Raw genomic sequence first — 60948 nt, forward strand, 5'->3', positions numbered from 1 at the left:
CTCTTGGTTTGACAAGGGAATTATATCCAGGAGTTATTCATGTTGGTGATATATAACATTCAAAGATGGCTGTCAGTGAGTAGCAGTGGTATATTTGGGAAGCTAGATATTGATGCAACTTCAGAATTTGGTCATCTAATCCCTAACAATACCATGTTATATGAGCTTGTAGCGTGTTGCTCCTTCGTCAGGTGAAGTCTAGTGCTCCAAAAGCTTGTGATTTTAAATAAACCTGTTGGGTATAACCTGGTGTTGTGTGATTTCTGGCTTTGTCCACCCAAGTCCAACACTGTCACCTCCATGTCATGGCTACTGATCTTTTTCGGGCAGAGATGGACAGATTCTATATTAATGAGGGAGTCACAGATTAAACTTAGAACAGTACAGGCCCTTCGGTCCACGGTGTTGTGCCGAGCATTTATCTTGACCTGAGACCAACCTAACCCAGACACCCCTCAATTTACTGCCGTCCATGTGCTTGTCCAGCAGTTGCTTACATGTCCCTAATGACTCTAGTCCCACCGCTGGCAGTGCATTCCACACACCCACTACTCTGTGTAAAGAACCTACCTTTAACATCTCCCCCAAACCTTCCTCCAATTATCGTACAATTATGACCCCTTGTGACAGCCATTTCTGCTGTGGGGAAAAGTCTCTGGCTATCTACTGTCCCTCTGCCTCTCATTACCTTGTACACCTCAATCAAGTCACCTCTCTTCCTCCTTCTCTCCAGTGTGAAAAGTCCATAGCTCACTCAACCTCGCTTCATAAGACAAGTCCTCCAGTCCAGGCAGCATCCTGGTAAATCTCCTCTGCACCCTATCTAAGGCATCTACATGCGTCCTATAATGAGGCGACCAGAACTGGACACAATATTCCAAGTGTGGGTCTAACCAGGGTTTTATAGAACTGCAGCAAAACCTCACTGCTCTTAAACTCAATCCCCCTCTTAATGAAAGCCAAAACACCATATGCCTTTTTAACAACCCTATCAACTTGGGTGGCAACTTGGAGGGATCTATGTACATAGACCCCATGGTCCCGCTGTTTCTCTACCCTGCCAAGAATCCTGTTTTTAACCCCTGTATTCAGCATTCAAATTCAACCTTCCAAAATGAATCGCTTTGCATTTATCCAGGTTGAACTCCATCTGCCATTTCTCAACCCAGCTCTGCATCCTGTCAATGTCTTGTTGTAGCCTGCAACAGCCCTCGACACCATCTAAAACACCACCGACCTTTGTTCATCGGCAAGCTTACTAAGCCACCCTTCCACTTCTTCATCCAAGTCATTTAGAAAAGCTACAAAGAGCAGAGGCCCAAGGACAGATCCCTATAGGACACCACTGGTCACTGACCTCCAGGTGGAATACTTTCCATCCAGTATCACTCGCTGTCTTCTTTTGGCCAGCCAAATTTCCCTGTATCCCATACCTCCTAACTTTCTGAATGAGCCTACCATGGGGAACCTTATTAAATGCCTGACTGAAATCCATAAATACCACATCAACTTCGTCAACTTGTCTCGTCACATCCTCAAACACAATAAGGCTTGTGAGGCATGACCTGCCCCTGACAAAGCCACACTGACCATCTTTAATCAAGCGATGTTTTTACATATAGTCATAAATCCTATCTCTCAGAATCCTTTCCAGTTCCTTGCTTACCACAGACGTAAGACTGATTTGGTCTGTCAATCCCAGGGATTTCCCTATTCCCTTTCTTGAACAGAGGAACAACACTTGCCTCCCTCTGATCAGCCACTACTACTCTCGTGGAGAGTGAGAATACAAAGATCATCTCCAGAGGTGCAGCAATCTCATTCCTCGCTTCCTGCAGTAACCTCGGATATATCTGCTCCGGCCCTGGGGACTTCTCTATCTTGATGCTTCCCAGAATTTCCAGCACATCCAGTTTCTTAAAATCAATCTGTTCAAGTCTTTTAACTTGGTCCAAGATGTTCTCACTCTCAACAAGGTCCCTCTCTCTAGTGAATACTGGAGAAAAACGCACATTTAGGGCCTTTCCTACCTCTTCAGACTCCAGGCACAAGTTCCCTCCCCTATCCCTGATCGGCCCTACCTTCTCTCTGATCATTCTCTTATTCATCATGTATGTGTAGAATGCCTTTGGGTTTTCCCTAATTCTTCCTGCTGACGGTTTTTCATGCCCTCTCCTACCCCTTTCCTAGCTACCCTGTAATCCTCTAAAGCTGTGACAGATCCTTGCTTCCTCAGGCTTGAGTAAGCTTCCTTCTTCCTTTTGACGGGAAGCTCCTCAACTCTTGTCATCCAAGACTCCTTCACCTTCCCATTCCTGGCCTGGGGCAAAGTTATTCAACACTCTCAAATGCTCTTTAAACAGCCTCCATATTTCTGTTGTCCATTTCCCATAGGACACTTGTTCCCAGTGTATACTCCACAGCTCCTCCAGTTTAATAGCTGTATAATTTCCCCACCCCCAATTAAATACCTTCCCATACTGTCTGCCCCTATTCCCCTCTATGGCTATGGTACAATGAGGCAGCTCTGGTCACTGTCACTGAAGTACTCTCCTACTGAGAGATCCGACACCTGGCCTGGCTCGTTGCCTAGCACCAAATCCAATATGGCCTCCCACCTCGTCAGCATATCAACATATTGAGTCAGGAATTGTTCCTGGACACACCTGACAAAATCCGCTCCATCCAGATCATCTGCTCTAAGGAGGTTCCAATCAGTAATGAGTTATTGGTGGTTGATGGGAATATGGAGTTAAGATTACAATCAGATCAGCTGTGATGTCATAACACGGCAGAGCATAATCGGGGGAGAGAATGGCTGACTCCTTTTTAATTTGTGTCTGAGTGTTGTCAAACACACAAGGTGCTGCTGGGAAGGAAGCAAGAATGTGTTAAAAACAATGACTGCAGATGCTGAAAACCAAATACTGGATTAGTGGTGCTGGAAGAGCACAGCAGTTCAGGCAGCATCCAACGAGCAGCGAAATCGACATTTCGGGCAAAAGCCCTTCATCAGGAATAAAGGCAGTGAGCCTGAAGCGTGGAGAGATAAGCTAGAGGAGGGTGGGGGTGGGGAGAAAGTAGCATAGAGTACAATGGGTGAGTGGGGGAGGCTTCAGAGCAGAGGAAATGACCTGGGAGTTGCAGTGGGAGAGGGACTCCCTGAGATTCTTGTAGAGAGAGGAGGAAAACTTCTTCAAGGCAGGCATCCTTGCAAGAGGATTCGCAGTAGGGTTAAAATCAACGAGGTAAAAACAATGACTGCAGATGCTGAAAACCAAAAACTGGATTAGTGGTGCTGTGGATGCCTGCCTTGAAGAAGTTTTCCTCCTCTCTCTACAAGAATCTCAGGGAGTCCCTCTCCCACTGCAACTCCCAGGTCATTTCCTCACCCATTGTACTCTATGCTACTCTCTCCCCACCCCCACCCTCCTCTAGCTTATCTCTCCATGCTTCAGGCTCACTGCCTTTATTCCTGATGAAGGGCTTTTGCCCGAAACGTCTATTTCGCTGCTCGTTGGATGCTGCCTGAACTGCTGTGCTCTTCCAGCACCACTAATCCAGCAAGAATGTGTTGCCCTGTCAGGATGAAGAAGGGTGTAAAGCTGCATATGAAACTCTGGGTCTTTTGGGCTGAATGTCCTATTTCTCTGCTGAAGTATCCTGTAATTAAAAGGGAAATTCCGATTGTCCATAAGTTAGACTCTTTTGAAGTTATCTAACGTTCCTATGTTTTGTCAGATCGCATCCAAGTATCCTGAGAATTCCCAACGAATTGTTCTACGATAATGAGCTGAAAGCACATGCCGATACGTTAATCAGTCACTCTTACTGCCAATGGCAAGAGCTACCAAAGAAGGTATGTTTGACAGTGGGAGCTTTATCTTGATGTTTGATTTATACACCCAGGGTGACTCTCTGTATTCCGCAAATTCTCTCACCTCCCCACCACCCCCACCCCCACCCCCACCCCCAGAGTGAGACTCCAACCTCCAGCTCTGCAGAGTTAACCCAACTCGATGCAATCAATATTTTAATTCTGCTTTTTGTCTGCGTAGTAGAAGCAGAGAGAGACTACTGAAGGAAAATTGTTGCTGTAGTTTTGAGGGTGTGCTCATTATAACTTTTGCGGAGCTCTCTTTGTCTCCTGTCTGTATGATACTCTCCTCCTGTCTGAACTGCCCAATATCACAAAGTTACATTTAATATACCATCTTGTTTCAGAAGTCTTGAACTGGACTTTTGCTTTTACAGAACAAGAAAACATTGATAGTCCTTGACCTCTGTATTCCTTTAGCCCTGCAAACTACAAACTTTGGAATTGCAAAATCTGGACAATTTTCCAGGCTTGGGCTGACCAGTGGCCAGTAACATTCGGCCACCCCACACATGCCAGGCAATGGCCATCACCAAAAGGAGAGAATCCAACCACTGCCCCTTGACATTCAATGGTGTTACACTCACTGAATCCCCCACTATCAACATCCTGAGGGTCTTCATTGACAAGAAACTCAACTGTCTTAGCCTATAAATACTGTGGCAACAAGAGCAAGTCAGAGGCTAACTGAATACTGTAGTGAGTAACTCATCTCCCTGACTCCCCACAACCTGTCCACCATCTACAAGGTACAACTCAGGAGTGTGATGGAATGCTCCCCACTTGCCTGGATGGGGGCAGCTCCAACAACACTCAAGAAGCTTGACACCATCCAGGGCAAAGCAGCCCACTTGATTGGCACCACATCCACAAACATCCCCTCCCTTCACCACTGCTCAGTAGCAGCAGTATGTACTATCTACAAGATGCATTGCAGAAATTCACCAACAATCCTTAGAAAGTACCTTCTAAACCCATGACCACTTCCATCTAGAAAGAAAAGGGCAGCAGATACATGGGAACACCACCCTTTGCAAGTTCCCTCCAAGCCACCTCATCTTCCTGCCTTGGAAATAGATAGCCGTACCTTTACTGTCGCGGGTTAAAATCCTGGAATTCCCTCCCTAAGGGCATCTTGGTCATCCACAACAAGCTTTCTTGGACCCTTCATGTGGACGCACTGGTTACAAAGGCCCAACAACGTCTCCTCTTCCTCAGGCAGCTGAGGAAATTTGGCACGATGGCAAATATCCTTGGCAACTTTTATAGGTGCACCATTGAGAGCATTCTGTCTGGGTGAGTCACTATCTGGGATGGCAACTGTACCATTCAAAATTGGAGACGGTTACAGAGAGTGGTCAACTCGACCCGGACAATCACAAAGGCCAACCTCCCATCTATAGAATCCATTTTTTAAAAATGTTTTTGCCGCTGCTTACCTATTATTTACTTATCGATGCTACTTAACTCCGTGACCTGCCTGTATTGCCCGCAAGACAAAGTTTTTCACTCTGCCTCGGTACACGTGACAATTCAATTCAATTCAATTGTGGCTCTACCTACAGCACATGGACTGTAGTGGTTCAAGAAGGCAGCTCACCCCTACCTTCTCAAGGGGGACAATTAGGGACAGACCAGCCACCAATGCCCACGTGCCATGAATAAGTTCAGGAGAGAAGAGAAAACTTGCTGGAGGAATGGGTGGTTTTGGGAAGGGGATGTGTGATTACAGTATGTGAGTGCTGATCCCTCTGGGGAAGACTGACTGACCTTGATCAGAGGCCATCCTACTGGTTTCAGTGCAATCCTGACATTGAATATATTTTTGAATTCTAGGATTTTCCAATAATCTTCCATGGAGTTCTAGGAAAAGATGAGAGGGAGGAAAAGAGCCCATCCTTCTTCAATTCTGAAGAGATCCAGCAAGTCTTGATCTATCTGAAGAAGCTGCTGACCAATCAGGGAAAGAAGGGTTTCGCTAAGATTTCACCCAAAGAAATTGGGGTGATTACGCCTTACAGGAAACAGGTTTGGAATTTCTACCTTGGGGCAGTGGAGGTGGAATTAATGAATAGCTACTTGAGAGCAATCAAAAGACATCATGCCCCCCTCCACCCATTCCCAAATTCCAATTTATTTCTGCCACACCTGTGAGAGTGTACAATCCTCTATGGGTTTGCTGTGTTCACGTCAAGAACCATCTCATGCACTTGATTCAAATTTACCTTGAACCTCTGAAGTGTCCCCTTTCTCCACTTGCCTGGCAAGTACCTCGCCTCAAACATTTTTCCAACTCCTCATATATGTGTGTGTTAGTCTCACTGCTGTCTGTTCTTCACTCAGACCCCTATGACCTCTTACACTGGTTTGAACCATTTCTCAAATTCCCATTGAAAATTCCTGTTGAATCTGTTTTTGCTGCTCCCTTTTCTGACACTGATCACTCGGTGTGTTTTTTCAAAAGAGAAGTCTCCCCATCTTTTCTTCTGGTTTATGCATCAGCAGACTTGCACAGCACAATGGAGAGGGAGTGTGATGGTTGGTAACAGAGGTGGGTTTTAGGGAGGTAATGGGGCAAAGGGAACGTTACCCACAGTGTGGAGCCTGGACAGCTAAAGGCAGTCACTGATGGGTGGGTGTAGTCAGGAAGGACTGATGACATATCACTGGGGAGGAGAGGTGTAGGCATCGATGGGGACAGGCACAGAAACACACCAAGTAATAGAGAGAGGGGGGTCTGGCATATCATTCCTGTTTTTCAAAGGGGTGTTGAAACGAGTTGTGCAGCTGTGGACCTAGCCAGGATTGTTTTTTATTCTTCATTCACAGGATGAGAGTATTGCTGGCTAGGCCAACATTTATTACCCGCCCCTAATTGCCCAAAGGGCTGTTAACAGTCAGCCACTTTTGCTGTGGGTGTGGAGTCACGTGTAGTCCAGACCAGGCAAGGATTTCAGTTTCCTTCCCTAAGGGACATTAGTGACCCAGATGGGTTTCTCCAATAATTGACAATGTGTCCAGGTGGGATTCGAACCCAGGTCCCCAGGATGTTACCTTGATTTCTGGATTAGTAGGCCAGTGATCATATAATGAGGCCATCAACACCTCAATCTAATCATTCATTGCAGGGGACTCATGTGATAAATGTGTGTAGGCTGAGTGTTTTAGCAGAACTGCTGGAGGGAAATGGAATGAAGATACAGAGAACACCTGACATCCAGATTGTGGGCTAAATCGTGGGAGAGGAGGGGTTATGCCAATTAGACCTATTGAATTAAGAAGGTTAAGGGGGTGGTTTGGTTAAACTCCTCCAGAATACTTAGCAGGAAATGGCAAGTTGGTTAAAGAGACTATTCCCACTGGTTGCTGACTCTGGAATGAGGGGTCAGAGTCTGAGATTTAGGGCCAGACCGTTCAGGAGAGATGGTAGGAAGCACTTCTACTCAAAAGGTGTGGCAGAGATTTGGAACTCTGCTTGGTCATGTGTTCATTTTTAAATCTGGGATACAGTTCTGTGAAACAAATGTATTGAAGGATATGGGCCAAAGGCAGTTAGATGGAGTTAGGTCATGGCTGATCTATGACCTAATTGAATGGCAGAACAGGCTTGAGGGGTTGAATGGCCTGTTCCTACATCCTACCTGTGAACATAGAACAGACTTGATGTTGGATGATCTCTTTCTGTGATGCTTAGCTGTGGAGACATTCGAGACAGTGCTATGCTGTTTAATCAGACTTTCTCTTGGCAGGTTGAGAAAATCCGGGAAGCAATTTACCGACTGGATGTGGAGCTGAAGGCTATGAATGACATCAGAGAGTTGAAGGTGTGTGGCAATGCTTAGGTGACTAGTAATGTTGTATTTTATCCCGGCACTGTTACCTCTTTCTTTCCAACCTGAACCTTGTGGATTTGGCATTTCCTAAATATTAATCATTTTATTCAGCAACAAGCAGTCCCTGAATAAAGCTGTCCTTTCTTTCTGCGTGGGCTTCTTCCTCCTATGATGAATTTCAGGGCCAGTTCATCTACCTACAACCTCTGGGTGGCCCAGATACATGGCTCTCCATCAGTAGTTTTGAAAGGCAGCCAGTGTTCGTTTCCCTGACATTACAACAGCCAATTTGCACACAGCCAGCTCCCAGAAACAGGAAACTAAAAGTCAAATGCTGGAAATGAGACAAAAATCAATGTGAAATACTCAGCTATTCAGGCAGTATCTGTAGAGGTAAGCAATGAACATTCAGAATTGACTTCTGAAAAGAATCCTACTTGCAAAGTTAATCGTTTCTCTGTCCACAGATGCTGCCAGACTTCCTGAGTATTTCCAGCAAGTTCTGTGTATTTTTTTTTTGGTTTAATTTCCACGTTGATGTTGATTGAGGGATAACTGGTCAAGGGAGAACACTCCCCTGTTTGTTTGTTGAAATAGCAGGAGGTGCCTCCATTTAGCATCTTGTACAGAGACAGTCCATCTGACAATGCAGGACGGTGAGTGTCCTTTTGAGAATGTGCTCATGCCCCTGCAGTAGGGTTTGACCCCACATCCTCACGACTCCAAGGAGATGGTTCTGGCAACGACACCACAGTTATTCACATTGTGGAGAAGTGAGCTTAACCCATGATGCTTAGTGCTCATTCATGTTGTCGTTTGCAGAAATGAGTTGGTTGATTCACATGAGAGCCTTAAATGTAGAGTTTGAAAATGTGGCCAAGCTATGCAAAGCAAAACTGTACCAAACGTAGCGACTGTGTTGATGGCTTTTCCTGCTGCATCAGATGGACTTTAATAACAAAAGGCAAATGAATCAGCATCTTTCCTTTTAGGAACTGGTGTTTAGTAATGGCCTTTCCCAATTGTTAGCCAGAATCACTTTACTCTCTGAGTCACACTTAAATCAACTAATTGAAGGTTTTGACTTTAGTCTGAAATTGGTGCGTTTTAACTCTTCTCAAACTCTAAACAGCCTGACTGATTTTATACAAAATCAGGAATTGTCTGCAAACCTCAACAAGTCTGACCGCACCTGGGGAGAGGAAGCAGAATTAACATTTCGAATCAAATGACTCTTTGTCAAAACTAGCGAAGTCCTGAAGAAGGGTGACCAGACTCAAAATGTTAATCCTGTTTCTCTCTGCACAGATGCTGTCAGACCTGCTGAGTTTCTCCAGCACTTTGTTTCAGATCACCAGCATCTCCACTTCTTTGTTTTATTTGACTTTTGATGTTTGATATTTATTTGGTGACTTTGTTTGTAATTGCCCAGTGTAGCCAGCACTCCGTGCTGAGACCAGGCATGGGACGTGATGGGCACAGATCTAAAGTGTTTGCGTTTCTTTAGGTGGGGTCTGTCGAGGAGTTCCAGGGACAAGAACGAAAAGTGATTATCATCTCTACAGTGCGCAGCTGTTCCAATTATTTACAGATGGATGAGGACTTCAACCTGGGCTTCCTTAAAAACCCAAAGGTACTTTTGTTACAACTCATCCCCAAACTCCACCTCGCTCCAGTGATGTTCCTTGCCACTCCATTGGATTTGAAATATAGTCACGATTGTAGGAAACATGCTCTGAGCTCCCACAACTGGAAATGTAGTCAGTCTTTTCTGAACCCTTTCATTACAAGGATGTTGCCAGGGTTGGATGGTTTGAGCTATAGGGAGAGGCTGAATAGGCTGAGGCTGTTTTCCCTGGAGTGTCAGAGGCTGAGGGGTGATCTTGTAGAGGTTTATAAAATCTTCAGGGTCATGATAGGATAAGTGGACAATGTCTTTTCTCTGGGGTGGGGGAATCCAGACTAGAGGGCATGGATTCAGGGTGAGAGGGGAAAATTATACAAAGGAGCTAAGGGGCAACTTTTTCACGCAGAGGGTGGTGCGTGTATGGAATGAGCTGCCAGAATAAGTGGTGGAGTTTAGATCAGAGTGGTGCTGGAAAAGCACAGCAGGTCAGGCAGCATCCGAGGAGCAGGAAAATCGACGCTTCGGGCAAATGCCCTTCATCAGGAATTCCGGATGCTGCCTGACCTGTGCTTTTCCAGCACCACTCTGATCTAAACTCTGGCTTCCAGCATCTGCAGTCCTCACTTTTGTCCAGAGGAAGTGGTGGAGGCTGGTACAATTACAGCATTTAAAAGGTATCTGGATGGGTATATGATGAGGAAGGGTTCAGAGGGATATGGGCCAAGTGCTGGCAAATGAGACTTGATTGATTTAAGATATCTGGTTGACATGGATAAGTTGGACTGAAGGGTCTGTTTCCATGGTGTACAGCCCTGTGACTGTTTGACCACACCATCTGTGTTTGTGATACCAGTTGAAAGATAACTAATAACTCCAGGGCACTGGAGGGAACTCTCCAGCTCTCCGTTTAAGAATAATCGCTGTGGGAGCAATTCTCTCTGCCTGAGCGAGCAAACAGGATGTCTCCTTTCAGGGTCCAAGTTTTAGGATAAGTTGGTGGCAGCTTTAAAACCGAGATGAGGAGCAATTTCCTCTCTCAAAGGGTCATGAATCTGTCAAATTCACACTGTCAAGAGTGCGGAGGATGCCAAGACACTGAATAAATTTGAGGACAGACTTTTTAAATTAGTAATGAGTTAAAAGGTTATGGAGAGTGGGCAGGAAGATGGAGATAAGAAGGTCTACTATGATTGCATTTAATCGTGCAGCAGGCTTGAGGGGCTGAATGGCCTATGCTTGCTCCTAGCCCTTCTGTTTATATGTTTCAGCCAAAAACACTAAATTGGGGAGCCCCTGTGCGACTGCTCATACTTACAAATGCAATCCCATACATGGGTATATTAATATTAAGTTTGAAGATCTGACATACACAACTACAAGGAAATTTGTATGTCTGTTTTATCTTGTCCTGTGTTGTATTTTGACTTGTGTACAAATTGACTTGTGAACGGATTGTGGTGGAACCTCCTTGCAAACCCAGGGACTGCCTGTATCTGTGACTGTGCTGCACTCCCTCTGTATTGCACGGGCAGTGTCTGTCTGGACTAGGGACTCGAGAGGTCAGAGTTCGTCATGGCAAGTGGTAATGTGTTTCTTAATGGGCTACCAATTGAATTCTGTTGCCAATCTGGATAGTCTCGGGCTGTGTGCACGGAATGAAGACGTTTGTGAATAAATCTTGAGTAATCTTCCTATCTCCTCTCCTCAATAGCGTTGTAATGTTGCACTGACCAGAGCCAAGGCCCTGCTGATAGTGGTGGGGAACCCCAAAATCCTCAGCAAAGACCCAAACTGGAACAGGTAGGTGAAAGCTCTCCTGTCTCATGCTGAGTACTATGAATTTTGCACCAATCCTAATTTTCGGGGTCTCTATCGGAGCTGGGTTTGTGCATTACCACCTGGACGAAGCTACAAACCCAAGCAGGAGAAAATTTGTAGGAAGCCGTTTCTTTTAACCGTGGCTCAGTGGGGGCGGCATGGTGGCTCAGTGGTTAGCAGTTCTGCCTCACAGCGCCAGGGTCCTGGGTTTGATTCCTGCCTGTCTGTGTGGAGTTTGCACGTTTTCCCCATGTCTGCATGGGTTTCCTCCGGGTGCTTTGGTTTCCTCCCACAGTCCAAAGATGCGCAGGTCAGGTGAATTGGCCGTGCTAAATTGCCCATAGTGTTAGGTGCATTAGTCAGGGGTAAATATAGGGTAGGGGAATGGGTCTGGGTGGGTTTCGCTTCAGAGGGGCGGTGTGAACTTGTCGGGCTGAAGGGCCTGTTTCCACACTCTAGAGAATCTGACCTAATCTAATCTACATTTTGAGCACATAACATTCTTTTAAAAAAAGTTTTGGACTTTGGAAAATTGGCTGTTTGATCAAGTTTGCATTAGGTCACGGGATAATTCCAGCCCTGTCCAGATGGGGCTCACTTTGGGGATGTGGAACATTAGTGGGGAAGGTGGAAGCCAGAGGACATTGCTGGGGGGGGGTGCGAGAGAGGACATGGGGGGGTTGTGGGGGGAGGACAGCTGAAAGCACAGTCTCTGATGGCAGGGTGATGAAAAATGGGGCTGTGTGAGGGACTTGCATTAGAGGGTGTGAGGCAGCAAGGGCTTACTGCATTGGGGAAGGCCCTGTGTGCCTTTGTAGGGAGAGTCACCATCTAAGAGGAAAGGGAGCCTTTACACCAGTCTTGCTGATTTTATAAATGTCCACCTCACTGATTTCAGTGTTTTATCTGCAGCTTCCTGAGCTACTGTGTCAATAATCAGAGTTACACTGGCTACAATTATGCAAACGATGAGATTGAGAGCGACCTTGTTGAAAGTCTTGGAAAGCTCAGCCTGGACCCTGACCCTGCAGGTATGTTCAGAAATGTTATGAATATAAGGAGTGTGTCTGGGCTTTCCTCCCCTTCATATTTGTAAAGGCAGGAAGAAGTAAAGGTGCCAGAGTCCAAAAGGGCAATGGAGCTGCTGTCTCACTAAAGAGACCAGTGACTGATGCTGATTTAACCTGAGGGTCACCACACCTCCGACGACAGAGTTTTTTACAGTAACCTCAGCCAGTGCAGGAATTGGACTCATCTATTAGTATCGATCCATGTGGCAAACCAGCCATTCAGCCAACTGAGCTATTGGAAATTTGCCGTAGAATATTAAATTAAATTAAATCGCACAAAATGTACTGCTTGAGAATAGCTTATTTGCAAGGGGTTTTTATTTGATTTGTTTGGGGATTTTGCTGTTGCATTGAGATGAGATCTGTGTCTCCTGGAGCTTAGAAGAATGAGAGGGGAACTCTTCTTCAGATGTCTATAATTCCCAAGGGCTGGACAGAATGATTCCAAGAAGCTACAGAACGAGGTGCCATGGTCTCAGGATACAGGGGGCCAGTCTGCACGGAGATGAAGAGAAATGTCTTTATTAAAAGGTGGTGAACATGTGGAATTCTGTACCACAGAAGACTATCTAGGTCCCTTTAATATATTTTTAAGAAATAACTATAGTTTTAAACATTAAAGACATGAAGGGGTTTGGGAAGTGTGTGGGATTACAGTGCTGAAGTGGCCAAGACCATTATCATATTGGATGCTCTAGAAAGCTTAATGGGCTGAGTGGCCTACTCCTCCTGTTTGTCTGTGTTTCAATTAATAGACATTCCTGACTCTAATTCCATAAGTTTAATCTCAACTGCTGTCTGATATCTCTCTCTCTCTCTTTTTCTTTCTCTTATTTCTCTTTATCTCTCTCTTTTTTCTTTTTTTTTTCTATCTCTTTTTTTCTATCTCTCTTTTTTCTCTCTCTCTTTTTTCTCCCTCTCTCTTTTTTTTTTCTCCCTCTTTCTCTTTTTTCTCCCTCTCTCTCTTTTTTTCTCCCTCTTTCTCTTTTTCTTTCTTTTTTTTTCTCTTTTCTTTTTTTTTCTCTTTATCTCTTTTTTCTTTTTCTCTCTTTTTTCCCTCTTTTTTCCTCCCTCTCTTTTTTTTCCTCCCCCTCTTTTTTCCTCCCTCTCTCTTTCTCTTTATTTCTCTTTTTTTCTTTTTTTTCTCCCTCTCTTTTTTCTCTTTATTTCTCTTTTTTCTTTTTCTTTTTCTCTCTTTTTTCCCTCTCTTTTCCTCCCTCTTTTTTCCTCCCCCTCTTTTTTTCCTCCCCCTCTTTTTTTCTCCCTCTCTCTTTCTCTTTATTTCTCTTTTTTCTTTTTTTTCTTTTTTTCTCCCTCTCTTTTTCTCTTTATTTCTCTTTTTTCTTTTTCTTTTTCTCTCTTTTTTCCCTCTCTTTTTCTCCCTCTTTTTTTTCCTCCCCCTCTTTTTTTCCTCCCCCACTTTTTTTCCTCCCTCTCTCCTTTTTCTTTTTTTTTCTCTTTTTTCTTTTTTTCTCCCTCTCTCTCTTTATTTCTCTTTTTCCTTTTTCTCTTTTTTCCCCTCTCTTTTTCTCCCTCTTTTTTCCTCCCCCTCTTTTTTCTCTTTTTTTCTCCCTCTTTTTTTTCTCCTTCTCTTTTTTCTCCCTCTTTCTCTTTCTCTCTCTCTCTCTCCCTCCCTCTCTCTGTGTCTCTCTCTGTCTCTCTCTCTCTGTCTCTGTCTCTCTCTCTGTCTGTCTCTCTCTCTCTCTCTCTCTCTCTGTCTCTCTCTCTCTCTCTCTCTCTCATCCTCTCCTTCTCCTCCACTACGTCACAAGTTGAAGTCCAGCGCGGAGGTCAGGTTTCAAACCTACCCTCACCTGCTGCAGAGGTACATTATAACAATATCACTCAACAGGTTAATTAACAATACTCAGAGCACATGAGTACATGCCCAGAGTGAAATTAGGGTGGGGGAGGAGGGGAAAATGAGATTAAACAGTTGCGAGCTCTTGAATGGAGGTCAGTTATCATATTAAAATAGTATTTGATATTTGAAGGAAGTTGGGGGGAGCGGGAGTAGAAAGAGAGTCAAAGAGTTGCTTTACATTTACAAGGTGCAGGTCGGGTGTAGTTTGACTGGGACAAGGTGCGGGGCCCGGTATAGCTATACTGGGACAAGGTACAGGTCTGGTATAGTTAGACTGGGACAAGGTGTGTGGCACGGTACATAGACTGGGACGAGGTGTGGGTGCAGTACATAGACTGGGACAAGGTGTGTGGTGCAGTATATAGACTGGGACGAGGTGTGGGTGCAGTACATAGACTGGGACAAGGTGTGTGGCACGGTACATAGACTGGGACGAGGTGTGTGGTGCGGTATATAGTTGGAGACTGGGACAAGGTGTGGGCGCGGTATATAGTTAGACTGGGACAAGGTGTGGGGCGTGGTATATAGTTAGACTGGGACAAGGTGTGGGGCGGTATATAGTTAGACTGGGACAAGGTGTGGCGCGATATATAGTTAGACTGGGACAAGGTGTGGGGCGGTATATAGTTAGACTGGGACAAGGTGTGGGGCGTGGTATATAGTTAGACTGGGACAAGGTGTGGGGCGGTATATAGTTAGACTGGGACAAGGTGTGGCGCGATATATAGTTAGACTGGGATAAGGTGTGGGGGCGGTATATAGTTAGACTGGGACAAGGTGTGGGGGCGGTATATAGTTAGACTGGGACAAGGTGTGGGGGCGGTATATAGTTAGACTGGGACAAGGTGTGGGGGTGGTATATAGTTAGACTGGGACAAGGTGTGGGGCGGTATATAGTTAGACTGGGACAAGGTGTGGGGCGGTATATAGTTAGACTGGGACAAGGTGTGGCGCGATATATAGTTAGACTGGGATAAGGTGTGGGGGCGGTATATAGTTAGACTGGGACAAGGTGTGAGGCGTGGTATATAGTTAGACTGGGACAAGGTGTGGGGGCGGTATATAGTTAGACTGGGACAAGGTGTGGGGGCGGTATATAGTTAGACTGGGACAAGGTGTGGGGGCGGTATATAGTTAGACTGGGACAAGGTGTGGGGCGTGGTATAGTTAGACTGGGACAAAGTGCGGGCGCAGTACATAGTTAGACTGGGACAAGGTGCAGGCGCGGGTATATAGTTAGACTGGGACAAGGTGTGGGGCGTGGTATATAGTTAGACTGGGATAAGGTGTGGGGCATGGTATATAGTTAGACTGGGATAAGGTGTGGGGCGCGGTATAGTTAGACTGGGACAAAGTGCGGGCGCAGTACATAGTTAGACTGGGACAAGGTGCGGGGCCTGGTACAGTTAGACTGGGACAAGGTTCAGGCGCGGGTATATAGTTAGACTGGGACAAGGTGTGGGGGCGGTATATAGTTAGACTGGGACAAGGTGTGGGGGCGGTATATAGTTAGACTGGGACAAGGTGCTGATTGGGCGCGGTATATAGCTGGACTGGGACAAGGTGCGGGGCCTGGTATATAGTTAGACTGGGACAAGGTGCTGATTGGGCGCGGTATATAGCTGGACTGGGACAAGGTGCGGGGCCTGGTATATAGTTAGACTGGGACAAGGTGCTGATTGGGCGCGGTATATAGCTGGACTGGGACAAGGTGCGGGGCCTGGTATATAGTTAGACTGGGACAAGGTGCTGATTGGGCACGTGACATCTTCTGTATCTGTCTTGAAGATTGTTGCTCTGACTTTGTCAACATAATGGAGGGAGATGGGAGAGATATCGTCAGACAGCCTGATTTGTTTGTTCTGAATTGTTCAGCAGATCCTGATGCTGTCAGCATTATCCAGCAGCAACTCGAGCCTGAATGGAGGAGTGAAGTTTGATGGGTCTGAACTTTAAACATGAAGACAACAATAACATTGCAGCTCAGAATGTCTAAAGTTTGACTGGAAGAGCTGCTTTAGTCAAATGTTTATATTAATATATATTTGTAAAGAAAATTGAGTTCTCTTAAATTGATCAAGTGCTTTCTATAAATTGTTTGATTTCAAAATTGTGAATTTTTAACTTTTCTACAATTGGGGCAGATGGTGTTATGGTGAAAGCTGCATTTCTGAATTCTGTGCTTTCCAGTGTGTTGAGGTTCTGCTGTGCAGGATACGGGTGTAGAAAGTCAACCTTCAAGCTGCCCCTGTATCAGGATGGTGAAGTCTCCTATAAATCCAGACAGTCTGGGCACCTGTAGCTGGGTGACGCTGGTTACAAAGTTCCAGGTTCCCCATCTGACCTGCATTGCACTGGGGGATTCTCAGCAGGCAGGTATTACTGTAACTAACCTTTTGCGATTTTGCAGTCATCTGCAGTTCCTGATCAACTTGCCTAGTGCCACTTTGGCACATTATGGACTGCAGAAGGTAGAATGTGCTCATCCTCCCCAGCTAGCCATGTCCAAATAGCCACTCCACTTTGAGTAGGTACTGAGTGGGCCATGGCTCCTACAATTATGAAGAAGAGGCCAGTCTGTTACTTGATTTGAACCCATGCTCCATCCTTAGTCTTGCTGGCATCCGAGCATTTGTAGATAAATTGATGTAATAATCTTTAAACTGTGATGTTTACCACACCTATTGTCTCTTTAACTGCTACTTGTTGCTCAACTTAAACAATAGTAATGAGTGGCTTAGCACTTGCTCCTTCTTAATAAAGCAGCTGCCTTTATTATGCTCATTACTACTGATCTTCATAGTTAGCAATACAATTTCCTTTGTTGTCAGAAACCGTCTGTAAATCTGCATGCATTTGGCGGGATGCACAGGTTCCTGTACTGCACCTCCAATGACTGACTGACTCCTTGCTCTGCTTCCTACTTCAAACTTGTGGGCAGAGATTTGACTTTGCTAATGTTCGGAGACATTGGGTGTCTGCCCATCATACATCTGAAATGGAAAAAACCAGAGTCTCTGAATGAATGGCTGATTGGAAACTGCCCGATGTCAGAGTGACCCTGTTTGTGTGTCTGGTTTATTTCATCAGCTGCTTTCTCCTGTACAGCCAGCTTCTCAAACAAGGTGTGGGGGTGGTGGGGGCAAAGTAATAAGAGGGTTAATTCCAGATGTTGAATGTGTTCCTTGTTTGGTCTCGAACACTCAGCTACCTGATTGTAAAATTGATGTGACTGAACTGGTGCAGTCCTCATCATTTGGTGGTTTCTAGATGAATATTTAGTTAGTTTTGTCTGCAGCATACTGTTTGGAAAAAAAGATGCAATATCTGGAGATCTCTCACACTCTCTCTAATATGCATATATAAAGAGCAGATTTGAGTGTTGGCAAATATGGTGAATTGATTCCCTGCTCCTTACCTGGTTAATTGTCTGGTAATGAAGGGAGGAAAGCTGGTTGGGACACTAAACAAACTTGCAGTTTTTCTTCCAATTTATACTGTGGTCTCTCATGTAAACTTAGATGGTTCATTGGGAAGTTTGCTTTCCATCAATTTGGATTGTACTCCCACTGAGGTAGGAGTAGCCAGATCAACTTTAAGTTACAAAGCAACTGATGTGATGTACAATGTCACCTTCTAAACTGGGGCAGATGACACACTGGACATCACTTTGTATTTGTACAGTTAACTAGCACTTCCAAAGCTAATGTGTTTCTTGTTGTAATTCACTTCCTGAACTTCTGTCTCTGCCTTTGCCTTTCCTCATAATCTTGTGGTTTTTGAAAAAAATAATTCACAGAATGTGGATGTCACTGTTTAGGCCATGTCTATTGTCCACCCTTATGGAGATCTTTTGCCTTGAACTGCTGCAGTGTTGTTAAAAAGGGAGTTCCAGGACTATAACCCAGTGAGAATGAAAGAATGGCAAGATGTTTCCAAGTCAGGATGGCGTATGTTTTGGAGGGGTGTATCTGCTACCTTTGTCCTTCTAGATGGTAGAGGTCACAGGTTTGGATTGTACTATCAAAAGCATCTTGGTGAGTTGCTGTAGTGTATTTTGTACACACTGCTGCTACTGAGCATGGTGGTAAAGCAAGTGAATGTTGAACATGGTGGATGGAGTGTCAGTCACGTGATTGTTATAAATCTTTTATCAAAATTTGTTATGGTATTGAGCTTTTTGATTAGTGACATGATATTTGGTCACCTGTCCTAATTGAAGGGCATGTGGATAGTATAACTGACATATATTGATAGTATAACTGAGGTCCTGAATGGCCAACTCCTATTTCTTACATTTGTATACCTTATGTAGATTAGTGTTGTGTCTTTTCCAATATTGTTTCATTTGAAGAGCTTTGAGATAATTTACATCAAAGCTACTATATGAATGAAAGCTACAGGTGTTTAAAAAAAAACCCAGCCATACTGAAGCAAGTTCTGATTTATGGATAAACCCAGTGATTGATGTGTTTCTAAGTTCTGAATGCAAGAAGAGGCAGAAAATGGGCTCAGAAGGAGAGACTATTTTCCAAGTATGGCTGTATTCAAAAAAAGGTTATTCACCTCTCTCTTTTGAGGACTTCTGAAATGCTAATATTTTAAGTGTCTGCTTATCAAGTGACTAAATGACGGAACTGTAGAAAGGGACAACTCAGGTTAATGTTCTTAAATTGTATTGGATTTGAAACTGGTTCTGTCTCCACAGATACTGCCGGACCTGCTGAGTTTCACCAGCAATTTGTTTGTTTCAGATTTCCAGCATCCGCAGAATTCTGTTCTATTTTGTTATCATATTCTGGGAAAAAGTCACTTGACCCGAAATGTTAACTAATTTCTCTCCACACATGATGCCAGACCTGCTGAGCTTTTCTAGCAATTTCTGTTTTTGTTTCTGCAGTAGTTTGGTTTGATTTCAGATAAACACTCAATGGGTTCAGCAACCTCTAGATGGGCTCAACACTGTGTGAGCCTCAAACCTGGCAATTTTGGGTATCAATCATCAATGTATGATATGCACAATTAAATCCAATGGAGAATTCAGGAGAAATCTTTTACCTCGAGAGGTGAGAATGTGGAATTGTGGCACTGCCGGGAGTGGTTGAGATGGTGAATACCATCAACAATGAACAGAAGCAAAAAAGGGACAAGGTGTGTGATGGAGGGAAAGGGGTGCGAGAGGCTGGCATGGCACACAAACTGTGAACTTGTTGAGCCGAATAGTCTTATTCTGTGTTGCAAATATTTTGTAATACCCCTGCTGCAATTCACTGTCTAAACTTAAAAGATGCATCTCACCCATTCATCACGTTTCCCAACATGGCGTGTTGTAGTAGGGTACTGGTAATTTAGTCTTTACCCCTATCAAGCCAGACCCCAACACTAGGCAGTTGAGGTAGTGAAAGAACCTCAGTCTTGATTTCTGACCCCTACTTCCTTTTGGTGTTATTGTTTGGATTTGAAACATTTTAAGTTAAATATGATACAGTAATGGCTGTGTATTAGATTAGATTCCCTACAGTGTACCGACCTTCCGAAGAGGAACCCACCTAGACTCCCCTGCATTCACCTAATACTACGGGCAATTTAGCATCTCTACAAATCTTTGAGCTTTTTAAAGCAGTAGTGCTGAGTATTACAGTTTTGTATTTGTTGGCTACACTGTGGGGAAGAATGGAAAAAGAACAGGTGTAAACAGCCAACCACTGCTACACAAGAGAAACTGGTAATCAGCCAGGAAATGTGCCCTGGATTTTGCATCCCCACCTTGTGCAGCCACCACAGGTACAGAAACAGTTTCCTGCTCCCATGCTGCCCTTGAATCTGTGCAACTGTGTGCATCCATCTGGCTCTGGAACTCAAAATAGGTCACCTGGGGAGATGGGAAGGAAGACAAAGTGAAAGTTATACATCTAGTTTTAAGTGCCCTACATACAGAGTGCGGGAAAGAGCCTGCCAAGTCTGAACTGCTTTATTAGACAAAGCAAGGACTTTGTAATATGGTATTGTTTGTAGCTTGAGCTGTCGCTGAAGGGCCATATTATTTTCAAAGCTGTTGTAGTTTCATATTCTGCTTTCTGCAAACACTGGGGTGTACACACATTGGCCTGTGACAATTGCCAACCAGTCACAGCTGGTGATAACAATTTGCTAGATAATGCATTGCAACTTCAGCCTCTTACCAGGCTCTGTTAGGGGGAGTGTGTTGATGTAGGAAGAGATCAGTTGGAGAGGGAGGGGCTGGTGTTTCTGTTTTCAAAAAAATATAGGTTAGAATAAAAATAAATTACTATTCTATTCTAAATGAACCTCTTCAGACACTTCTGAATTTGAACCAAGGTGTGGCGGAAGGAGCTGGTGCCGTTTGCGTGAAAAGTGTGAGCTAAATGTCCTCTTGAGCCAATGAGCAGCTCCCAACAGTGGTCCAAGTTAGGAAACCTGAGAATGGGTGAGATATACAAATTGGTCAGGAGTTAAGAGCATCGGAGAACACAGGACTGAAATATTCTGGACGGTTTGAAGGAGCTTTTAAGGAGGTGGACGTCACTCAGAAGGCCAGTGTTTATCGCCTTTGAGTTGAGCCACTGCCGTAAGTACAAATGAGTGGCTTGCTGGGACATTTCGATACCGAAATCACTGTGGTTGATGCTGAACGGAGTGTTGAGTCAGCCAGACTGGGCTTGGTCAGCAGGTTTCCTTCCTGACAAGACATCAGTAAATCAGAGGGGGATTTGTTAACAATAATCTCGTAACTTACTGGTCAACAGTACTGATGTTAACATTCCAATACTTTTCAGGTTTATTTATTAAATATAAACTCCTTATTTGATACCATGGGGCTGTATACGCACAGTGCATTTCTCTCTCCCTCTCTGCAGATTATTCACCCAGACCTCTGGCTAAATCAAGTCAATTCAGCAGCCTTGTGGTTATGATAAGTGCAGCTCTACTTTTGCACCCCACCCCAAGATATAAACGTTCCTTCTGTGCTTTTTGGTTTCTCTTTCGCCAGCTGAACTTTTTCAAAAGCAAACAGGTCAAGTGGAAAAACAAAATGCGTAGAGAAGGAAATAACTTGATTCACTGAGCATTCTAATTTTGAGGAGGTCCTGGACTCTTATTCACAGGGATGTGTCATATTGCTGTTCTGCATTGTTTTAAATGTTTGCAGGAAGTATTTAAAGGCAGGCAAGGTTTAGCAGGGAGATTTAGCCAAATGGTACTGGGACTTTAGCTGAAGAGAGGAACGTGGGAAGGTACATCTGAGAACAGAAATTTACAGTTGGATTTGAGAGATGGTCAAAGGGTTATGATAGGAAGCGATTAGTAACTGGGTCTAGAGGTCACCGTTAACTGTAAAACTTGAGAGAAATGAAAAATAATACTGGAAAACAGTAGTTACTACTCCGTTCCCGAATCTAGATAAATTTGGGAGATTACAACCACTCTATCCACCATTTCTGCAGTCACTTCCCCCAGAGGACTGATTATTTTTCAAGTGTTTTTTTTCCCCCAGTGATTGTGATCGTTTTAAGTTCCTTCCTCCTTTTGTGACTTAGTTTTCTCTTGTTCTTGGGATAGTTTGCTGCCTTTTCGCTAATGATAAATACAAACTGTTACTTCAAAATCTCGATTTCCTTCTCCCATTCTTACGGTCAGAATTGGTCTCTTGGTTAACTGCACTGTTACTTTATCTGACCTGTGTTTACATGCCTTAGTTTTCTCCCATACTCCAATTTCACCCTTTTTCTTTTATTGTTTAAAAAAAACAAAAATGCAGATTTCCAAAATGTTCCAACTTCTGGGTTACCGTTAAAGATATACAGTTCTGTGAACATTCAGTTTAGTACCGCCTTTTGTTTTTCTTCGCTAGCAATGTATGGTACATCTTCTTTTCTTTTCTCAATTGAATATACTTATTTGGTCACGAAGTCTTGTTTGTCACTGCTCTATGATTGTATTCATTACGTTATCACTTTAAAACCATTCATGAGATGGATGGATAGACTGATCTTGAATTCAGGATTGGGAGGACCCAATTTGGCAGTGCACTCGAGTTTCCACATTGTCCCTTCCCAGGAAATCCTGCTCATCATTAGCATACGATACGAATGTAGGTAAAGTCAAACCCTTCCAGATTAACTTCCTATATTTCCCCTCGCGTTAATCCTTCCACCCTCATTAATTGCAATTTTGTTTTCTCTTATTTAGCCAGAGTTTGCTGAAAGTGATATTTGGAGTAACGCAGCTGTAACATTCTGGGTTAAAAAGGAGTTTTTAAAATGGAGATTTGAGATCATTATCCACAGCTGCCCTCTTTAGCTGAGACACTAGGTGTTTTGACATCTTAAGAAAAGAATTAAGATTACAATCTCCTGTTGGGTCTCCTTCCTAAGAGAGTACCACGTGACTTGCTTTGTTAGTAGTTGGATCTCTAATCTGGTATTTTCCTTGATACAGTTTTTGATCTTTCCTGTATGGAGCGTTAGTTAACTCAGTTGGCTGGACGAGCGTGTGGTGCTGGAAAAGCACAGCCGATCAGGCAGCATCTGAGGAGCAGGAGAATCGATGTTTCGGGCATAAGCCCTTTATCAGCGATCAGTTGGCTTGACAGCTAGTTTACAACACAGACTAAACTAAGTATGGCTCAAGTCCTGTACTAGGCTTACTACAATATTTTTGACTCTATGAAAGATTGCTGTTGTATTGTCACTTCAGGAACTAATTTATACCCCCTACCATCCCATACTCAATGACATATGGGAAAAGCAATGCAATACATCTTTAGGGGTTCTGAAACTAAACAATGCTGGATAAAAACTGGCAAGTCTGGCAGTATCTGTGGACAGAGAAAGAACTCAATATATCTTTGGAGTTGGTACACACTGGATTTTCAGGGAGGAACTGGAAGGGATTTGAAGTTATTTTCTAGTCATCTCTAGCAACAAGCACTATGTTGAATAACTGCTACCACTGCAATATAAAGTAGTTCCAAATACACTGGGTGGCAAGGTGGCTAGCACTCCTATCTCTCAGTACCAGGGACCTGGATTTGATTCCTGTCTTGGGTGACTGTTAGGGTGGAGTTTGTACATTCTCCCAGTGGCTGCTCTCGTTTCCCCCCACAATCCAAAGATTGCCCATAGTGTTAGATGCATTAGTCACAGGTAAATATAGGGTGGGAGGAAATGGGCCTGTTTTATACCTATCTATCTAAAGTCAGGTAAATTAGAAATGGATTAATAGTAATGGTCACTTAAAGGTGCAGATTAATTTCAGGTGTTTGGCAAAATAATTGAGTTTTTGGGTTTGAGGTAACCAGTTAATTAAGGTAAATCAAAAGTAAAATTCTATCAAGATATGCACAAAATGGGTCTACAGGTGCTAATAACTAACATTGTTTCCAGTAAGGTCTGGTAGGGTTGAGCTTTTATTTTAAATGTGATTTAAATTACCTGTGGTGGTGTAGTAAGTTAAACAAAAGCTGAGAGACACATTAGCAATGGGCACAGAAAATGGCAATATGCAATGGAAGGATAGAGAGATGCAGATGGACATGCAGCTGAAAGGAAGCCAAAAAGCACAGCGGATTATTTTAGAAAGAGCAGGGAGGTTATACTTGAATACTTTGTTAGGCCACAGTTCTCATCACATTCTCCTGCGATCATAGTAGTGTAGAAGTGGTCTCAAAGGATGGTTGTGATGCAGTGATAGTTTTCCTACTGGAGTCCAAGTCAATGAGACAGAGAATGATGAAGGGTTATTTTGTGTTTGAAAGCCTGCGACCAGTGGTATACTACAAAGTCAGCACTGGCTGCTATGTTAATAACTTGATGAATGTAGAAACAGTCCATTTACAGATGAAAAATTGACTACAGCCTAATATTGATCAGCAGGTAAACTGGGCAGAACAATAGCAGATGGAATTTAATCCTGGTGTATGATGTAAATTGGGAAGTCTAATAAGGGATGTGCACAATAAGTGGTAACCTCTCAAGGAGCAATGACATCAGTGTACATATCCATAGATCCTGAAGGTGTCAGCACAGGTACATACAGCATGTTGACCAACTGTTAGTGTAAAAGGAGCAAGGAAAGCTTGTTACAACTTTATGTAAAAAAACATTGCACCCCTCAGGACTACCATCATCTCCTGACAGTGTAGTGACCAGATGGAATGCCAGAGGAAATTCAAGTTATTGCTAGGGACAAAGAGTCTGGGTTTATTACTCTGGAAAAAAGAAAGAGGTGGTTTGGAGGGGGTCAGGCAGATGAATTTTGCCCCATTGGCAGACATATCAAAGGCCAGCTAGAATAAATCAAGGTGGAACATGTTGCCTGAGATGATGGTGGAGGCAGGTACACATTCCTGAAGGGCTTATGCCCAAAACATTGATTCTCCTGCTCCTTTGATGCTGCCTGACCTGAGCTTTTCCAGCAACACATTTTTCAAACAATATTAATAGGCAGGTAAATGGGATTAGTGTAGTGGTGTTGGTCAGCATAGACATGCTGGACCAAAGGACCTTCTATGTAGTATAGCTATGCCACACCTGAGTGTGTTTCAGAATAAGTAGATTAAAAAATCTCAAGCAGTCACCAACATTGCCCTGCCAATGTTTCAAAAAGGTTTGTCGTGGTGATTCGAGTGGATGTTGGTCAGGACTGGAGAATTTAAGCTATGAAAAACTGATTTAAATCCAAACTCAGGCACAGGAATCTTCATTTCATTTGGTGCTGCACAGACAGCCCCAAATCCATTATAGTTATGCTGTACCTTACAGACACTTAAAAGTTAGGGCCAGATTAAATTAGCAGCTTGAGGACTCTGCTTCAAGTCATCTAGATCATCCATAACTTTGGAAAGGGAGCACAAGTTTCATCAGCCAGTGCAACAATTTGGAGAAGTAAATCTCCAAAAAGCACAAATTCAGGAATAAACTCATGCCCATTCAGTCCTTAATAGGCAGTATACAGGACAAGACTTACTGAAATTGTACAAGCACCAGTCATGTTGAAAAGTTTGTGAAAGCCCACAAAAGTTAGATTCTACTCCCTACACAGTATGGGAACAGGCCCTTCAGTCCAAGTCCACACTGACCCTCAATGCAACCATGGGCAATTTAGCATGACTAGTTCACCTAACTTGCACATCTTTGGACTGTGGGAGGAAACTCACACAGCACAAGGTGGGGAACAAACCCAGGTCTCTGGTGCTGAGAGACAGCAGTGCTAGCCATGGAGTCACAATGCTGCCCTTATTACCTCCCATGTTCACATCCAACTCTTATAGTGGACCCAGCACTGACCCTTGCAGCACACCACTGGTCACAGGCCTCTAGTCCAAAAGAGCAGCAAACCCCACCACCCTCTAATCTCAGAATTGTGTCTCCAAAGGGCTAACGCGCCCTGGATTCCATTTGATCTAATCTCACTACCCAGCCCACCATGCAGAACCTTGGAGGTCCATATAGGCAATGTCCTCTGCCCTGCCTCCAAATCTTTGTTACTTGTCATTCCAGACTTAAAACTCAGTCTTAAAATCAAAAGCCCTACGGGGTGGAGACAGGGGCCATCAGGCCACCAACCCTCTGAAGAGTATCCAACTCAAACCCATTCTCCATTACTCCTGAATAATGCACCTAACCTAGACATCCCTGAACACTATGGGCAATTTAGCATGGTTAATTTCACCTAACCTGCACATCTGGACTGTGGGAAGAAACTAGAGCAAACTTCAGCAACAACTGCCCGAGGCCACAACTGAACCTAGGTCTCTGGTGCTTGAGGCAGTAGTGCTAACCACTGAAACACCATGCTGCCCCAAGACACTATTTCCGACCAGACTATCCCCAATCAGTCCTTTCCAAATACATGTTAATCCTGCCCCTCAGAATTCCCTCCAATAACTCAATTTAGGTCCCTGGCTTTTCCTCATCACCTTTAAATAATGGCCACATTATATCATGGGTGAGATGCTGGAGGATGGCTAAATACAGAGTTCTGCTGTAAGATTGTTTTGTTGTGCAACCCCACAATATAGAAAAGTCATGCTTCAGAAGCAGTGTGGCACTAATCACATTACAGCCAATATATTTTTAGGAAGTGTCCACAATTAACCAAAAAAGGTGTATTATAACAGTTGACTAACAAAACCACCTGTGTGTCAGCCTTTACAATCTAGGGATTCAGTCAATGCTACCAGTTATATCCAAGACATGCCTCCTTGAGTGAATTTCTGCAGTCACCCAACATTCCCTACACCTACCAGCCTTATGTGCACTAATCTGCCTCTAGACTTATCTTTAAAGACAAACTTTCAAACCACCCCTTTCCCTGCGAAGTCCCTCCCAATCGACTTTGGAAAGTTCTTGCATTGTACCATTAAAATTCTAAATTGGAGAAAGGTCAATTTTAACTTGGATCCAGTCTATTCTTTTCCCATAACTATTTTATGATCACTGGCCCCAAAAAAAAAAAAAAAGTGCTCCCCCACTGACCTCTGTCACTTCTCTGCCTTCTTTCTCAGTGGGCGGGTTTTGCTCCTTCTCTAGTAGGTTCATCCACAAAAACCTTCAGTACACACTTCAAATTCCTCTCCATCAAGCCCTTTACACCATGATCAGTCCCCAGCCTGTTTGGAAAGATAAAATTCCCTCTCATTACCACCCTATCATTCCTAAAAATGAGATGCCCTAGTAATTGTTTCTGTGGGTTAAGAGTAAAAAAGGGAAATTATCTAAAAAAAAGAGAGCTAGACATTGATTAGATTGGCAAGGATGTGTATTTTCTGCAACACTGCATTCTGGAGTTAGAACAGCAGCTTGCTGTTTAGCAGTGAAAATTTTGGAATTTGAGAATGTTTTGAGGCTGAATAGGATCAAAAGTTGAAACTGCAAATTAAATTACATGAAGATTTGGCAATTTACCTCAACTCCACTTTCCCACCCACAAGATGTAAGAGTAGGCTATTTGACCCAAATCTGATCTGCCAATGACATCTTCACTCTCCTGCCTTGTCACAAACCTATATTCCTTGCTGCTTAAAAAAAGTGCACCTCATCTATTAATATTCTTCATGACCTAATCCCTTACCCAGTGAAACTATAAAATATAGTGAGCATTTACAGAATTCCAAAAATCAAGAAATTCTCATCCAGATCCTAAATGGTAAACTCTAAAGATTACAAATCCTAATTTTAAGGACTGTCCAGATAAAGGAAGACAGTTTCTTGTTCACCTATGCATTTGTGGTAGGTTGTAAATGCAAAAAAAACAGCTAGCTCAGTGCCTCAAAAACACCAATTCTTCTGCACCTCAAAGATTGGGTTCACAGGCAGTGAAGATGCTGGTAGATCAAAATAGTGCAGGACATCTCTGCACTCAAGTACAACATTTAAAGATTTGCTGATTATTGGCAGAGTTTAAAGTGTTCCATTAAATTTATTTTAACATTTGTTAAGTGCCAACTGTCTGAATGTTATAACCCAGGATGAAAGCAAAATGATTTTACATTTAAGCCACAGCATTGGTTATTGCATACAAAATTGTGATTAACAGGGTAGGGAAGAGAAATGCACAATAGCTGTGCAACTTACAGACAACCAACATTAAAATTTACTTGAACAGTTGTGGAATGTTCTTAAGGAAAACTGCTTCAGCCTTAAGTTAGAGTCAGGAATTACAAGCATGTTATCACAGGAAGCAGAGCTTCACTGAGCAATTGCAAGAAACTGATCGAGTCACTTCTGCACAGTTACAAAATTCAGAAGGCAGGGTTGCAATAATGTGAACCCTTAGCTAGGATGGGGTTTTACAATCACTAAAAAGGTTGACAGTTAGCATTTTATACAAATCAGAGCTTCAATACAAAGTTGAATCTCAATACAATAAATCTACAAAAGAAAGTTGCTTAACGGAATGCAATTATACAAAAGCTAGTTACACTACCATTCACAGGAGTCTATAGCACTACTCCCAGTTTGGCCTGCAATGCTTAGAAAAATGGAAATAAAACAGCAGCACAGACTTAGAATGTAGAGAAATAATTCATTCAGCAAATAAAGTGATCAGGTTACAGAAGATGATTATACAAACTAATTCATGCTCTGTACCAAATGTTCAAGTTAAATGGAACTATGCAGAAAAGTCATTTGACACTAATTATGTTATGAGTTTTTATAACAATGTAGATACCCAAATGGTACTAAATTTCCCCCCTCACCCCCTGAATGTACAGTACTTAAACCCACTGTCATGAGGTGCTGGTGTTCATGGTCTCAGGTCAACACTAGACTCCTCTCACCACTATTCAGATAGTAAGCATTACACAGCAAGTCAAAAAGGCTCAGACTAGAAGTGTTTGAAAAATAGCCATTTGGAAACCAGGGGGAAGCAAGAGGAAAGTCTCCATATACTGTGTAAAAAGTTTGATAAATGTTATTACAGCTGATACAGTACATGCGACAGTATGCATCAGATCCTACAACAGCACACACTTGCGTCTTTTCTTGTGTTTGACTTGTAATGCAGCACGTGTGGCCATCTCAAAGACTTCCCGAACTCCTTCCTTGGTTTTGGCAGAGCACTCCATGTAGCCAAAAGCACTAATTTTGTTGGTCATGTCACGTCCTTCTTCTGGCTTCACAGGTTCCTGCAGTACAAACACTTCATTAATACATGCAAGCACCATGCAACTATAGAAGCAGCACAGAACATTTGATTCATCTAGTCTGATAGGTCAAGTAATCAACTTTATTCCATTACCAGTCTATTTCCCTCCCTCCCCCCCCCCCCAAACCTACTTCCTAGTGCTGCCCTACAACCCACACTTTTGGGTACAAGTCCTTGGACCAAGACCTCACTGAATAACTGAGACAGACATATTAGACACTTTGCATCCATAGCTTGAAGATAACGGATCAGAAGTAAAACAGTTGTGCTGGCTCTTTTGGCAATATATTAAAAGTTTCACCTCATATACTGAACCTCATTCTAAAATTGAGGTATTAAACAGTGGAAAGCTTAATCATTTTCACTGCTCAAAAGGAGATGCTCAGATTTTCCCACTAATCCTGTTCAGAATTAAGTTTAAGGCTCAAATTCTTCTAGATTTAGTTGTATTGGAGTTACCCTCTAATACTGCCCTCATCCATACAGAAGGTAGGAAACTATAGACAGGTTATCTTATGTCTGTTGCTAGGAAGTTGTTAGAATCTAAAGTAACAACAGGGCCTTTGAAAATCAAAGCAATCCATATTGGAGCTGGTACTGAAGGGGATTTGGACAATGCTAGGTATAAAACACAGCATCCCTTCAAGAAGGAAATCACGACAACTAAACAAAATGCCACCTGGCTAACCTTTGCTTTCCCCCACCCTTATGGTTGGTAGAATAAAAAAGTGGGGTGCTACAGGGTTCAGTTCTTGGGCCCCAATGACTTTGCAGAAGACAAAGATTAGGAAGTTCGAAGATATAAAGCTTACAAATGAATATGGATGGGTTAGACAAATGGTCTCAAATGTGTCAGATTTAGTTTAGTATGGATATTGGAGGGTGTACCCACTTTGGTCAGAGCAGAAAAAAGGCAATTTTGCCTAATGAGAAACTTTGGTAGGGGGAGATCTGGGTGACCTCATGTGTGAATCAAATCACACAGGTAAAAAAGGAAAGTAAATGGAAAAATTTTTACTCTATCCCTTAGCAATAAAACCAGGAAAGTTTGCTGCAAGGCAGTAGTAAGACCACATCTGGCATACGGTGGGGAATTAGAAAATGGTTGTTTTAGACGCAGTCCACTAAATTGATTTCAGCAATGAGATATTTGCCTCGAGACTGAACAGTTTAGACTAGGACAGAAATAAAAGGTACAAGATGGTACAGAGATCACTCACTGTTTTAAAATCTGTTACCGCTTAGCCTAAAGCAGAGAAATTACTTCCCTCAAAAGGGAAGCGAATCTGTGGAATTCACTACAGAACAAAATTGGAGGTGACATTTTTAATTAATGATTTTGAAGAGTTGACAGTGGGCAAGAAAGTTGAGACACAGGAGGAGGTTACCCTTGACTAATAAATAGAATGGGCTCAAGGAACAAATTGCCTACCCTGATTTTTAGTTATAACTGGAGATTTCACTTACTGAAATACTTGTTTCTGTCCTTCAAAACCCATTTAAAAATCAGGTGGAAAATTCTAGAGATTAGTGCCAAGGCATCTGAAGGTTCAGTTACCAATGGACAAAGAAAACCAGGAAGGGTGAGAAAAATTGGAGAACTGTAGAAATCCATGATGTGAACACGAGGATAAGGATTTCAAATAGTAATGTTACTGGAGTGGGAGTTAGCAGATTAGGTAAACACAGCAATGGAGATCTTAATGCTAAAGATAGAAACAGGAGTTTCAGGTTTTGCAGGATGAAAGATGGCAAGTTGGTCAAATGTACACTGGAATACCTCTATCTGGAAGGTCAAAGGCATTGAGATGGTCCCATGTCAAAAAGGTTGTTCTCAACACTAATGTAATCTCAAGGTACTGTCCTCCCAAAAACAATGCCACAGCACTGTGGAAACCCACAACTTGATATTTTATGCAGAACAATTATGCTGCCACAATTCAAACATTTAATATATTCTAAAAAGTAAGCCTAAATTTTCCTGTGAACCAAAGATAAATTAAGGAAACAAGCTGAGAACAATGAACAATTCTACAATGGCATGTGTGAAGACTAATCGGAAGTGCTCAGAAAACAAGTCAGTGTCTGGAGTACACACATTTGAAAGTCAAATGAAGATCAGATAAGATACATAAACACCTTCATTTGCTTTCAGTCAAGTGAAATCAAAAAAACTTTCCTAGTGACCCCCCCCAAAAACTCTTCAACTATACTATAAACAGCCTACTAAAAATAAAGAGGCAATTCCAGATCATAACGGAACAAAAAAATGCTCGAATCACAAATGGACTGAAGTGTTGACAAGTTGTAACTTACTTGCAGCTATTGCTGCAGGAGATATTTATAGAAAAAGCCAAAATTAATAAACCTGAAATATTCAAATCTGAACTGCCAAAGGCTCTGAAGAGCATTGTGTCCAAAACAGCTAGCTTAGATTTCACTCCCAGATGGCTTCCAGTGAAATATGTACAATTGCATCACAAAGTGAAAACTTTAGGTGCAACACCTACATAATTACATTGCAAATGTTAGCTTTTCAAAAACACAACCAACAGTAATTATATGCAGGGGTAAAGAAATCCAATTGTCAATTATTTCAGCCCAAACAAAAACATTAAAATGGATGGAATCAAGTAATGAATTAGACTCAAGTGATCTGAATCAGAGCAGAACAGTAGAAATGACTCAAAAGTCAATGCAATAAAAGACAGTGGGTCAAATACCAAAAAGTGTGCAGAACATAGGGAGGACATTTTATAAAAAAAGTCAGAGCAAGATTAGGAGGTGAGGAAAGAGGTGGGGCAAGTGGTCAAATTGAAGTCTTTAGCACAAGAGGTGCTCGTTCAACGAACTGTACTCTTCCTAAATTTTAATGTGTGCGCAATTAAATTTAGTCACCACTATTTTCCCCAAAACCCCATGAGACAAAGGATGCAGAAAGGTCTACCTCCCCAACACACACAAAACCTGTAGAAATTAACACTATAGGATGATCTGGAGTTGTGTAGTTGGCAGGTAGGATGGTTAAAATAGTACCAAACAATGGTTTTTGAAAATGCAGGTGGAGTTGGTTGCTGAACAATTACTTCAGAAATAAAGGTTGAGTTATTGGGCCACAATAACATTGAACAGTTTCAAGCCAAAGACCAAGACACTGACATCAGCTTTCAAAGTAATTTGGAAGCAATGTTGCAGAAAAACAGAACAGTAAATGTAACTAAATTATGGCTACCAAGTGGAACCCAATTTGCTATAGTTTCATAAATTATGAAAAAATCCAAATAAAAAAAGCACAAGACATGCCATATTTAGTATTTAGGTGACATGCATTAGTTGGAGACCTAAATCCAATGTTGGGCATCACAGCCAGATTTAAACAAAAAAAAATGATCAAGACTGAAGACAAAGGGCACCACAATCACCTCTGATATTACAAGAAACATTTTTTTCATTTCCTGATTGTTAAAGCTATAAATGCTAATTGCCAAATCTAACAGATTGCAGTTAGAGGGAGAAAAACTAGCTACCCTTCCCACCAGATGTCAGGGGAGGGGATTTCTTTACAGTTGCTATAAATATTATACTATATTATGCTAGTTATAACAATTATACTACCAGCAGACAAAGGCAGAATGACAGTCATCCTGGACAAAGCAGAGTACGTGCAAAAAGCACAACTACTTGCAGATACCAACACCTACCAAAAGAGGGAGTTTGACCCCACCCCACAGCTCACCAATAGGATAAACAACACTGAGGAATCTACAAAAAAAAACAGACAGATAACCAGGTCTGACCTACAAAGAATGAAACCTGAAAGCAACAACACCCCCAGATTCTATGGGCTACCCAAAGTGCACAAACCAGACATCCCACTCTGGCCAGTTTGGTGTCCCTGGTCTATGGGTCTAAGGACTACATCAGAAACTGAAACACCTGATCAGTGGATCCAGACAGACAATCTATACAAATCGACAAGAATTCTTGGACATTAGAAATATACACATAGCCAAAGGAAGAAACAATGGTCTCATTCGATATAACAGCACTGTTCACCTCCATCGACAAAACCCGACAAAATAATTAAAAGCAAATAGAGAACACACACTAGATCAACGCCACACTCAAGAATCAGATTCACTAAAGAAAAGGACAACCAACTCCCATTCCTAGACGTGATGGTACAGAGAACACCGAACGGAGAATTCACCACAAAGATTTACAGGAAAGCCACACACACACAGACCAAGTCCTAAACTATGAAAGCAACCACCCCAACACAAATGAAATTGCATCAGGACACTATTCAAAAAAAAGGGCCACAATGCACTGCAGCACACCAGAACTGCAAAAAGAGGAAGAGGAACACCTATACAAGGTATTCGCCAAAAAACGGATACCCTTGCAATTTCATCAACAGATGCCTAAGGGAGAGACAACGGAACGAGGACCTGCTGCAACCCAAAGGACTAGCCACACTACCATACATCAGGAGCATTTCTGAACTGACAGCCAGACTACTGCAACCACTAGGACTCATAACAGCACACAAACCAGCCACTCAGACAACAACTCACCAGAATGAAGGACCCGATACCCAACATGAGCAAAACTAATGTAGTGTACAAAATCCCATGCAAGGACTGCACAAAACACTACATAGGACAAACAGGAAGACAGCTAACGATCCGCATCCATGAACACCAACTAGCCACGAAATGACACGACCAGCTATCCTTAGTAGCCACACACAAATGACAAGCAACATGAATTCGACTGGGACAACACTACCATTATAGGGCAAGCCAAACAGAACAGCCAGGGAATTCCTAGAGTCATGGCACTCATCCACAGACCAACATACACACACCGACCTGGACCCAATATACCGGCCACTACAGCAGACAGCTCGAACTGACAACCGGAAGCGGCAGAGACAGGCCACTATAAAAGCCGGAGGAAACAGCACAGAAGCGCTTCACAGGAGGCTCCCAAGCACTGAGGATGTCACCTAGACAGGGGACGAAACGTTTGCAAGACAAATTCCCAGCTCGGTGAACAGAACCACAACGAGCACCCGAGCTACAAATCTTCTCCCAAACTTAGAGTTGCTATAAATTTGCTCAAGTGGGATCCAAGTTACCACTCTGGATATTCAGACAGTTCTTAAGGAGCACTGGCTCCAAGCCACTTCCACAGTGGATTCAGCAGCAGGATGGGGAGCTGGTTTTCAATTAAAACTATTTACAAGATTTTTCTAAAATTGGAAGTACAACATGCCACTCAAACAAGTTCTGGTCACCATACATTACTTGTTCACCAAAAGCAACCAATCCTATTGAGACCTGCTCACATGGTTAAAAGCAGCTGGAAGGAACCATGAAACTGATTCCTTCCATATTTTGGGCCTCCAGAAAAGCAACATTTGATTTCATGTTACTCAATGGTCTTGTTTGTCCATCTCCAGTCTCATAGCTGATGTCTACATTTAAAATTGGATCTCCAAGAATTATAGTTTCTCTTGAAAACAATGAAAGCAAGGAGAGGAGATAGGAGGCAGCATTGAGCAGCTGGCCATGCAGATGGGTCATAGTGTCACTATCACTCCACATCAGAAAGCTCTGATGTATAGCTTCAAGATGATAGAGGGAGTTACTTGGGCTAAAATTGTTACCATAATCCTGAGAAAGCGACAAAGCATTTTGAAAACCAGTACAGGACTTGGAGCTTTCCAAAGTGGAGGGAGATTCACTCACCACAAGCTTCTACATTGTTAGACAAATTGAAAGTTAGCAACTGCAATCCCTAAAGTGATTGTTAATTTCTCAACACTGCACTAAAGTTGGAACAGTATAGGATACAAAAATTACTGAAGTGCAGAAAGGAGTGCATTTGCCAACCACAACTGGTCCTGAAAAAAATGGCTATTCATTCCACATGCAAATTGCTCTACTTGCTAGAGATCAGGAGGACAGTGAATTCTCACCTGTTTCATTTTTGCAAGTTCTTTTCTTGTATTCTCATCATTTCTCAAATCCTTCTTGTTTCCAACTAGAATTATAGGCACACTTGGACAAAAGTGCTTCACTTCAGGTGTCCATTTTTCAGGAATATTTTCTGCAAGAGAGTTATCAGTGACTTTCAAAGTTGAATTTTTCCTGCAGTTAAAATGCTAAATCCAGATTATTCAGGAATCTGTTATAATGCAGAAATGCTGCTATAGTATGATTAGAATTACACCAAAACTAGGCAAAATGAAATCCAAACCTACCCAAGCTGTCTGGGCTATCAATTGAGAAACACATTAGAATAACATCAGTGTCAGGATAGGAGAGTGGTCGGAGTCTATCATAGTCTTCTTGTCCAGCTGTATCCCAGAGTGCAAGTTCAACCTGCAATGAGTGCAATTTACCATTTAGCATATATTATCCATGCTTCTGATTTCAGTGTACTAAAAAACCAAGCTTGATGAATAAAGAACAGTAATTTTGTAATTAAGTCTCAATCGTACATTCATCACTAGATAGGCATGCAAACAAAAGGAGTATACTTTCTTGACAGCTAAAGACCTGGGACATTGCATAGAACATTAGATGGCTGCAGCAGGGTCACCTTTGGGGTACATTGACAGGCTGAACCCGTGGTTGTGTTCACATTCAATGGATCAAAAGGCCTGTGAGGCTACTCCTCCCCAGGCTAACCCAAAAAATTAATCCTCTCTATTCCCAAAACCTGGACAGATTTAATTCTGCAGGTACATTTAAAGTTAGCTAGGCCTAGTACCTTAGCCAATATTTCTGTTGACTCGGCACAAAGTTTAAGGTTTATAGCTGAAAATAAAAAGAGTCCTCACTTTTAGAAAAAAAAATTTACTGCAAAATTAATAGAACAGGTAACTACCTGAAGCTACAATTCAGGACTCAGTTTAAAACAGCGAGTCTTGCATTCACTGGCAATGACATTCCTGACCCCAACTCACCTGTTTGCCATCCACTTCAATGTCTGCAATGTAGTTTTCAAAGACAGTTGGTACATAAACTTCAGGGAACTGATCCTTACTGAATACAATTAGAAGACATGTCTTGCCACAAGCACCATCTCCAACAATAACCAACTTTTTCCGAATGGCAGCCATATCTAGAGAAGATAAAATTAATAAGACCCTGGAATGCAAAACAATGGAACTTCCATTCAAAAATAAAACAAATGACAAAGAGAGAAAAGACCACTTTACTCTTAATTTCAAAAATAAATTCAAGAAAATTTAAATCAATATTTTGCTTCAGTCTTCAGGATTGAAGACAGTAAACATCCCAAGGTGCTGTTGGGTTGAACAATCTTGTAACAGTTCCTATCAAAGATCCAAGTCTTTGACAAACTAACTGAAGGCAAGCAGGTCTTCAGGAAGTGAACCTGCATTCTACAATTAAGGGAATGGCTACATATATAGCCCTTGTCAAAATATTCTAGAACTCAATTGAGGGCTCTAAGGAATTGGAAAATTGCTGATGTGACATGCCTGTTCAAGGAACCAGAACAGGGAGGAAACTATACGCCTAGCATGTGTCATTGGGGAAAATGCTAAAGTCCATCAAGGAAGGAGCATTTAGTGAGTTAACAAAACCCAGTTGCAGTAATTACTGAACAAGTCAGATCCCAGGTTGAAGCTTGTTTGATAATTTTTTTGTTCTTCAGTGGTGTCTTGCTACCTTGCAGGTTATTACATTTTATTAATATTGTAACATCAACTTAGATGGAAGAGATGGGTGCAGAATACTTCAGGAAGCTATTCTGTGATTGGGTACAGACAAGATTTTTCTTTTGAAAGAGTTGAGGACTGAAGAACTGGCATGAAGGAGTTGAAACCTAGACAGATCAGCCATGATCTTGCTAATCTGCACTTTAAATAGCTCCTCAGGATATTTTTTTAAAATCCACACTTCTAGTCAGATTAAAATTATTTCCTTAGTTACCTTGTTCAAAGATATCGCCAAAGACTCAGAAGGACTGTTCAAAGTTAAACTAAAAACACCCTGCTTTAAGCTATGGAGATTCAAAGGAATTCAGTAGAAAGCAGACATCTGGAATAGTTTACTCCAGACAGTTGCAGAGGCTAGATCACAAAGCATTCAAAGATTGATTTTTGATATCAAGGAGTTGAGGGCTACAGAGAACTAGCATGATAAGTTTGTAGACTGGGCAGATCAGCCACAACTTTGCTAAGATGGTAAGATAGGTTTGAAGTGCTGAACAGCCTTTTCCTGTCCTCTGTTCTAAACAATTTATAAGATATACATTAACAGTCTTGCTCAAACTCCATTAAATTTTGCAATGCTGCAGACAATTAGCTGGGTCTATTTATTGCAGGCCTGAAGTCAAAGCCATTTGAGGGATGGAATTTCTCAAGTCTCATTTGACTATGGCTAGCTTCAGCTCAGTGATCCCCACAACACATGCTCCTGAACAACTGCAATTAGTCTTTTTCAAAATGGCTATTTGTTTTTAAAAAAGTTACATCTCAGGAACAGGCCCTTTGGCCCTCAGACTGTACTGTCACATTGTGCCCTTCCATACAACTTGCCTTTGTCTTACTCACGTATGCGCCCAGGAGCTTCTTGAATACTGCTTTGGTGTCTGCTTCCACAACCACCTCTAGCAGCGTACTACAAGGACTCACCACCCAGTGTAAAAATATTGCCTTGCACATCTTTTAAGCCCCTCCCTACCAACCTTGAATCTGTGTGCCCCAGTAATTGAAACCCCCCCCCCTGGAAAAACCTCACTTTCCACTTTATCCATTCCATTCATAAACTCAGGAGATTGAGGGGAGACCTACATTCCAGTGAAAACAAACCCAGTCTCCAACTTTTTTGCATAGCTAGAAGCCTCCAAACCAGACAGCATCCTGGTAAACTTTTTCTGTATCCTCTCCAAAGCATCCACATCCTTCTGGTAATGTAGTGACCAAAATGGATGCAATATTTTAACTAGGAAGTAATGGTAGCCAATTTGTAAACAGGTTAATGAGTTTTCTGTAACATGATTAAATGAATTATTGGCCAATGAGAGAGAATTCCTATACGCTTCCCACCCCAGAAAGTTCTGCAGAATGCTTGACAGAGAAACATTAAGTGGTCTCAAGGAAGTGACCTGCAGATTAGCAGCAAAAATCAAATCAGCACACCCATAGGTATACAGTCCAGGAGAAGCAACCCCTCACCCCCAAGTTCCTCTCCTTACATCATAAGTTTATTTTATACTCCAGAGCTAACAAATATTTGTCAAGTTACAGCTGTGAGTCAAACATTTGTGGTTTAGACTGGGAACAAATGCTGGATTTCTCAGGAGAGACACCAAATCAGGAGGGGATCAGCTGATCCAAGCAGCACCAAGAATTCTAAGCCTTCATACTTCTGTAGCCAAGACAAGTTAATCTTCCAGGACATAGCTTAATTCCACTGTTCCATCTTGAACCCCAATGCAAACCATCACAGCTGCATAAAGAAAAAGTGACTACCTTCCAATGGAAAGATTGACAATTGTTAAAAATCAAATTCTGCTACTCCTTTAGAGTAGACAGTTTTGATGTCTCTGTAGCAAAAGGCTGAGGGGGAAAGGTACTTCAGTTCATACCAATTCCATTAAGACCAGGTGGTAAGAAAAGTTGACTGTCCTCATGTGGTGAGACTATGGAGTGAAAACAATACTTAACGGGGGGGGAAAAGGGGGGGGAAAGGGAGGAAGGGGGGGGGAAAGGGAGGAAGGGGGGGGGGAAAGGGAGGAAGGGGGGGAAAGGGGAGGAAGGGGGGGAAAGGGAGGAAGGGGAAGGGGAGGGTGGGGGGGAAAGGGAGGAAGGGGAAGGGGAGGGTGGGGGGGAAAGAGGGAGAGTCCAGGGCCCATGTTCACAGTTGCAGCAACAAACTCAACTGGACAAAGTCTAAAAAAAGTAAAATGGTAAAACTCTTGTTTCTTAAAAATCAGGTAGCTAAGAATTGCTGATTTGATTGCACAGACTAGCTCAAAGCTTCAAGGTCAAAAGCTATGCCATTTATAGAATAATGAAAATAACCTTAGAAAGGATTTGCAGCATCTTCAAAACTGACTGACATTTCTTAATCAGGGGAGAGCAGAATGCAATTTGTAGCAACCAATATCTTTCTCTGCTGGTGATTGCACAAAGCTTTAGTAGTATCCAAGTCCACCTTTCTCCCCTCTTTCCCCCCCCAGTTAAAAATTGAATATTTTTTCTTTAACTACATTCAAACTGAAATTTGCAGGAAGTGAGCACAGAATACACCAGGATTCATTGCTCATAATTGCCAAGTAGCAGTGAGCTGCCACTTTGAATAACTCCAGTCTATGGGTATAGTATGTCCATTTTTGATAGGTCAAAATCCTGGAACTCTATGACCCAAAACAAAAGTGAACCGTTCTAAAATCAGAATGGAGTGTAACTAGAAAGTGGTGCTTCTATATCTTTACTACCATTGCCCCACCATGATGTCACAAGTTTATACGGTGCTGTCAAAGCAGCCTTGCTAAGCGGTTAGTGAATAGTGTAGAGATACACTGCTTGGACTAGCATATGAATAGCATATGTTAGATGGGCTTCAGAGTGGTATGACAAGTCAGCACAAAGAGGGCTGAAGGGCCTGTAATGTGCTGTAATGTTCTATGTCCTATGCTGCTACAGTGGGTGGAGAGTTCAGATGGCTGGACAACCAGTTTGCAATACACAGATTACAAAAGATGGGTTAAATTCCTCCACCATAGTTATCATGTAGGATTCCTCAGCCCCTCTGCTGGGTGTGGTAACCCTCCGATTAAACCACCTCTGCAATGACTAGAGCACAGACTACAACAGCTATACCTTAGTTTGCAGTCCAGTGAAAGCAGTGAAATATTAAATAAGCTGCATTGTGTTCTAATCAAGTCTGCACTAATCCAGACAACATTCCATTGTATCTTGACTTTGCTTGCTGGTGCTGTGGATAACAGGTAACTACAGGGTTAGGTTAATTTTCCTGACAATTTGCTGAGTGTCGGTCAGGATTTAATCATACTAGGGTTTTGTAGTCTGAAGCAGCCAACTATTTCAGTTAAAAGCATAGCAGGGTAAAATAAACTTCAGCTACAATCAAAAGCTACCAGTAGATTGCTGACCCATGAAGGTTTAGCAAAAACCAATACAAGACAAATGCAGAAAAAAGGTAGTACCGAGGATTAGCTCAAAAATCAGTCTGTAGTGTGACCAGGGTGATCCAGAGTAAAACCAGGCAGATTTGCAGCACAGGGAAACCCTGGAATTGGAAGATTTAAATTTTGTCAGCAATTGTGTAGCCAAGACACTTCCTGTGTAACCTGCAGATAACCTACCAACTCCCAAAGTAGTGAAGTACAAACTCCAATCATCCAGCCAAGTCAGCTGCTTTGTTCATTGCAGACAGGGTTTTAATTATGTAGTCACAAAACTGGCTAGGCCACTGCAAAGTTTTTCCAGTCTTACAGTAAATTCTTGAGGATTTCAAGTTTATTTTGGATTGCAGCCTTGCAACAATTCAATTCTGGACATTCTAAAAAGATATACTCACTAGCAGCCACATATTGTGCAGATCAACCCTCAAGGGTTTCTTCCACTGTGTGAAAGTATTGCTGACAAAACTTCCAGGATGCCAAGGCTGTCATGAGTAATTTCCAACTGCACACAACACTATTCAAAAGAGGCCTCCAGAAGACAACACCCTGGCTGATCAGGAGTTTTTCCTCCCTGCAAAGATCTTACTGATATTTGATGCCACAGCATGTTAGCACCTTATAAATACCCCTTGGTTTATTTAGTGGTTCATCAGGTGGACACAAGTGAAAGGCTAGGTTCCAAAAACTGGAAGAGAGCACCTTTATATAAGCATGAGACAAAACCAGCAATAGTAGGCCAGTTAGCTTAACATGTCAGTCAAGAGGGGGCTAGAGTCTATTATAAAAGGATGCAAAGCATCTACAAATATACATGATAAAACAGAGTCACCAGACTTCCATGAAGGAGAAATTATGCTTGCTGAATTGATTTGAATTCTTGGTGGTAACAAGCAAGACAAAAAAGGGAACCAGTACAGAGGAACCACAATTATCCGAATTTTGGATTATCTAAAGGGGATCTCAAGGTCTGATAGAAACATTACATCAGAGCTGTTTCAATCCTGATTGTACCTGTAAACAAAAGACAATGATTAAAAAACAAACTCTGCTCACTGAAATGCTGCCGAGAACAGCCCAGACACCACCACCAGTGACGAGGGGTCACTGGACCCAAAAGATTACTGATTTCTGAGGTATTGCCAGACCTGCTGAAACTTCCCAGTAATTGGTTTCAGGTTTCCAGCATCTACAGTTCTTTGATTTAAAAAAACCAAAGATCTCAGTAATGAGTCAGCCAGTTGACCAAATGAATTTCTGAAGGTCTTTCAAATTCTTTATTGTAGAAGATAGGGGTAGACAGATTTTTAAATCCTAAAAGAATCTAGATATGAGGAAAGGCAGTAAAGTGAAGCCACCAGATCAATCATTTGAATGGTAGAGTAAGCCTGATGGACCAAATGGCCTATCCCCTCTCCCACACTAGAGGGGTCACGATTGGAATACCAGCAAGCAAGATGTTCCACCCAATGTTAATTTGTATGCGCTTATATTTGTATGTATGTCAATGGTCTCAGCACCTCATACCAAAAAGACAGAGCTGAAGTAGGTTATTTGGCACAGCCAGGCTTGCTCTGCCATTCAACATGGCAGAGCCTCACTTTCTTACCAAAACTTCATATTACAGGTGCTCGGATTCACTCCTTGTAAAGTTTTAGCCAAGTCTCCCTATCCTAAGATCAACATTCCATTTGCCTTCTCAATTACCTGTTAAACTCTGAAGCTACTTTTTTGCAATTCATGCCACAACACCCTGAAATTCTAAATGCTGCAATGTTCTGCAGTCTCACCATTTATAAAAAAAAATACTGAGCTCTGTTTCCTGCTAAGTGTATAACTGATTTTCCTATTATATTGCATCTGGCAATATAATTTATGCCCACTTAACATTGCATCATCTCACTACTGACCTTTCCACTCAAGGAATCTGTAAACTTAACATATTTCCATCATGTTATTCATACATTGTAATGAGTTGAGCCCAGCACCATTCATGTGACACTCCATTAGTCTATTCTGAAAATACCCACTAAGCCCAAATGTCTATTAGCCCATATCCTCCATAGTGTTGAAGTATGGTAAGTAGGCTTGTGCAGTACCTTATCAAACTTTAGGAAATCCAAACAAAGTCTACTGGTTCACCTTTATCTACACTGCTCATTAATAAATTTATTGAATGAATGCATGGCTCCCCTTTGAGATCACTTGATGACTTAAACATATTCAATACTAAAGTGTTTTTTACATCCTCTATAAGAGATGAACATTTTTCCTCAATGGCAAGATATCTGACAAGGGGAATTTGTATGTTGATTATGTCAGACATCCTGGTCCATCAAAAATGATAGTGGTCACTAACAGAACAATTCTGCATTGTACCTTGTAGATGCAACATTGCTGTTGCTACCAATGGAGAGTAGTGAAATTGTGGACATACTGTCAATCAAAACAGGCTGTTACATCAGAGACTAGCAGTTGGAACTGCACTCATCTGAGCATGCCTGGCTTGTACCTTGAAGATGGTGGACAGACTTGGTGAAAATATGTATAGGGTATATGCAGGCAGGGAAAAGAGTCAAGTTCTAAGTTGTGAAACAAGAGGTTCAGCCGAGGACAACAGATCAGATAAGCACTGTTAACAATGGGGTGCTGGAGGCAAGGGTAATGGGTTAAGAAGGTGAAAAGCAGTCATTGTGTAGAGCCATGTAAAATGAGGTAGCATTCAGTAGGTTAGTTTATTCATTGAAGTTATTCATTGTGTAACAGATGGCTTAATCTTCACTATTGACACACTGGTTGCGACAGTCACCCAATCAAAATGTTGGCAATCCAGATGCTCCTCTCTAAATTAAGTACTATTCCACAGAAGACAATGAACTCCTGTCTGCGATCGACTTCTCCCTCCAGCTTCTGAAGGAAAGAGGAGATAAACTATACTGCGTCTGAATGTTTTGCTTTGACTAAAGGTGGGGGGAGAAATTGGACAGGGGGTCAAGATTTATAGCCTCTGACCTGTTGCGGTAACCATTATTTATATGGCTAGTCCAGTTCAAATTCTGGTCAACAAACTCCCAGAATATTGAAATCCCCAACTGTGAATGAAAGTGTAACTGTCAGAGGTGATAGTTATGCTGGTGGTATTACTATCTGGTATTGAGTGAATGTTATTGGTTGGTCAGCCCAAGCCTGGACAGCACACAGATCTTGCTACATTTGGACACATGATTCAGTCCTGAAGCAGAAAGGAACTAAACATTGACTTCTAAACTTAAGGCTATTTAAAAGATGTTTGGGCCGAGGAAATAACAGGAACATCTAACACAGGAAATGAAAACACCCTTCCACAACTATCTTCCTTAAAGTTCAGGGCACATGCCATCAGGATTGCCAGGATATTCGAGACCTAGAGTCACCAACTGTACCTTGACATCGTACGGAGTGATTAGAATTGGCTGAGGGCATACATTTGTAATGCTGGGTAATTTCATGAAGGGGTAGAGGCTGGACCTCAAGTGAGTATTGTTACAAAAGGTAAGGATGAAGCATCTGCAATGTGCTTGGTTCCCTCAAAGATGGGGATATTTGTGGAGACACCTCTAGTAAGTTGTTTAATTGGCAGTGACTTCACAACTGGATATAGCAGGGCTGCTAAACTTTGAATGGATTGGAGAGCGGTGGAATCTCAGCTTTGCTGATCACTTGCTGCTTATGCCTTTTGGCATGGAGGAGTCCTGTTTTGCAGCTTTATTAGGTTGATACTTTTAGTTATGCTTGGTACTGCTATGGCAAACTTTCCTGCACCCTTCGTTGAACCAGGGTTGATCACCTAATTAAAATAGGAGTAGAAGAATACACAGGGCCAGTTTGTAAAAGAATTCTGGTGGCCCATAGAACCTCATGGAAAAGGCACCGGAATTGCTGAATCCCATGAGGCAGGGCATCCTCAAGTGTAAGGTGGGATTTGGTCTTCACTTAGTTGCTAGAGGTTATCTTGGCCTAGAACATGATTTTAGGAGTTCCTCAGTCCTGTCCAGAGTTGAAAAACCTTCTGCTGCTTAAATGAGCTTCTATTCAGCAGAAAGTGTTCTTATGGTTGCACGATGTTCAGTACCAGGAGACTCACTGAAGCAGCCCTAAGCCACATGCAAAAATCGGTACAGTGTCCAGGGTTGGAATAATAAGTGGAAAGTAACATTTGTATCACTAGGCAAAGATCTTGAACAGTATCACCAAATTCCCCCAAAATCCCAGAGATACCACTGACCAAAATCTGAACTGGAAGGTCATTTATACTGTGGCTTCAAGAATAGGTCAGTGGTTATAAGTTCTGCAAGAAGCTGCTTAACACTTAATTCCCTAGTAGGTTTGGCAACACAGGCCTAAAGGATGCATTCCATACAGCATGATTCTACGACCATCCTGAAACTATAATTGCTGTTCAACTGTCACTGCAAACTCCTTTACAGCAGAGGAGTCTCTATATACAAAATGCAAAGGTTCCATGATGCAATCCACCAGCCCCCAGAGCAATGAGAGGATTCATGTTGAACTAGCCAGGAACTTCCCAATCCCATTAATGGATCAAAGACTAAAGCCTTCAAGTCTAATATTAAACCACATGGGGGGGGGGGGGGGGGGGGAAAAACCCACAAATCAAAAACTCCCAACTGGCATAGGAAATCTGACAGATGGACACAGAGGTGAATGGTAATTCTTTAGTGTCAAAGGCCCAGCACCTGTTCACAACTTCAAAAAGAATTACCCACAAATCACATGCCTTAAGTGGTAAGACAGAAGCAAAATGTCAAGTCCATCTCAGAATGTGCAACCCACCACTCCCTCCATTCCAACCCCAACCTCTATCAAACCGGCAGACAAGGGAGGCTTGATAGTAGTTTGGCCCACCGACCTTTACACCGCTGAGGCTAAACACCAACTCGCAGACACCTCTTACTACCCCCTTGACCATGACCCCACCTCCCACCACCAAACTATGACCTCCCAGATCATCCATAACCGCCACCTCAGGGGGATCTCCCATCCACTGCCTCCAAACTTACTCCCATAACCCCGCACCGCTCATTTCTACCTCCTGCCCAAAATCCACAAACCTGACTGCCCCAGCCAACCCATTGCCTCAGCCTGCTCCTGCCCCCAAACTCATCTCTGCATACCTCGACACTGTCCTGTCCCCCTTAGTCCAAGAACTCCCCACCTACGTTCTGGACACCACCCACACCCTCCACCTCCATGATTTTCACTTCCCTGATCTCCAATGCCTTATCTTCACCATGGACATCCAGTCCCTATACACCTCCATCCCTCATCACGAAGGACTCAGCCGTCTACTTCTTCCTTTCCTGCCATACCAACTAGTACCCTTCCACTTACATCCTCCTTTGACTGACTGAACTGGTCCTCACCCTGAGCAACTTCTCCTTCCAATCCTCCCACTTCCTCCAAACCAAAGGAGTAGCCATGGGCACCTGCATGGGCCCCAGCTATGCCTGCCTCTTCATAGGATATGTGGAGGAGTCCATTTTCTGCAGCTACACTGGCACCATTCCCACATCGATGACTATTGGCACTGCCTCATGCTCCCGCGAGGTTGAACAGTTCATCCACTTCACCAACACTTTCCACCCCGACCTCAAACTTACCTGGACCATCTCAGACTCCTCCCTCCCCTTCCTAGACCTCTCCAATTCTATCTCAGACGACCGAATCAACATGGACATTTACGATAAACTGACTGACTCCCACAGCTACCTAGACTACACCTCCCACCCTGCAAAAACACTATCCCATATTCCCAATTCTTTTGTCTCTGCCACATCTGCTCCCGAGAGGGCCAGTTCCAATACCGTACAACCCAGATGGCCTTCTTCAAAGACCACCCTGTGGCTCAACACTTCAACTCCCCCTCCACCAAGGACATGCAGGTCCTCTGACTCCATTGCCAGACCATAGCAACATGACACCTGGAGGAGAGCACCTCATCTCCCACCTAAGAACCCTCCAACCACAAGGGATGAACTCCAATTTCTCCAGTTTCCTCATTTCCCCTTCCCCCACCTTGTCCCAGTCCCAACCCTCAAAACTCAGCACCACCTTCCAAACCTGCAATCTTCTTCCTGAACTCTCCACCCCCACCCCAGCCTATCACCCTCACCTTAACCTCCTTCCACCTATTGCATTTCCAACACCCCTACCCCAAGTCCCTCCTCCTTTTTATCTTAGCCTGCTGGACACTCATTCCTGAAGGGCTCATGCCCAAAACGTCAATTCTCCTGTGCCTTGGATGCTGCCTGACCTGCTGCACTTTTCCAGCAACATTTTCAGCAGTAAAAGGAAGACCGCATAATACCAAACTGAGCTGAGACCAACTTTCATCCAAGGCATTGTTTGCAACTGTGCATGCTCAACAATGCCTGCAAGTACTCATTATAATTTTGGAAGCACAAGGTACAAGTCACCAACCAGGGAAACAAAAAAAGCTAGCTTCAGTGCTTCAACTAGAGGCTCTTTGTTACCTAGTATAGTGACAAAACATCTGAAAAATGATCCTTCCAGCTCAGGGAACAAACCTATATGCCCACAGTCCTAGTCTGTGGATATCAACATACAAATATCTGTACCAAGTAAGTTAACCACAGAACTTTGTACAGTAAACAAAATCTTCTGGATCCAAATCCATTCTGTCTGCAAAAACCTTGTTCTTTTAATTCTCAGCAAGCTGCTTAAGTGGCCATCCAAAATCCAATTCCCCTATAACTTTAATGAGCTTAGAGAATAAGCAGCCCAGTATTTAAGTTGGCAAGATCAGGGAGTAGTCACAATATCAACCGACCTTGCTTATAACATTCAACCATGCTCACATGGAAATTAATCCTTTCCATCATTGGTCTAGTGGCTTGAAACTAAATATTCGAGTGGTCAAACGACAACTTCCAATTGTCATTTGGACAGCAAACTGTTGCCTGGTAATGAGATTCTGGTTTCCAAACGGTGATAAATCCTGGGTCATTGCTGCTGACGATTTGCAACAAATGACTGATGCTGCTCCTTCAGCTGTCTTGAGAAATTTATATATTGTGCCAAAGTGCTGAATAGATACAAATAGCTGTACAATTACTCATGTATGATGGGATTGCTTTGTCAAAATTTATAATGGTTTTAGCTTATTGGCCAGAATGAAATATTGGCTAGGCCATTTGTTAAACACCATAACACCTTTAACATCCATTCTGAATGGCTCCAATATGCCACTAAGGCCAAGTGGATCACTTAAGCCAACTTGTCCCATTCCCCAATTCCAGTTAGAGGAAGCAAACAGACAATATGGAGGGGCGCAAGAGCAGGCACCCACATGCACACAAGTTTTGTCTTCTCAAACCAGAGATTCTTAATTATGTAGTCACTTGCAGCAGCTTCCAAATAAGGCAACATCTATATTGATTGGTGACTGTTACAATCAAGCATCAACAGTAAAGATTAAGCCATCTGACATTATACAATGTGTGCACTTAACTTTATTAAGTGGCTTTACATAATACTTTTTCATCTCAACCAACTACACCTGCCTCCAGCACCTCACTTCACTGCATGTTCTTATCTGATCCAAGTTGTTAGCTGAGCCTTTATATCAAACGCAAAAAATTTTGCCTACCTGCTCAAACCTTATACACTAAAACTGACCCATAGGGCAAGCATGCTAGAAGTGTTCATCTTTCTCTAAACCATCACTTCAGACACTTTGCAATATTCCTATCGGAGAGATGCTGTGAAACATGAAAGGGTTCAGAAATTGCCAGGGTTGGAGGATTTGAGCTATAGGGAGAGGTTGAATAGGCTGGGGCTGTTTTCCCTGGAGCATTGCAGGCTGAGGGGCGACTTGAGGTTTATAAAATCATGAAAAGCATGGATAGGATAAATAGACGAGGGCTTTTCCCTGGGGGGGGGGGGGGGGGGGGAGAAGAGGAGGAGGAGGAGAGAAGGGAAAGGAGGAGAGAAGAGGAGGAGAAGAGAGAAAGAAGCGGCTAGAACCAGAGGGCATAGGTTTAGGGTGATAGGGGAAAAAAAGGGGGGGGGCGGGGAAAGATTTAAAAAAGACAGAGACTTAAGAGGCAACTTTTTCCACTCAGGAGGGTGGTACATGTATGGAATGATTTAAAGGAAGTGGTGGAGGCTAGTACAATGCAACACTTCACAGGCATTTGGATAGGTATATGAATAGGAAGGGTTTGGAGGAAAGTGAGCCAGGTTCTGGCAGGTGGGACTAGATGGAGTTGGGATATCTGGTCAGCATGGACCGAAGGGTCTGTTTCCATACTGTACACCTGAGACTTAAACTGGTTAACGAGACCAAATGCATGACTTGCATTCACAAGCCAGCCATCTAAATGCAGAAATATTCTGATAGTACTGTAGAGAAACCACCACAGACTTTGAAGATTTGGTCCTGTTTTCAAACAGGAACCACCTTTTGCATTACATTACCTCCACAACAAATTCAGACAGATCAATAAGACACCCATATGGGCTATGAGCAAAACTGCATTTAAATAGCCTGTAACCTTATTGGTCATGACCCAGCATATCCCTCACTTACCACCAAACCAGGTGATCAAACCAGCCTCAGATACCTAATACCTAAGAGTTGACCATCTGGTAAAGTCAAATCTACATCCATGGCAAAGAGGGTACACTCAGCACAAGTCAATAAATCTGATCCAAACAGACCTGCTACAAACAGTAGATTACCCTTTCATAGCAGAAAGAGAAAGAAAGCTCCATGAAACATCCATCCTTAGGTGATGGGAAAGTCCATTAGTTGAAAAGACAAGGCTGATATTTCTGGCCAAATATGGCGGAGTATTTGATAGATTCCATTAAGCCAATTCAATCAATTCTACTTATCAAACTGAAGCACTGGCAACATCCCAGCGTCAGTGTTCAAGGTGGAGATCCAGAACTAGCTACACTTGCAAGTTTTCTAAGCACAGTAAAAACACTAGCATCCACCTGAAACTGGGGACAATTGTTCGTTATTTTTTATTTAAGATAATAAAGAGGGCTAATAGACTAAATTTGCCCTCAATAAGCACATGATGCAAAGAATTGACAGTGCCATCAAGCAGCACTTAACTGCTCAGCTTGGGTTTCACTGGGGTCTCTTACTCCTGAAGAGCTTTTGCCCGAAATGTCAATTTTCCTGCTCCTCAGATGCTGCCTGTTGCCTGACCTGCTGTGCTTTTCCAGCACCACTAATCTTGACTAACCTGCAGTAACCACTTCTGAGTCTTACAGCCTTGATCCAAAAATTAAAAAAAAAGTGAAGACAAGCGAAATGACAGCTGACACCCAGGCAATATTTAACAGACAAAAACCAAGTGGAGAATCTGGGGAGAAAGAAAGACAGTTAATGTTGAATGCAGTGGAACTTTAAAAAAAAAGGTTCTTCCATGGCAACTCAGTCAGTTACTACTTTAACATTAAGGACAGTCATCTAACCATCTCTCCATGGCATTCAATGCCTAGGGGCTATAAATAACAAGTATCTAAACTGGACCCACCATATTAAAAATGCAGGCCACAAGAACAACCCAGGCTAGGAATTGTGGCAACTCAAAACTTTTCCATCACCCATTTCAGCTAAAAAAGGCACAAAAATCAGAAAAGATTCTCCATTTTCCTGTCGAATGCAAGGTTGATACCAACCATAAAGTAATGACATCATCCAATCCATCACCTCAACCTTTATTTCTTCCTCCAGCACGTCAACAGTATATGCAGTGGCAAGATGCATTCCAGCAGCAACTACTACCTGGGCAGATGGTGGTTCCACAATACAAGCTACACAGCATCCTGGAACTTGAGCCATGCCTTCAATTTTGCTGGAGCAAAAACCTTTGATAGACTTCTACAAATTAAGGGTTTCACCAAAACAAAGAGCAGTTAAAGTTGTTAAGTGTAGATCACAAAAAACCTACAACCCAGATTTGCTCTCAAATCAAATGTCTCATGCAAAATTAAGAACAGCTTTACGCGATAGTATGTTACTAACTAATTCCTATATCAACCTCAGATGAATAAGCAGTCACCCAGCTTCCAATTAAAGTTCACAAGTGATTATTCCTTTAATTGTGAAGCTACATCAAAAAGACTTGCAGCTTCACACATGTACTGATCTTGGACTCAAGTCCTTCATGGAACACAGGTCTTTCCTCCGTGGGCAACACACTTCACATTAAGGTATTATAACACCACCATTAACTGAATTAGAATCCCACTTATTCCAATTTCAGTTCAATAACTACTCAGTTCAGCATTACTAGAAATGCCCAGCTATCAAGATGAATTATAGCAGTAACTATAACTGGGTATTACCAGGTCTGGCAGCATCTGTGGAGAGAACCACAGTTAGCAGAGCCTGGTGACCCTTTGATGGAACACTGGACTTGAAACATCAACTTCTCCTTCCACAGATGTTGCCAGACTTGTTGGGTCCCTCCAGCAACTTATGTTATTTTCAGGTTTCTTGCATCCACAGTGCTGTATTTTCTATTACTATAGGGTATGTCAAATGCAAGTGCAATCAACAGAACATTGCTTTTTAAATAAATTGTATCCAAATGGTATCAATTTCAGCACAAAACCTATTGAAAAGTTTATGATTAAAATGTAAGTTACTATTAGGAACATTACTAATTGACCTTGACATGCAGGAGAACTGAAAAATAAAGCTTGAACACTTAGTTCTGTACTTCAGTTGCACCTATGCATTTCAAAGTGAATGCAGAAATAAGTGAATTGTCACTCAATTAGAAGCTGGAGGCACAAAGTATAAAACTTCACAAATTATAAAACAATTTACTGCTGTAATTCAACTAAAACCAGAGTGTCAGATGTACAGCATGGAAACAGACCCTTCAGTCCAACCTGTCCATGCCGACCAGATATTCCAACCCAATCTAGTCCCGCCTGCCAACACGTGGCCCATATCCCTCCAAACCCTTCCTATTCCTATATCCATCCAGATGACTTAAATGCTGCAATTGTACCAGCCTCCACATCCTCTGGCAACTCATTTCATACTCTGCATAAAAGTTTTCATGCAGAGGACTCTTCTCTTTCCCCTTCATCCTAAACCTATGCCCTCTAGTTCTGGACTCCCCAATCGCAGGGAAGAGACTTGTCTATTTACCCTATCCATGCCCCTCAATTTTGTAAACCTCCAAGGTCACCCCTCAGTCTCCACTGCTCCAAGGAAAACAGCCCCAGCCTGTTCAGCCTCTCCCTATTGCTCAAATCTTCCAACCCAGAAACATCCTTGTAAATCTTTTCTGAACCCTTTCAAGTTTCACAACATCTTTCCGATAGGAAGAACAGAATTGCATGCAATATTCCAACAGTGGCTTAACCAATGTCCTGTACAGCCACAACATGACCTCCCAACTCCTGCACTCAATACTCTGACCAATAAAGGAAAGCATACCAAACACCTCCTTCACTATCCTATCTACCTGTGACTCTACTTTCAAGGAGCTATGAACATGCACTTCAAGGTCTCTTTGTTTAGCAACATTCCCTAGGACCTTACCATTAAGTGTACAAGTCCTGCTAAGATTTTTATCTGCCACTTCTCAGCCCACTGGCCCATCTGGTCCAGATCCTGTTGTAATTTGAGGTAACCTTCTTCACTGTCCACTACACCTCCAGTTTTTGTCATCTGCAAACTTACTAACTGTACCTCTTATGCTCAGATCCAAATCATTTATTTAAATGACAAACATTAGAGGACCCAGCACCAATCCTTGTGACACTCCAATGGTCACAGGCTTCCAGTCAGAAAAACAACCCTCCACCACCCTCTGTTTTCTACCTTTGAGCCAGTTCTGTATCCAAATGGCTAGTTCTCCCTGTATTCCATGAAATCTAACCTTGCTAATCAGTCTCATGGGGAAACAGTGTCAAACACCTTACTGAAGTCCATATAGATCACACCTACTGCTCTGCCCTCAATCTTTGTTACTTCTTCAAAGAGAAACTCAATCAAGTTTGAGAGACATTATTTCCCATGCACAAAGCCATGTTAACTATCCCTGATCAGTCCTTGCCTTTTCAAATACATCTACATCCTGTCCCTCAGGATTCCCTCCAACAACTTGCCCACCCCTGATGTCAGGCTCACTGGCCTATAGTTCCTGGCTTGTCTTTACCACCCTTAAACAGTGGCACCACATTTGCCAACCTCTAGTCTTCTGGCACCTCACCTATGACTATCGATGATGCAAATATCTCAAGAGGCCCAGCAATCATGTCTCTAGCTTCCCAGTTCTCAGGTACACCTGATCAGATCCTGGGGATTTATCCACCTTTAACCATTTCAAGACATTCAGCACTTCCTCCTCTAATCTGGAGATTTTGCAAGGTGTCACCATCTATTTCCCTACAGTCTATATCTTCCATATCCTTTTTCACAGTAAGTACTGATGCAAAATATTCATTTAGTATCTCCATTTTCTGTGGCTCCACACAAAGGCCGCCTTGCTGATCTTTGAGGGGCCCTATTCTCTCCCTAGTTACCCTTTTGTCCTTAATATATATTTGTAAAAACTTTGGATTCTCCTTACTTCTATTTGCCAATGCTATCTCATGTCCCTTCAGCTTTGATATATGTCTCTAAAGCAACATAACAAAACTGACAGGGAAGTCAATTAAAGAGTAAACTTTTGATGTTACATTTTTCCCCAATGCTTGCCCAACAAACCTTTGCTTGCTCCACAAATTCCAGCAGCCTCAATAACTCAGCTGAGACTAGTAAGTGGAATTCAAGTAGTCTTAACAGTGGTAGCATCCCTACCCATGGAGTGAGGTCAGGATTCATATCCCCACCTGCTCCAGAAGTATCTCATAATACCACTGAATAGGTTGATTAAACAAAATAGGTTAGTGTTGGACAACTCTAAATCATCCTAAAATAGATATTTTGGGATAGCAGTGGACCAATGTTTCCTTTGCTCCCAGAGGGATTGTGAAATTCCTCCATATCAGCTAACTCTACACAATTCGGGGATTAATCTAGATCCTATTAGGTTAATATGAAATCAGCATGGGGTACCAGGCAAATATAATGAGTGGAGTCACTGGTTTTCATTGCAGCTACAACTCCAACTGCACAAACCAAGTTGAAAATGGATCAACATTTCTTCCAATCAGAATTAGAACAGAGACCTATTCACCTCAGTCATTCTGAGACCATCTCAATTAATCCTTGCTCTCGACGTTGCACACAATTTTATCAAATTAATAGCCAACTCCCTTATAAAAGTTGGATTGTACCTGTTTCAAACATCCCTTGCAGGCAAGTGAATGATGGACAATTAAGAATATGCTGATTATTTTGGCAACTTAGTCCAGGCTGCTGCCAGAGACCGGTGAGGAAATTACACCAGCTTTCACCCAAAATTTTAAACTTCTGTCTGGTCATGGGATGTGCAAGAGGGACTTCCACTTCAAGTAGTACAATAGAGGCAAGGCCAGGAATTACAGATCAGTGAGTTTCACATCAGTGGGAGGGAAACAATTGGACAAAATTCTGAAGGAGAGAATTAATCTCCATTTGGAGAAGCATGGCTTGCTTGCCATTGGGGGAAGTCCCACATAGGGGACAAGGTAACGCAAGGCACTTGATCCAAAAATCAAGTTAGTGATTAGATTAGATTCCCTACAGTGTGGAAACAGGCCCTTTGGCCCATCCAGCCCACAATGACCCTCTGAAGAGTAACCCACCCACACCCATTTCCCTCTGACTAATGCACCTAACGCTATGGGCAATTTACCATGGCCAATTCACCTGAACTGCACATCTTTGGACTGTGGGAGGAGATCCATGCGAACTTCAGACAGACAATCTCCTGAGGCTGGAATTGAACCTGGGACCCTGGTGCTGTGAGGCAACAGTGCTAACCACTGAGCCACCCAGTGGGTAGGGGACAATATTGGCTGAAGGCTGTTTGGGATTGGAGGCTGGTGTCCAGTTACATACTGGAAGTATCAGGGCTGGATGCATTATCTGGCAACTTGTACACAAGTGATATAGAAAATGTAGGGCCAAATGGCTGCAGATGACAGATTGGCCTGGTGGTTGACAGTGAGGAAGAAAGTCTAGGTTAGAATACATAGATCAATTGTTCAGACGAACTTTAACTTGAAAAAGGTGGGGTCATACACTTTGGTAGTGACTAGAATGGCTAGACAAGGAAGCAGGATCTGAGAGTTTGTCCACAGATCTGAAGATTACAGGGCATGCTTATGGCATTCAAGGCTGCATAAGGCACATGCTTTTAATTGTGGCATAGATTAGAAAACAGGTGTTATGTTGGAGTTGTACAAAAAAGTTTTAGTTAGACCAATATTGTGTGCCATTTTAGTCACTATTTTCTGACAAACTGATTACACTGGAGCGGGTGCAGAGGAAATTCAATGGGGGTGCTGGGATGGAATAGTTTAGCAATGAAGAGGTAGGATAAGATCAGATTGCTTTCCGTTCTTAAAAAAGGAACAGAGAAGGCTGAAAGGGGACCTGAATGAGGTGTGTAAGATTAGGGGCATGAAAGCAACTGCCCCACATAGTTCAAAGGGCATAATTTTAAAGTGTAAGGATTACAGGGGATTTGAGGATTTGCTTGCACCAAGAATGCAAGGGTCTGTAATGCTTTGTCTGGGAGGATTCAAGGCAGTGGGCCAAATGCTGGAAATTAGGACTGTACTAAGTTTAGAGTAGATTTTGATAGTGTAGACTTGAAGGATGGAGGGCCTGTTCTATACCGTATGATTTTACCTTAAAATCAGTACCTTCTAGTTACTAGCCCTTGTCAGTTTTTCCCATACACTACTATTGTTATCCTTCAATTTTGATTAGCTACACATCTTCCCATAAGTGACTGCAAATGTCAATAGTTCAGTTTACACCCATGCCTGTAGAAGCTCAACACAACTTTAACATTGTTTTTGAAAAAGGAGTTGAGTCGCCCAGTACTGTATTAACCAGTGATCTCACTCATCTCCACAACCCCATTCCTTTTGGAGCCTGTAACTATCATCTACATTCCAGAATATCCTTAAGATTTAATAATTTGACCACTAAACCAACTCGGTCTTAAATAGTGGTCCCTGCTTCCAAATGAGAATATTCAAATGCCGTAGTCTCATTTTAACTCCTTACAATTTAGCCTCACTCTCCCTGACCATATACATCTCAACCAAGAAAGCAAACAGAACTGCAGATGCAGGTAAATCAGAATCAAAACCAGAAATTTTTGTGGCAGCAACTCCGAAGAGAAAGCAGTTAATATTTCCTCAGAACTATAGAGTCAGACCAGAAACATCGATTTCTCTTTAGATGCTGTTAGACTTGCTCAGTTTTTCCAACAATTTTGATTTTTAAACTCTTACACTACCCAACCGAGGTTTCTTCAAATAAGGCTGCTAGCTAGAACCAATGTTATTAGAACAGTTGCCTCCATTCTCAAGCTTTTCAGAAAAGGGTCTCATCTGCTTTTTATTACTTTCAGTTGCATTCCATGTGTTAGATAAATACAAACAGCCTCCATAAGTTCTTTACATGTACCATTCTGTACCTCAACCAGATGCTCAACCATTAATATTGCTAGGTAATTAGCTGTAGTCCACTACATACATTCGGAACTAGCAGCTAATTAGGTAACTTGAAGGTCACCACTGTGTTAAAACAAAGGGACCTCCCTGAATTACCAGGGATACAGGGACAACTTTTATAGGCTTTTTTGCTCTACACACTAACTATCCAAGATGGCCACAAAAATCTAACTTAAAAAACCTTCATTCTTAACTCTAATTCTGTTCATTTCAGCATCCATTAAGACCTATTGATAAATATAGGTCACAGTAATAAATCTGCTCCCTGCTTAATCCAGTAGTAACCAAGACAAAGAATAAATTCTACCAGTAATTAGATTTTTAAATAAATTGCTTTAATACAAAGTGGAGCTCTTTTAGAGAACCTGTTTTGTAATTTCAACTGACTAATCAAGCTGGAGCCATTGCTGGCGCACGCATCCATTTGCCTTTCTGCATGATTTGTCAAGCTTGCTTTTAAAAGCTTTCACACTGAAACATTAAAAATATTCCCTTTCATGTTCCTCAAATTCTACTTTTAAAAAATCAGGTATGGTTTAAGCACCAGCACAATTTGCCACTATTCACATGTGAATAGGGCAGTGTCAATAGCCTTTTATTGCTGTCCAGCCCAAACCTGCCAACTGACACATACTTAGTCATCAGTTGGAACCAGAAGCTAGAACCCTAACCGATTCCTTTCCTTCTCAGCCATAGTCACGGGGTCTGTTCACACAGCCAACAAGCACTGCAGCTGGGATCTGCTCTGACTAGGAACAGAGATGAGTCCTAACAAAACTAATTGAGATAAGTTAATTTTTAGAAAACACTTGCATCTGAACTGTTACATTAATGAATGAGGCCAACAATTTAGACTGGGAATCCAAAACAATAAGTCTTAGTAACTTTCCAGGGTGGTAAAACTTTAAAGAAATGGTCAGACAGCCCATTTCCTTTAACAAAAGCGGGGAATTCCACATTAACAGTACACTAACCCCACCCAGCTATATTTGTAACTGTGCACTCACCAACTGGCTGACGTAGTTACTGGACTGCTGCCATTTCTATTCCAGAAACCAAGCTCCTACAGAAGAAGGAGTGCACCCGCTACAAAACTCAGAAAGACAATCGACAGGGTAGATATTCACTAGGGACAAGCCTGTTCAGTTATTTTCCTCCCTTTTCTGATGGCGTGTGCTCAGTGCAACACAAGGAAGACAACTCCCAATGCTCAAAGCCCCTGCCAGGAATGGTTTGCAGGGTAAGCAGCCCCCATGTTCCTGTAGAGGGAATAGAAAAGGATATCGCGGAGGCCCCCTCTGGCAGACATCTGATGCTATATGGTGGTTTTCATACATCTGTACAAACAGACACCATTCTTCTGCAATGCATTCATATGAAATATTGCCTCACCTTAAATGGCTGTATTTCACCAATTCAGTTACTTTTTTAAAAAATCTTAAACTTCAGGTACTTTAATAGCTACAAACTTGGAAAAATGCAAATTTCTAACAAATTGCAGAAAACATTTCTAGAAAGCAAGCTATTACCAGGAATGGAATGTAGTGGATATAGTTCTACAACTTCAAGAGTTTGAAATTGAATTCAATCTAGTAATTTGTGGGATACCAGAATACAAAGCTACTTATTTAAAAGTACTAAAAGGGTACTTAAAATTTAACCAGTCTGCTATTCCATATCCAGTTTGGCCTATATAAGTTTAGTTTCATGCAGCATAGGTGACTATTCTCAGCACATCTGAAAAGGGATGAGTAATGCATAAGCACCACCTGCTGTCACTCACTCCAGAAATGGGACAGAGGCAGCTCTGCATTGATTGGGATAGGAATTAAAATAAGTAAAGTAATCCATTTCAAATCATGGTTAGGTACTGCAGGAAATAGGGCAAAATTTAAATTTAGCACATTGGGAACAAGGATATGGTGAAAGATTAGGAGGCCAGCAAGGAAGGTGTAAGAGCCTAACTAGGAGACAACTAAACCCTAAATTTCAACAGCTGAGCAACTGAGGTAATCAGTGGTTTTGCAGTAAAAAGCAGTTTTAGATAGGATACAAGGTCTGATGGTTAGCTCTAGGTCAAGATAACTGTTAGAACTACTCCACTTAAAAATCAAATATTCTTTACTAAGAGTTCCTGATTATTACATTGTTGCAAAGGAGAAGTAAATAAAGTTGCCTAAAAAAGGGAATATGGATTGACTGATTGCATTAGAGCTTCCATATTAACTAGAAACAGTTAAGTGTCAAACGTTGACCTCATTGTTATAATCTGCTGCTTTACACAGTAAAGCAAGCTACACCAGTTACCTCCATTTTGCATGTCAGGCATTAGATATTTTGCATCTGTCAAACCTGTTAATTCAGAAGTAGACCTTAGTTCAAAACACTGGACACATTACAGGATAAGTGACTAAGTTATGTACAGTATTGTAACTATTTTCCTGTAGGAAAAATACATCTGCAATGCAAAGATATGCAAAACAATGCAAATCAATAGACAAAAGGGAAATTCAAAAAAGTTAGACAGCACAACTTCAACCTGTAAAACAGTTGTCCTTTGTAAACTAGGCTAATGATGCCTGAATTTAGGAGTCTTCTCCAACTCCTTTTAAGTTGAAAAGTCTCTATACTGTTCCTACCCCAAAGTCTACTAAATGTATTATCACTCCAATACTAGCTTTAGTTAGCTGCTAAGGCCCTAATCAAACTCCTGATCTTCTCTAAATAATAAAAAAAGACCTTGATCAAGTTTAGTCACCCATGCTAGTATCTTCACCAAAATGTTATCACTCCTGTGAAGCAACTAACAAAACCAGAAAGTGTTAAATGCTAAATACACAAGTTGTGCTCCCAGAACCTTTGATTTAATCACAAAATGTGCCAAATGCTGTGCAATAACTCATGAGTGTAATGGGGAGGTGACATTGCCTGATGTGTACATGTACGGGTGGCGGGAAAGACAGAACAAAAAGCCAGTGTACCTGCCCCCCCTAAACCAGGGTGATGGTGTCAAAGATCAGGAATTGCTAACTCAGTGCCTAGTCCACTTTATTGGATCAAAATCAAGCTGGCAAATCAGTGACTTACCTTGGACACAGATGCTGTGCCCAAGCTTTAAGTCAGTATGGTTCATTCAAGCAGTCAAGCTTGAATGAACCAAGCTTCCCAAGCTCTCAAGCTTCCCAACAACCCATCTAGGAAAGGCTTCAGAGACAATTTAGCTGATTTCATTCTGGGATCCTTGCAGAATTACTTAGTTTTGCTGAAATCCATTTTACAACTGAATCTCCTGGATAATTCAAGTTAAAAATCACAACACTAGGTTATCTTCTAACAGGTTTATTTGGAACCACTAGCTTTCAGAACATTGCTTTTGTCAGGTGGTTCTGGAGTTTTAATTTTTACTTCAACTTAATTAGAATTGAACCAAATCAAACTGCATTATAATTAGATTCAGGATGAAACAATTAGATACTCTAAATAGGTCATATTTATATCAATGCAGAAAAAGTACCCCAAAACACTACACAGATACTATCAAAAGGACAAGCTAAACACAAGCAAGAGGGTCCAAGAATTTTAAAGTGTTACTCTAGCCATTGATAAAGTTAGAAAATGATGCAGGAAAGGTCAGAGGGGCTTGGGGTGAGAAATAGGACAAAAAGCTACAAGGATCTGAACAGCATTCGAGAACTAAAAAATCAGGACATCTACTTTCCTTAGAGGGAACAAAAGGCAGATTTAAAATATCAGAATTGGAAGTGACAAGCAAAAACTCATTAAAAGCACTAGATTAAGAGGAAAGATGAGGCATTAAACTGGTACTTTTAACAAGATCAGCTTCCACCAACTGACCCAAATCTGAAACATCTATTCTACTTTAAGCATCCAATACCAGCAAGGTAAGTCAAAACTCAAACAGAAACCCTCTTCTGCAGTCACTAGACAGTGACCAAAATTTCAGACTTAGGTTTGTCTGATTGAGTTCAAAGAGTTTAGTGATAAATAGCAGAGGTTAATCACATTCACACAGAATGTGTAATGCAGTAATTCACCAAACTCTATCAAGAACTACAAACACCCTGGGAACCCCACTACCCCAAACATAACCACTCCCCCCCCACCCCCAACTTACTTCCAGCCTTCAAATCCTTCCAAGATCAAACCAGTTTTCTCCCATCAGTACATTTTGCCTCCCATCTCACCTACTGAGTCAGTTTTCCAAACAACCTACATCATTCCCAGTCTCAGTTGAAACAATCCATGAACTTACTCCAAATAAGTCAAGCAGCCCCCTTCCTCAACATACCCCCCCCACCCAAAACAAGCAGCCCCCTGAAAACCAGCCACCCCTTTACCCTAACACCCCCCCAAAAAAAAAAACAGCCCCCTTCCTCATGCTCCTACAAAAAAGATTAACTAGACCCCCTCCCCCCCCACAAACCAAGTTGTCCCCTTCCGCCTCCCGTTCCCCCCCCTCCCCCGCCGTTACTTATGAAGCAGCCCCTCCCCTCCCCTCCCCCACACCCTGCGGCCCCCCTCCCCCACACCCTGCAGCACCCCCCTCCCCCATCGGGGGAAGCCCCCCCTTCAGCAGTTACCCCCCCCTTCTCTTCACCCCCTTTCCCCGAGGCTCCTGCTGCCCACCATCCGCCGCCTCCCGGCCCGAGGCCGTGCTGATGGGAAGAGGCCCTGAGGAGAAGGCCCGAGGCCCGGCCTCTGGGTGTGGCGGGCGGGCGGTCAGGCCTCAGCGGGGCCCGGGGGTGGGGAGGAGAAAGCCTCGGCACGGTCAGTCCCGCTTCTTCCCTTTTGTTTTTGGTTTAATTAACCCATATCCCCGCGGTCTGCCTCTCCCTGGCCCTCACCTCCCGCTGGTGGTGATACCAGTTCCGCCGCTCCCCGGGTCTCTCAGTCGGTGCCGGTTATTGAGGAGGAGCCGCCGCCTCAACTCACGATCGGGAGGGGGAGGGTGTAATGAGCAATTCCCCACACCCCTCCCCCACGTGACATCAGCCCCACGTGACACCCGCCGCCGCCACCGCCGCGCCAGGAATCACGGGAGTCTCCATTCAAACTGACCAGCTCCCGCCTTAGTTCTTAAAGTTACAGTCCACACACACACACACACACACACACACATGCAACCCTTCACTCCCACATACACACACTCTCTCACACTCACAACCCCCCCCCCCCCAATCCAGACAGACACAAAGACCCACATACACATATATGTTTGTGGGGTGATTTTGTACTTGCAGAGTTACATTATACTTTACTCAAAAACTGTGTGAATTCATGTAAGACTGTTG

The 60948-nt window shown here is 42.5% G+C and overlaps 2 protein-coding genes across 3 annotated transcripts in view; one reads left to right on the forward strand and one right to left on the reverse strand.

Moving 5' to 3' along the window:
- LOC140467487 (putative helicase MOV-10) overlaps positions 1-16989 on the forward strand; it is a 90219-nt gene extending 73230 nt beyond the window's left edge. Inside the window, exons 16-22 of one of the 2 annotated variants that reach the window (XM_072563900.1) lie at positions 3742-3859; positions 5714-5905; positions 7627-7701; positions 9218-9343; positions 11049-11137; positions 12068-12186; positions 15965-16989. In XM_072563900.1, the coding sequence (XP_072420001.1) occupies positions 3742-3859; positions 5714-5905; positions 7627-7701; positions 9218-9343; positions 11049-11137; positions 12068-12186; positions 15965-16029 (784 nt within the window). In that variant the 3' untranslated portion in view covers positions 16030-16989. The remainder of the gene's footprint in view (positions 1-3741; positions 3860-5713; positions 5906-7626; positions 7702-9217; positions 9344-11048; positions 11138-12067; positions 12187-15964) is intronic. The other variant, XM_072563901.1, reaches the window with a different exon arrangement.
- Positions 16990-27512: 10523 nt separating this feature from the next.
- rhocb (ras homolog family member Cb) lies at positions 27513-60660 on the reverse strand. The gene is made up of 5 exons (XM_072563902.1): positions 60502-60660; positions 35742-35899; positions 35034-35154; positions 34749-34879; positions 27513-28742 (listed from the first exon to the last, which is right to left on the reverse strand). Exons 2-5 carry the CDS (start codon positions 35895-35897, stop codon positions 28572-28574), a joined length of 579 nt encoding a protein of 192 aa, XP_072420003.1. The 5' UTR covers positions 35898-35899; positions 60502-60660; the 3' UTR covers positions 27513-28571.
- Between the last annotated feature and the right edge of the window lie 288 nt (positions 60661-60948).

This window comes from Chiloscyllium punctatum, chromosome 45, assembly GCF_047496795.1.
Source record: "Chiloscyllium punctatum isolate Juve2018m chromosome 45, sChiPun1.3, whole genome shotgun sequence".
Classification (NCBI taxonomy): Eukaryota; Metazoa; Chordata; class Chondrichthyes; order Orectolobiformes; family Hemiscylliidae; genus Chiloscyllium; species Chiloscyllium punctatum.

Coding starts and splice junctions, on each gene's coding strand:
- rhocb (XM_072563902.1), bottom strand. CDS start 35,897: ATGGCTGCCATTCGGAAAAAGTTGGTTATTGTTGGAGATGGTGCTTGT. Junction 34,880..35,033: donor TGATAGCCCAGACAGCTTGG/GTAGGTTTGGAT, acceptor ACTCTCTTGCAG/AAAATATTCCTGAAAAATGG. Junction 28,743..34,748: donor AACTTGCAAAAATGAAACAG/GTGAGAATTCAC, acceptor TTTGTACTGCAG/GAACCTGTGAAGCCAGAAGA.